We start from the raw sequence: 70,511 nt of genomic DNA on the forward strand, positions 1-70,511 counted from the left end.
ACAGCCTGCCAGTCCGGCGAGAGCCACACCCGGCACCGGAAGATATGACATGAGCAACGATCCCAGCTGGCCTGCTAACTAGCTGTGGGATTTTGGGCAACCCACTTAACCTCTCTGAGCTTCAGTTCCCTCACCAGAATGAGGGGCATTATTCCACAGCTCTGCCTGCATCCAGGGTCGTCGGAGGATGATGTGAGGTGATGTACGATAGACTGGAGAAGGAGTGTTTATCCAGTGAGTGACCTGGCCTCAGCCTGGCCTGCCTCTGAGGGACAAAGAAAGGGTCAGAAGGAAGCCTGGCCCCACCTCCCCCAGCGGGAAGCTCTGCCACAGTCTGGCCCTCAGCAGGCTGTGGGGAGAACCGGAGCAGATCAAAGGCCAGGGTTGTAAACAGCAGGGCAGGCACCTCTCCCCAGGCCGGAAACCTGCGGACCAAGTCCATCTGACACCTTCCTGGCCGCCAGGAGGGCCTTCCTGCCCTCTAGTGGACACAGTTAGGAGGTGCACGCACTTATGAAGCCGAGAGCAACAAGGTCTTCAGAAAGCCACTGTGCGCTGAGCTCTAAACTTTGTCATCTTATAGAAGAATTCTCAACAGTCCTTCAAGGTCTGCCTTATCATCCCCATCTTACAGACGGAGATCCTAAGGCGTAGAGGTTATGGAATTGCACAAGTCCACACAGTTCATAACGGCGGAGCAGGGATTCCCAGGCCAGAAGGTATGTGGAGGGGTCTGGGACCCTCTAAGACCCACCCTGGGGAGAGCTGGCTAGCGGCTGGAAGATGCAGGTTTATTGTCGAGGAGTTTTGTCATAGGAAAATCGGGGCAGCTGCCTCTGCAGAGGCCTGAGAGGTCCCTCCGCTCTTTCGGCTCCTTGGTTGCCCCTCCGTCTGCAGCCTCAACTTCCCCCAGGCAGTTTCCCCTCCAATAGGGGGGCAGATCCTGTGACCCAGGGCCCTTTTTCTCTAAGGTAGCGGTCCACAAACTTTCTGTTAAGGACCAAAGAGTAAATATTTTAAGCTTTGTGGGCCGCATGGTCTCTGTCATGACCCATTCTGCTGCTGCAGCAGGAAGCAGTCATAGACGATACATAGTGAATGAGCGCGCGGCTGTGTCCTCATAAAACTTTATCTGTAGGCACCGAGGTTTGAATTTCATGCAATTTTCAGGTTTCATGAAATATTATTCTTCTTTTGAAGTTTTTCAACTATTTGAAAATGTAAAAAAACATTCTTAGCTTGCAGGCAGCGCAAAAACAGGCAGCAGGGCCTGAACGATCCTGCCCCTGCTCTAAGATGAAAGTCTGTCTCTAAAGCATTCGGGCTTCAGCTCTTCCATCTGATTCCTCCTTCATTGTCTATTGTTCCATTTCTCCTTCTGATCCCTCAGTCAGGGCCAGAGCCCAGGAGTCCATCCCTCCTCCTGTTCTCTCTCTGTTCTCCTCTCCCACCCCTCCCCATGGACCCTCATTCTTGCCTCTTGTGCGCCATCTCCCGAGTCCGGGCACGAAGTCCCAGCATCCACCCCCTTCCCCCCTCTCCTCAGCCACAAAGCCTTTGTCTAGCTGCCCTGGATTGCTCAACCCCCTTCAGCTTCACACTTCCTTACCTGTATGGCTTATCCCTTCTCTAAACCCCCAGCAGGGACATGAAACGCTCCAGAAAGCCCCCCCCCCCCCCCCCCCGCGTATTGCTGCCCCCCTGATGTGGGTCTAAATCCTGACTCTGGCACCAGCCAGCACGTGATCTTTGTCTTGTCCTTCTCCAGGCCCTCACTTTGTCTGTGTTTTCTGCTGCCTTGTTGAAGAAACAGTGTGGTGCTGTGATGTGAGAACTGAGTCAGGAGCCAGGAGCCCTGGGTTCTAGTGCCAGCTCTGAAGTTAGGGGAGTTACAGGGTGTTGGGGTACGAAAGCCATACACATCAGAACACACAGACGTGGGTCTCAAAAGATAAAGATTTGGGCAGAGAGTTCTCACCACCAAGAAAAAGTTAACTATGGGAAGTGTTAACTAAAGGTACTGTGGTAACCATTTCACAATATGTATGTGTATCAAATCATCACCCGTGTATGCCTTAAACTTACACAATAGTGATACATATATCTATATATATCTGAATCACTTTTCTGTACGCCTGAAACATTGTAAATCAACTATACTTCAGTTAAAAATGGGGGGAAAAAGCTGGTGTTGACAAGGGTCTCTAGATTGTGTTTCAAGCTACGTTATGAGTCAGTAAAAATAATCCAATCTTAAAAAAAACTTACACAATGTTATATGTCAGTTTCATCTCAATAAAGCTGGAAATAATCTGGAATAACAAAAAATATATATATTTGGGAATCAACAGCTGAAAAACACCCACAGGGGCTGTCTTAACACTCTGTGGCCAGAAGGTGGCAGCATAGGCCACTAAGAGGTGTTCTCACGGGGCAGGAAAGAGGGGCTTGAAGAGAGAAATTGCTCCCCCAACTGTAGATTTACCTCCTGGTTGGACAACAGTGCCTGGCACCCAGGTGTGGGAGGAAAGGGGAGCTGAATCAGAGGGTAAATGTATATGTAAATAGAAATATACATAGCTTTTTCTAACTAAAACCTTACTGGATGGGGATCAAGCAGGTGTTACACGGCCAAGAGCACTGAACTAGGAGCCCAAAGGTAGCACTCATTTGGGGAGTGATGGAGGAGCACAGGCTACCCACTCCCAGGCTGCCTAGGTTCAAATCCCAGCTTTACTGTTTACTAGCTTTATGACCTTGGGCAAGTTACTTAATCTCTCTGTGTTTCAGTTTCTTCAACTTTAAAATAGGGACAATGTGACTTCCCTGGTGGCACAGTGGTTGAGAATCCACCTGCCAATGCACGGGACACGGGTTCGAGCCCTGGTCTGGGAAGATCCCACATGCCGTGGAGCAACTAAGCCCGTGCGCCACAACTACTGAGCCCACATGCCTAGAGCCCACGCTCCGCAACAAGAGAAGCCACTGCAATGAGAAGCCTGCGCACCACAACGAAGAGTAGGCCCCCCTCGCCGCAACTAGAGAAAGCCCGCGTGCAGCAATGAAGACCCAGCGCAGCCAAAAGTTAATAAATAAAATAAATAAATTTAAAAAATAAAAAGGGACAGTGAGAGTATCTATCTCCATAGGGTTGTGTAAGTATTAGATGAATTGATACATGAAAATCTCTTAGAATGGTGCCGGCATATATAAAGTGCTTAATATATATTAGCAATTAATGTTATTATCTTTAAAACCCACACTAAATGGGAAACTTTCCTGGTCCTTCCTTCCCATGAAGAGGCCCCAAGATCTCAGCCTGGGGACTCAGAAAGGTAGCAGCCTTGTCAGATCAGCCACTGGGAGAAGGGTCCTGGCAGAAGCATAGCACATCATGCCACCCCAAAGCCTCAGATTCAAGAGGCCATGCCAATGGTATGGTCAGAGGGCACGTACCTCCCTACACTGACGCCCTTTTTACCTGACCAGGGTCTAGCACCTCCCTTCACCAGTCTTCAGGAGGAATTAGTGTTTGTTTGTGAATATATGTGTGTGTGTACAGAAGATGAGGGGAGTTGTCTATTTTTTTCTCTCACTACCCCAATTTGTTTCTGAATCTGAAGACAAATGATGTGATGGAAAGATCCCGGGCTGGGCATTAGGAGACCCAGGTTCCAGTCCTCACTGTGTGACTTTGGGTAACTTACTTTCCCTCTCTGAACTCAGTTTCTCAAAGGTCCCTTCTGACTCTGATATTTCATGGTCTTTGGGTGGGCTTATGATTCCTCTCCCTGGTTGTGCAGCTGCACCCCAGACTCCTCTTCCACTATCTTCTCTCTCATCTTCCCTCACCCTGCTCCAGTGTTCTTGTAAAAGGCTCCTAGACCTAGAAATGGGGTAAGTCTTTTGAGAGCGAATGAGAGATGACAGACAGCCTCACAGCCGATCAGTTTCTACTTCCCCTGCAGGATGCTTCTCAGAGTTCAGAGGTGGGCCCAGGCTGCCAATTTAGCAAACGGCTGGGCCCCTGGGAACTGGAGTCTAAAAACAGCTAATGGGTAGAGCCTTGGAGGTCAGAAGCCTCGGAGCAGTCTGCACCGAGGGAGAGTGGCCTCTGGCTCCACCTCGGGTTCCAGTCCTGGGAACTGCTGTGTCTGGAGGTCTGCCCTGCCCATCATTTCCTGACATTGCTCAGAGCTCTGCTTCTGCCCGGACCAGCGGCCCTCACCCCAGGAGTTGGGTAGGGGATTAAAGCTCCCAACCTTACGGAGCTTTAATCCTAACAGGGCTGCTGGCATCAGGGAGACGATGCTGATTCCCAGGAGCCCAGGCTCACGGTCCTCCTCAGAACGAGGAGGGGGTGACCTTCTCCCACCACCCTGATGGTGCTGGAAACGAAAGTGAGCCACGGTTCTGTCTGCTCTCTCTGAATTTCTTGTGAGCAACAGCACGGGCGGAAAGGGTAGGCAGAGAAATACTTCCCGGGGCCTAGAAAACCATGAAATGATGAAACGGAATCTTTTTCCAGAGCATGGGATCCAGGAAACTGAACCCAGACCAATAAGCAGGATTGGGGGACCCAATAAAACATGAAAATGCTGGGCCCCTTATTCAAAAAGTATTAAAAATTTCAAGAAGGCAACAATGAAGCATTAAACCAAGCCTCCTAAGCGCGGGGCCATTCTGAGCACGGGGCCCCGGGTGATGCATGATTACATGCCCGAGAAGTCAGCCCTGCCTGAAACTCTACCATTTATTAAGCACCTACTATGTGCTAGACTCCTTATAGCCAGTATCTCATTTAAATCTCAAATAGCCCTATGAGGTAGCCATGATTAGGTCCTCTTCATGGATGAGAAAATCTAGGCTCGGAGAAGTTAAACCACTTGCCCAAGGGCACAGAGGCTAATGAGTGGTGTCTGAATCAAGATTTTTCTGAGCTGAGGCCGGAACCCGTGTTCTTCTCCTGAGTGGTGCTGCCTCTGACGCACGGTCTCTGGGGGCTGCCGGGGTCACGACCTCTGCGTGTGGGCACTCTGAGGTGTGGCAGAGGCTCCCTCCCCTGGTTTGACCTGCCCTGTTCTGGGCTGTGTTATCTGGAGGGGGCCTGGAGCCTGGCTTGAGCATCAGGGCATTGCAGAAAGCACACATGCTCTGGACTCAGTCAGACCTGGATTTGTATTCAGCTATGCCTCTCACTAGGTAACTAGGAAAGTCACTCGAACGCTCGTAAGCTTCAGTTTCCTCACCTGTAAAACGGGATAACAATATCGACTTAATGTTATCATGAGGATTAACTATGATCTACATGAAGTGCCTGACACACAACAGGCACCCAGTAAAGTCAGCTCCCGTCAGGAAAACACACCGGCTGCCACCCCTACCCCACCTTTTCTTCCTTCAGCAAGCCCCCCCCCACCTCGCCCTCCTCCTTGCCCTCTTTCTTTTTTTTTCCTTTGAATCATCTTCAGTTTCCTTTATTAGTGTTTTTTTTTTTAACATCTTTATTGGGGTATAATAGCTTTACAATGGTGTGTTAGTTTCTGCTTTATAACAAAGTGAATCAGCTATACATAAACATATGTTCCCTCCTTGCCCTCTTTGAAGCAGCCTAAATTCACTCTTATCTCTAGGGCTTCTCCTCCAGGCCTGGCCAGTGAGGGAGATCTCTGGCTCCTCTTCCTTAAAGAACGTGGAGTTTCGAGGTTTCTTGCTAATCATGCCAGGGAGAATTACAATGCCTAATGTGGGGAAATTACCAAGTTTCTGGATGCTTACAGAGTCTCGGTGGGGCTGACTCCCACCGAGGAGTGGCGGCCCAGCCCTGTTGCTCAGGCACCACCTACTTTCATTCTTCAGAGGGGCCTCACCCCAGTTCCCCGCTTTCCTCTTCCCCGCCTCCTTTCAGGGAAAAGCAGGACCTTTCCTCCTTCCATGGAAGCCTCCCACTGGGTCCTGGGCAGGACCTGGGGGCTTTCTTATCTCAAGGGAGAGGTTTGGGTTTCTGACAGCTCCTGGCTGAGGTCCCTCATCTACTCGACTTTCACCCTCTTAGGGACAATTCCCTGGGGACAAAGTCCCCTTCCAGTCCTTCCCAGCCCGTGCCAGGAAGAGGAAGGAGATGGTTGCCTGGGGGCACACCTGAGGTCTGAGAAGCCCTCTGGTACCCAAGAAAAGAGAGCACATCCTCCCTTCCCCTCCCCTTCCCTCCCCCAGAACCCAGCCAACTGCAGCTTCAGCTGCCTAGGGTGACGCCTGCCCTTTTGCCCTCTCTCCAGGAATAAATATTGAATCAGGTTCAGTCATCAGCGGTTTAAGAGTGCAGCCGTGGGTTCATAAATGGCTGGGATCCTGAGGAAGAAATGCTGAGTGCTATTAACGTCTCAGAGGGACCAGGGGCAAGCTCGCTGGGGCAAACTGTAGGCCTGGGGGTCCAGACTGTTCCCAATCCCTTCCTTCCCCTGGCTGCACCAGACACTGCCAGGTACCAACCTATGAGTCTGGGCTGTCGCCTGGAGTAGCCGGTTCCCTGGAATAGGTCTTTCTTGCCAGGCCATTTGGCACTCAGGTCTGATTTGGGGCAGCCTGGTATATTCAGGTATTGCACCCAGTCACACCTGTTCACAAGGAGACACTTACCACCACTGCCTGGCCACTCAGGTGCATTTTCACCTGGTAGTACCTGGCACAGTCAGGTGTATTTTGATCAGACATGCCCATTCATCAGTTGTAGGGGCCCTGGACCTAGCTGATCATTCAGGTACACCTGAGCTGAGCAGGCCTAGTACCTGCTCCATCACTCAGACAGGGAGTGTTCCTGGGAGGCCCTGCTAATCCATACCATTCTGGTCATGGGCTCACCCCAGAGAAAAAGGGATTGTGGGTATAACTCCCACTTCTTCCTCACTCTTCTAGGCGTGCCCCCAACCCAGGGCCTGTCCAGATTGCTTCTGGTTCCTGACCCATGGTGACCCTTCCTCTCTGCCTGGCTCCCCTCCCACCCCTCAGGCCACACCTGGCTTCTCTGGAGCCCCAGCTCCTCCCAGGCTGCAAGAAAAGGGGAAGCTGGCCTGGGAGGAGCCCCCAGGAAAATGAGCTGTGGCTCCAGGGGACAATGGTCACCGGGCTGGGTTCACAAGGTGTGGTGGCAAAGGGCTCCCAGCTGGTCCCGGCAGCATAGGCTGGGTTGGGAAACGCGGTTCCTCCAGGCTGAGGTGGGAATGGGGCAGCTGCTTTCCCTCTGCCCTAGGCACCTGCCCCAAGCCTGGCCCAGGGCTGCTGATGTGCTGGGATTCTGAGAGGGGGTGAGAGGAGCACGGCCTGCCTTGGCATTTCTCTGGGCTGTGCCAGCCTCAGAGGCCAGCACTGTGCGTCACCACTGCAAGGCTGTCCTCACCCTCCTGCCGTCCCCAGACTGGGGAGGGCTGGAGGGGCAGCAGCCTTGGTCTGGGGCCAGTCAGAGCCAGGAGGACCACCACGGGGGAGGGGCTGGCCCGGAGTTTCTATGCACTCTTCTGACTCTCAGCAGAGTTAGCTCCCTGGGCTCTAGCTGGGCACTGGCCACCAATCCAGCTGCCCGGTTTAACATGAAATGCCTTGCAGATGTATGCCAAGTGGCATCGACCTCTATTCGTGCCCCAGTTTCAGCAGCTCTGGCCTCTGGGTCTCCCTGTCTCTGGCCCCAGTGAGCTGGCCATCTTGCCTGTGCTGAATGTTTTCTCTATGGCGCTGTCCTCCTCCATCAGGATCCAGCTGCCAGAGCTGGAGCTTGGAACATCGCACCATCCAGGCCCAAGCCGCTCAGGCAGGGGGAGAGGGGAGAGGACTCTGGGGGGCGTGGTGCCTCCTCTCCAGTCTCCTCTCTCCGGCCCCATCCTCACTCCGGGCCCTGCGCGGCAGCGCGGGAAGAAGCGCTACAGGAGCCTTGCAGCGTCTTCTCCGTCCTCGGCTGGTGGCCGTGGTTGGCTGGAGACGTGTGGGCGTCCAGGGCAGGCCGGTGACCTGGCACCCCTTCATGAGGATATCTCTTCACTTGTTCAAAGTGGATTTAGAAGAGAAGCCAGGGGCTCCGTGGGGGTGGGAAGAGAAGAACTGCTGGGACCACCCTTGGCCCCTCTTGCCTTCCCAGTTGGTCTGTGCTCCCCACTCAGCACAGCAAAAGCTCTGCTGTTTAGCCCACCCCACTCTCTTGTCACTAGAGCCTTCCTGACGGTGAAGGGTGCTCACCTGTGCCCTAAGTGGCTTGTCAAATGATTTCTCCTACACATATCTTGTTATATTTCCATCTTGTGCACCTGTCTGCTGGCCCAGCCCTTACTCCAGTTCTGGCTACAAGGGCCTCTGGGGGCTGTATTGTCCCACCCCCTGAGTCCTCCCCTGCCCAGCTACCATCCCCATCAGTCCCTGGATGACTGAGAGCCAATGGTGTGTGTGTGTGTGTGTGTGTGTGTGTGTGTGTGGTGTGTGTGGGTGGTGTGTGTGGATGGTGTGTGTGTGTGGTGCGTGTGTGGTGTGTGTGTGGTGCGTGTGTGAGTGGTGCATGTGTGTGTGGTGCGTGTGTGGTGCGTGTGTGTGTGTGGTGTGTGTGTGGTGTGTGTGTGTTGGGTGGTGGGGTGCTTAGATGTTTTCAGACACCTGGAGCAAAGACCTCACGGCCACCCCCCACTCCCCACCTTTCCCAGACTTCCTTTCCAGAAGTCCAACTCAGAATCTCCTGGGAAGACAGTTTGGCCCATTTGCTCTTGGTCCTGGGTGTCCAGGTAGAAGGTGGGGTCCCTTCCCTTGTTCCATGCCCTTTCACTTCCTTTCCCTGAGGACTTCCCAGATCTCCTCCCAAGGCCATGGGAGTGACTGGGACTCCCCACTCACAACTCACGCCCCTCTAGTTTCCCTTCCCCTGAGCAGGGCCTATAGCCAAGCCTTGCCCTGCCCTGTCCACTGCCTCCCTGTCCCCCAGAAGGGGCGGGCGGGTGCCTTGAAGAAACTGGGATTTTGTGTTTAATTATGGAGCAGGCACTTGGCAATGAGTCGGCTCCCGGCAGGGCGTGCAGCGTCTCTGGCACCCTGGCCAATGACATAGTGCCGAGCCAGCTGACAGAGGAACCCCTGTAATTTACGGGGCCCTAATTGCTGTGGAGGTATTGCTTTTTAATGTGATCGGGAGCAAAGGCCTTCTTTTTTTTTCCCCCTTTAATCCGTCCAACTGGGAGAAAGGAGTTCTGGTCTCTCCTCACATGTTGTTCCCACCTGAACATGCTACTCAACGGCCACAAGGGGGTCCATTCAAAGTCTTTACTCCTGAGCCGTTGTTTAGAGCAGGGTCCTGAGCCGCTTGGTGCTCCGGAGATTCAGAGAGGAAGTTCAAGGTGCCATGACTGCCCCTCAGACTAATGCCCCTTTAGCACCCGTTACAGCATGCCCCACACAGGTCAGCACACAGGTCAGCCTCACCCACTGGACCACTCGCTCTTGGTCTTTTCTGGATCATAGAACCCTTTGAGAGTCTCACAAATGCTTCTCTTGCTCTCTTTCAAAAAGAATAATAGCTAACACTAATTGTCCTCTTATTTTGTGCTAAGTTATTTACATACATTTCCCATTAAACCCTCAGTATGACCCTATGAGAAAGGTACTCTCTGATCACCACCTCACAGATTAGGGAATTGAGGCACAGAGTGGAGAATAATTTGCCATATCCCACAGTTAAGACTTGAATCCAGCAGATTGACTCCACTTGAATACATTTGTTTGTAGAGTCTCTCTCATTAAAACCGTGCAGTCTTTGTCTCTGAAACACACACACACACACAGAGTCAGTATCAGCCTATAACAGTATGGATTTTTAGATTCTCTGAAGCTCTCCTCTGCTCCAGGGTATAAAATTCCCCACATTCAGGAGCCCCGAACCCAGACTGTGAGACACCTGAGAGCAGGAACTGTACCCATCATCACGACTGCTGGATAGGCAGCACTTAATTAGCGTTTACTGAAGGAAGGAAAGGGGGAGGCAAGGGAGGCAGGGAGGGAGGACGTGATCCCTGCCTCCGAGAAGTTCAGGATCTAGTTAGTTGGACAAGATACCCAAGCTCAAAGAAGACTTTTAAATAACAACTCAGAAGAAGAGAGGAGCCCCGACCCATCCGTGCAGGACACATTGTGCTCACTGGACAAAATACACAGACACAGAGAATGGAAAGCTGCTGGTGCTGCGCGGATCTCAGGGTGGTGGGAGGAACAGCTGGGTGACAGAGGTGGCAGGCTCAGAGCCGCTCAGGAAGCAGTCACCCAGATGCCCACAGTGCTCCTGACACCAGCTCTGTTTGCTTTCTCTCCAGAGTGGCGGCACCAGGAGAGCCCCCCAGGCTTCTCCTGCTCCCCACTCCTGCACAGCCTAACAGCCCAGCAGTCGCTAGTACCCCCAATCTCCCTTCCCTACCTTCCAGTCACCCCTCGGCCCTCCACATCAGGCTTCTGCCCACCCCACCCTCCAGAACTGCCCTCGTCAAGGTCACCAATGTTGGGTGACCAACCACCTCCATTTGCCCAGGACTTTTCATCCTAGAACTAGATGAGTCCCAGGAAAACTGGGACTGTTCACTTCCTAGTTGCCAAATTCAATGATGCCTTTCAGTCCTTAACTACCTTGACCTCCAGGCTCCTCCTGACGCCTCTTCCCTTCTCGACACCCTCTCTGCTCCTGACTCCTGGCTCGTTCTCCACCTCCTTTGTCAGCTCTGTTTCCTCTGCCAATTCGGTCCCACCGTTTTGGTTCTCCAGGCTTATTATACACTAGGTACTGGGAATACAAAGGCTAAAGATGCGATCCTTGGCCTCAGGAAGCTCATACCCCAGTAAAGAAGACAGACACAGAGTCCCCATGTATTGGGGGGCACTCAACGAGAGAAGTGTGTAGACAGAACAGAAGCGCTTCACACTGCTGAGTGATTAAGGCTGTCTGGACAGCATCGAGGACCCTGTCAAGGAGGTGGTGACTCCTGAGCTGGGCTTTGAAGAATGAATAGGAGTTAACTAGATACCAGGAGGAAGCCCCTGTAGTTGGTGAGAACAACATATGAAAGTCATGAAGCAGTGAAACACGGTAGGTGTGCAAGGGAAGCACATGCAGTTTGATGTGGCGGAAATCAGTGGGGGAGGTCGAGATGAGCTGACGAGGCAGGCAGAGGCCAGGTCACAGGGGCCTCATTGGCCATGTCTCCACAAGCAACTCCATGAATGAGACTGAAGAGGCCCAGAGCTCCCAAAAATGAATGAAAAATAGTGTGCATGTGTGTTTTTGATTCTAGGAAGGAAGTTCTTCAGCGTTCGTCAGATTCCGAAGGACGTCTTAGGGGCCCAAAGGCCCACTGTTGGGGTGTTATCAGATGCAGCTGGGCAGAGGAGCCCATTGTCAGCTTTTCCTTTTTAACTAAGATAAACGCTCTGGTAGCTGAAAGGAGGATTCTGGGGTATGGAAGCGAGAAGCCAGTTTAGCAGTGGGGCACACAGTGTTCAAGCCTCAGCTTTCTCGTTGGCCCTGAGCAGAGTCTCCCTAAGGCGGTCTGCCATCCCTACCAGCACCTGCCTCCAGGTCCACCCAACGGGTCTCCTGGACTTCCAGACTTCTCCACCAACACGCTCTGCAGGCCTCTCAAAGTCCACCTGGCCATAGCCAAAGTCAGCATCTGTGCCTGGCAAACGGTAGATACCAAGTAAGGTTTTCAAGTTGAACTGAGTTCCAACTCTATAATCTACTCATGAGCTGAATTTTAGGGTTTGATTTTAGATCTTTCTGGGGACCAATCAACTTTCTTTTTCTCAGAAGATTCAAAATTCTTCAGGTTTTCTGAAAAGAAAATGTATAGTTCCCATCCTTATTTATTTGTTGAAAAGTAATTACATGCTCTGAGCACATACTATAATACAAGCATCTATAGATGACCCCATCTATAGATGAGCAAACTGAGGCCCATGTCTAAGAAAAAGCTATTTAGAAAGCCTAGGTGGACCAGCTGCCTCTCTTCTCCCTCATCCTGCATGGGGACCCTATTCAGTGACCTAACCCCAGCCAGGGTTGCCTGCATTCTCACCCCAGTGACTGTCAGTCTCGTTGCTGAGGGCCACTTTCCCATTTTCTCAGCTCTGTGTGGTGGTTTCGTTGTTGTGGTAATGTAGCGACCTGAAGGCTGTGTGTGTGTGTGTGTGTGTGTGTGTGTGTGTGTGTGTGTGTGTGTGGTATGTTTGGGAGGCACTGCTGGATACAGGGGTGGGGTTCTAATTGGTTTGATGGTTGCTAGGGTCAACAGGGCTGTGATTGGCTGACTCTGTTTATGTGCCCGCCCTGTCCTAGAACCCTCTAGGGATGCAGCTGTTGCCCGAGCTGAGGTCTGGAGTGGTCGTGCATGGGGGGCGCTGTGTGTGTGTACATGTGTACACAAACAGTGAGGAGAGGATGCTTGGTGCAGTGATAAAGTGGAAACTTCCAGGCTCTCTACCGGAATTACAATGGAATCAGGTAAATGATATTTTTCTCCTACTCATCCCCACTCTCCACATATCATTGGAAAACAATGGCCTGGGTTTCTTCAGTGGAGGAGTAAGAACTGGCTGAGTCCAGCCACATCCTGCTTTTCCAACTGACTAGTACAGCCTAAGGAGCTAGGCCATAGGGGATTGGTACATGGGCTCAGGTCTCTGCTGCCACTTTCCCCCCTCCCTGTCAAGGACATACATGCTCTTGGGGAGAATTTCTCTCTGTTTTTACTTAGTTTCTCATTTCTCTTGTCTTCCCTTGTCTCCTAGAACCCTAAGAAGGGCTCTTTGGTCAAACACTAATGATCTCACACACATGCAGATCTTTTTATAGTTTACAAAGCACTTTGACATTCACACTCTCATTGAATCCTCCTGAGAGGCAGGGATTCACGTTATTCCCATTTTGCAGAGGAGTAAAACTGAGGCCCAGATAAAGAAATGACTCCTGCACCTTAGGGGCAGAGTCAGGTCTCTGGATCTCCCAAGGGTTCCTGCAGTGCTTCTGGAGACCATGCCTGCCTGGGTGAGGGAGGGACCAGAAGGGAGGAGAGCCTGCAGCAGTGTCGCAGGAAGGACATTCTCTGTTGGCTGAACTCTCCGTCTGGATGCTGCGCCTCCCAGGAGAAAGTGGGGCGGGCTTGAACTTTGGTTTTTCAGAAGCTATTCAAATGTGCTGCCCACACAGTCTGTGAGGGAGAGCTGTTTCCAGCTTCCCCACTCAGCCCTCAGGCATCCAGGGATGCCTGTCCTAACTGCAGAGCAGCAGCGTGTCACTGGCAGTGGGGAGGAGGGACAGGATCAGAAGGAAGAGTGGGTTGGGCTGCCCCTGGGGCCCCCATGGTCATGCTGCTCAGGCCTGCCAGCCTGTTGTGCTAGGGCCAACCAGAGCCTCCCAGGAATGCAGCAGACCCTTTAGGCTAGCAGAGGGGAGGGGCCTGCTGGGGAGAGGTCCCAGGAGCTGGAGCACCAGGGGGAACCCCCAGCTGAGAGAGTCTCATCTGACCCTCTGCAAGGAGCCAGTTATTGGGCTGCAGAGAAGGGAAACAAGCATTGATAGGCGCTAGATTTACATCTCATGAAAACCTCACAACAGCCCTGAGAGAGAGACTATTACCATCTCCATGTTACAGACGGGCAAACCAGAGATGTGAGTAACTGCCCAAGGTCATACCGTCTATGTGACTTTAGAGCCTGAGGTTTTGGTTCGTGGGGCAGCAGCGTGGGAGTCCCTCCTTAGTGGAGGACACAGGTAGCGCTGCTTCTACTAAGCTGGGCTTATTGAGAGACGTATGGAAAGAAAATTGGCCTGGGAGAAGGGTGGGGTCACCAGAGGATTTGGAGGTAATTTTCCGAAGGGCAGAGAAAGGGAGCCGAAAAATTAGGATGAGCCACACACACACACACACACACACACACAGGCTCTTTATCCTGCTAGCAAGCTCCACCCACATGCCTATGGTCACTCTTACCTGGCTCCCCCTTCTACCTGTCCATTTGCTCATGCCCTTCCCTGGGGCTGCCAAGGCTCCATTTGCCATACAGACTGCATATAGACACCTATCTGCAGCCCATCCCCCTCCCCCAACCCCAAGGAGCAAGGCGTTGCCTTCAAAACTGAAGATTTCAAAGATTCTGAAATGCAATCCCATGTCAGGGGGTGGGGGGGCTGATAGTCTCTGAGCAGGTAGCTGACCCTACATCATTTAAGGTGTCACCTCTCCTCTGTGAAGCTGTCCCTGATTCTCCTGGGCACAGTTAAGGGATTCCTCCTGGAAGTTACCTTTGCCTCGCTAAGGAACTCTTCCTCTGCACATCTCTCTCCCTGGGATGCTGACCTGCATAAGAATGGGGACTGAGATTTAAATCCCAAGGATCCATCCGGTACAGACCCTGGCATGTAGCAGGTGCTCAGTAAATGTTTGTTGAATAGATAAACAACAGTAATTACATCTCCTATTTATTGAGGTCCTGTTACGAGCCAAGCCCTGTGCCTTGGCATACATTATCTTTAACATGCACAACAAGCACACACATCGATTTTAGCATCTTTGATTACAGATTGCAAAACTTGGCTCAGAAGGTTTAAGTCACTTGCCCAAGGGCGCACAGCCAATACAAGGAAGCTCTGGGAATCGAGGCATCCCTAAGGAGCTCCCAGCTTGGCCTATCACACCAGTGGTTCCAACCTTGACACTCTCCACTCCCTTAACTTCTAGGTGTGAAGTTCTGTGACCCTGTCTCCTAACTATCTCTCCTCCTCTCCTCCCTGCTGCCACTGCACTAGTCTAAGCTTGCATGATGTTTCACCAGATTCAGCCTTGAAATTGGGGTCCGCATGTTCAGATCTGACCCCACCATCAATCCTCCACTTGACTGCCAGAAGGATCGTCCTAAATCACAGACCTGGTGATACCTCTTTCCTCTGAAATGCTCCAGGTCGCCTTGTATTGTCAGGGGAGGGTCCTGGCTCGTTAGCCATGGTGTACGTAGAAGGGTCTTCAGAATCCAGCACCTGCCTCCCTTTACGAAGTCACCTCCAGCCCTACCAACTCTAAGCTCTGGCCTCACAGAGCGGTGTAGCCGTATTTTCTCACCCCTGCACTGTGTACATCTTATCCCTGCTGGAAAAACAGAAAAGCCCTTCCTCCCCTCCATTGTCCTCTCATCCTGTAACCCTCAGTTCAAGCAGCAGAACCACCCCTCCAGGCAGCCACAGCTCTAACCTTGGCCCTCCACCCCGGAATTGGTCACTTACTGCCCCATGAGACGGTGAGCTTTCTGAGGGGGAGGGCTGCATTTCATTCTTCTTTCGTGCCCAGTAAATTGGCCGTTATTTGGCATATAAGAGATGTTCAGAAAACTTTGTTGAAACCTCTTGACCTCATCCATCCCCCTGGTTCCTTTGGCTTCATTCTCTCTAATCCTCTAAAATACAGTTGCTTAGCATAGCTCCTTCCCTGCCTCTGCATGGACTCCTCCCTGCAACCCTAGTATTCTTATCACACACGTGGATTACGGAGCCAAGAAGGTTGCTTCCTTTCCTGAAAGCCTGGAGACTCTGGATCCATCCGCTCTTTGCAACCCTTCAACACTCGGCAGTTTTATTCTTAGAGTGCATGTGCCCGGGAAATCTGCATGCCCCGGCAGGGAAAACATTAGGTAGCAAAGAGTTGGGAGGCCCTTTGCCAGGTGGCCCTGCAGACTCCACACAAGTCACTCTCCTGATGGGCCCAGTGTCTTCCTTCTCCCTCCCGAGTCCAAGCCCTGTGGTGTTGCGAGAGATCTTGTGCTACAGGTTGGATGCAGGCTGATGTCGGAGGGCAAAACTCAGGCCCATGTCTTCCAGAAAGAAAATTTTCCTATCCTCAACAACTCATTCTCTCTAGGGAAAGGGCCCCAGGCTCAAAGCCTAGGACTTAAGTGGCATTCACTTTTGATCAATCGTCAGAAAGTGTTCAACAGAAACACATCCCCACTGCAGACTTCCTTCCTCAAGAGACCCCTGACAGGGCCCCCAGACTGCGGAGGCCACGTCCACCGGCAGGGCAGAGGCCACAGACGCCCCTGATTTGGTGCCCAACTCTTCTTCAGGAGGAAGCAGGGCTGGGAGGGGCCCAGATGGGGCCGCTTCATTCCATCCCAGTTTCCTTCGATCCCTGAAGTCTGATGGTGGAGGGAGAGGAGGAGAGGCCACTGGCCTGGATCCTAATCATGGCTTGCCACTAACCTTGTGGGACTTTGGGCCAATCCAATATCCTTTCTGGGTCTCAGTTTCTCCTTCTCTAAAATGAAATCTGGACTAGAACTAGCTATTCTGTAAGGCTTCTTAGATGATTCTCAGTTGGCCTGCGGGGTTTAATTCCAAAAGGACAAGCTGCATTCCTCATCAGGGGAGGAAGTGGGAGTGATGATTACCTTTACTTACCTAAAGGTAAGTGACAAGTTCCACTGGACAGGACAGAGGGACAGCCCTGCCAGGAATACTGTTGTCAAGAACTCTAAGGGCGAAAATGACCAACAGGACCTGGCCATGCACATTAGCTCCTGCGGTGCCAGGTGCTGGGATCCAGGTTCAGACTCAGAAGGTTGGAAGGGCTACACCTAGGGGTGGACACTCAGCAAATCACCCCTTGCCCTGGCCCCAGTCCTGGGTGAGTCCGGAGGGCCTCATCCCCTAGTGTAGGCTCTCAGGGCCAGTCCCACAGGGCTGGTAGAAGCCAGGCCTAGGAACGAAACCGGAAGAGGCACTTGGACCCTGGTTCCCAGAGTGGGAGAAAGGGGTGGGCACCCGGGCAGAGGGAGCCCTGGGGATTGGCAGCGGCAGTGGGCAGGGCGGGAGGGACGGGGGAGGAGTCAACTTGTACGTGTGAAAAACTCTGGCGGGGGCCGGGCTCTTCCCTTCCTCTTCCTCCTCCCCCTCCCTCCTCTTCCCCACCTTCCTCCACCCCTTCCCTTCCCCTCCCCTTCTCCCTCCTCCTCCTCCTCTTCTAGCTCAGGTTGCAGCTTCTCTGGGGAGCCGCTCACCTTTCCGGAGCTGGGGAAGCCGCCCCGAGCCCGGGCAGGGACCCCAGCAGGGCGCAGGGCACGACGCCCAGACCCGCCGCACCCCGGCCGTCGCGGGCTGGAGCTGGCGCGCCGCGGACCCCAGGACACGCGCGGTGAGTCCCGCGGGCGGCGCGCTGTGTCCGGCCGGCTGAGCGGGCGGCGTGCCGGGGGAGGAAGGGGAGGTCGGAGGAGGGGGCACCGCGGCGCCGGGTGAACGAAGCAAAGGTAAGCGGAGCGGCTCTTAAAGGCGCCGTTCTGCTTTTGCCCTGGGGAGAGAGGTTGGAGGGAAATACCGGAGCGACATTGGAGAGGTCCGAGATCACGAGGCGAGTGGACAAGACTGTTAGGGGGTGGGCGATGCCCTGCAAAGGCCAGTCCCCGGTTCCAGGTGCTTAGGAGGGAGGACTGTTTTGCCTTCTCAGATCCTCCGCCCCACCCCCCCCCCCCCCCCCACTCCCGGGAGTCTCCGCCGGTACTCACTTTGGCCCCCAGGCTCCTAGGAAGCAAAGTTTTCCACCCCATCGGGAACCAGGCGCTTTCTCAGTTCCCTTCCTTGTGGGAAGGGCAAGCGTCAGGAGTCTCCGGTAACGGGAGAATCCGCCAGTGTGGGACCATATCCCGCCTTGAAGGCCTTGCTGGGCTCCGGTGAACTTTCCAGAGAGGCAGGCTGTGGCTGGGTGGGAGGCCAGGGCCCTGGAGTGAAGGTGGAAGGACAGGACACGTGAAGCCCTGCAGGTTCCAGCGCTGAGGGGTGTGTGGAGGGCTGAGTGGGGGCCTCTGGGGTTTACTGCGCCTCTTCTCTCCCTGCCCACCCGGGAGCCCAAAGGGGCAGTACCACCTCCCCACCTAGCAGCAGCGGGCAAAGGGTTAACGCAGCGGTGGGAAAGGGTGGGTGGCCTGTTGGGAGATGTGGCTTGAGGATTCTTCTGTCTCAGGGGAGATGATCAGGAATCAGAAATCTGAGGTCCGCCTTGCTGGAGGCCTCTGTTCTCTCCCTGTTAGGGGTGGGGGGTTTCTGGAGCTGTCTGCAGGCCTTGTGGTGGGAGTCCGGTTGTTGAGACAGTAACTGATCTTCTGTGCTTGGGGTCAACACCCTGCTAGGCACCAGTGACCTCTTTCTCATTCTCTCTGAGCCCCTTCCCGACAGCAAGGGTGGGAGAGTTGGGGCTGTGAGGAGTGGGGGTCAGCTTCCCAGAGCCTCAGCCCCACCCCCAGCCCAGCCCTCAGCAGTTCCCCAACTGTGTCCTGGGCCCTGTGACTCACTGACACCACCAGCCTGCCCCTCCTGTGTCAGCGCCCGGTGAGATTCGGCATGTTCGTGTGACGTTTTCCACTGGGCATGGGCACACAGCACATTCCTGGACACTGGACTGAGGGAGTAGAATCCTCGAGGACGAGGATGCCTGGAATGTCTGGCTGACAGAAATGTCCTCAGAGATCCCCTACCTTTCCTCTGCCTTGGCCAGGGGGCTGGGACCACCTCGCTTAGGGTTGGGGGAAGGCGAAGATGGTCCCAGGCAACACTGGCTCCTGGGTTTGGGTCTGCATCTTGAAGGTGTTCTGGAGAGAGGGTCACCTTGCTACAGCAGAGCTACTGTCTCGGGTTACCCTGCCCCAGTCAACCTCCTGTGCAGCTGATGAGCCTGTGAGGCTGACCTCCCCCCAGCCCTGCAACCTCATTGCCCAGTGGGACTCTCCCCGCTGGCTGCCCACGCCCCACCAGGAGCCTTCATTCTTCCCAAACTTACTGGGGTTTCCGGAGCCAGAGTAGACTTCAGTAAGTTGCATCTGATTTCTGAATGCCTCAGTGGCTACCATTTTTTGATTTTATTTTTGACCGGGCATTTATTATTGATTGGGTGCCAAGTAGTGTGCCACACAGCTTTATGAAGTAGGTATTATCATCTTCATTTTATGGTGAGGAAACAAAGACTCTGAGATACCAACCTTCCCGAAATCCACAAAGGTGGGATCCAGCCCACTTCATCTGACCTCAAGCCCCCGGCTCTTAGTTCCTGCCCCGTCAAGGGAGATGCCAGCCTACTCTGGAGTTGTCTGATTCTATAGCAGTCCTTGGAGAAGCAAGGATGGGGCTGGTGCTGTGAGTAAGGAGGCTCCCCCTTATCCTGTGCCAGGCAGAACCCAGCTTCTCCATGGATCGCAGGAGAGAGGGTACCTGGTCTGAGGAGCAAGTGGGTTTTTGGTCTAAGATCTCATGGGACTGGTCGAGCTGCCTGCCTTGGAAGCCTTCCCATCGGGCCTTGAGGAGATGAAGCTGCCTTTATGGCTGCATTTGTTTTCTCGACAGACCCAGACTGTCCTCTGCCAAGCTGGCCTTCCTGTGCCCACGCAGACAAGCCCCATACTGTAGGCAGAGCCTCGCTTGGCTTCTCCCAGCTCCTACTCCAGCTGTGCCTCTACTTTCGGGGCTCACCCTGTTTTGAACTTTTGTCCAGCATCTCCATCCATCCCTCCGTGGATTTCTTCTTTCCTTCCCTGAGTTTGAGGCCTAAAGGAGAGGGCCAGCCCAGCTCTTGCAAGTATCAATACCAGCTGTGTGACTTCTCTCTCCCCAGCAAACTCTTGAGCTTCTCCCAGCCTCAGTTTCCTCATCTGTGAAATGGGGATCATAATAAGGAGGTTTGTTGCGTGAATTAAATGAAGGAATGCATTGGCACACGGCAAATGCTAAATAACCGGTAGCTGTATTTGTTATTTGGAAGGGAATTCCTAGTTATCACACTGTGCCTGGCTTTCAGTAGAGACGGAGGCAGGTTTTCTTAATCCCATCAGGCCGGGCCCTTAGAGAGTATCTTTCCTGTTCCTCCAGGTTGGGGAAGAGGGCTCTGTGTAAGAGAATGGCGGGTGGGGTGGGATACCAATTGGATGAGAACCTGCCAGGAGAGGACCAGGAGTCTGTGCTGTGGGACTGTACCTTACCCTCTATCCCAGTTTCTAGGATGAGTGAGGTAGGCACTGGGACCTGGAAACCCAACAGCTCCCTTCTCTGAGGGCCTCTGGCAGGGCCTCCTTTCCCTGGGGTAAGAAGACCCTCCCCCAGTACTTAATTAATTGCAGTCCCTGTTCTGCTCTGTTGTCCAGGAGGGAGTGGCTGGCCTGGATCCAGACTCACCTGATTAGCTTCACCCTGTTGGGTGTGAGTCACATTCCTCTTCCCCCGTCCACCCTGGACCCTTCGCCCTCCTGGCATTAGCTGCTGAGTAGGCATTTTCCCATCTCCAGGGGGTGGGAGCAAACCGAGGTCTTGTCCTGGTCCCCACAGCGCATGTGTGCGCACACACGGAACCCAGCTCTGAGGCTGGACTCCTGGCAGCTCAGGCAGAGGGTCTGGGACCCAGGATCATGACAGAGCCAGTGGCTGGGCCTGGCAGGAGCTGGCCAGTAGCACAGCAGCAGATCAGGAAGAGGGAAAGCTGTAGGCGCATCTCAGCCAGACCTCCTGTCTGAAGGAGAGCGCATCTGTTCCTGAAATCTCCACGGTTCTGTCTGCAGAGGAGGAGCAATGAGGAGGCGGGTGTGAGAATTGCCTTTGAACTGAAAAGGGTCTTGAGGCTTCCTGACAGCATGAATTACCCTGGTGAGACAGGACACCCTGGTCTTGGAGACATTGGCCCAAACTTTTGAAGGGACAGTGGTGAGACCCACTTTCTTGGAACTCTGGATAATGGTTTTACCCTGTGCTCCCACCCCACCCTTCAAACATTAAATAAAGTCTTCCCTGGAAATAGAGGGGTCAGTATAGACAGCATGACCCGACAATGGCCAGCTGGTGCGTTCATCAAGGTTTTTTTTTTTGTTTTTTTTTTTTGCGGTACGCAGGCCTCTCACCGCTGTGGCCTCTCCCGTTGCGGAGCACAGGCTCCGGACGCGCAGGCTCAGCGGCCATGGCTCACGGGCCCAGCCGCTCCACGGCATGTGGGATCCTCCCGGACCGGGGCATGAACCCGTGTCCCCTGCATCGGCAGGCGGACTCTCAACCACTGCGCCACCAGGGAAGCCCCTCATTCATCATTTTTGTGTGTGGAGTGTGTGTCTCCTGCTCACCGTGGGTGGGGGCAGTGTATGGACTCCAGGGTCAGTGCAGATCCTGCCGCTGTCGCTCAGTAAGTGGTTGCCTTAGGTGGAGGAACTTGCTCACCCAAGTTTCAGTTTCCTCATTTAGAAAATGGAGAGAGTAATAGTATTACCTCATATGGTTGTGAGATTCCAATGAGATAATGTCCACAATATTCCTTGAATTTTGCCCTGCCTGGTGTCGTTATCCAGGGTGGTGGCAGATGGATTAGTGGCCACATTTGGCAGTTCTCAGGACCCTGGCCTCTCCTTGATCCCTGTAGAAACCAGGGCTCAGGCCCTCAGTTGGGCAGGAAACTCTGTTCTTAAAGCATTTCTACCCTCCCTTACCCTGAGCGCCCTCTCCATTTTATCATTATTGTGGGAAGCTCTGGCAAAGTTCCAGAATGATTTTTGTCCTCACACCTTGCTCCCCTAAAGGAGCCTCCCCTTTCCTGCCTTTGGGGATCCCCTCAGGAACTGGGGCTCCTTCTCTCCTCTGGCCCTAGCCACCCAGCAAAGGAGATTCTTGCTGGGTGACCAGGCCCAGGAGGGGACGTGGCTGTCCTTCCCCACATCCTGGCAGGATCCAGTGCCTGGAAGCAGGTAGATGGTAGGTCCTGCACTGGAGGGCATCACACTCATGACATCAGCGGTGCTGGGTCTCTAGACCCCCTCTGCTAGCAGGGCATAGGCTGAGGCCAGGAAAGGGGGCCCTGAGCCCCTCCCTGTTCCTGGCACGGAGCCCAGCTGGCAGCACCCCTTGCCACGGCTGGGCTGGGTGCCACATTCTGGGCTGACGCCAGACCTGCCTGGCTCCTTCCCTGTGCAAGGCAGCCCTCCAGTGGGCTGCTGATTTCCCTGATAATGGTGCCCGGTGCGGAGAATGCCGTCTCCGGCCAGGTCCTTGCCATCCTTTCCAACCCTGGGGGAGCAGAAAGGGCATGGAACTCAAAGTCACGAGCCCTCAGTTCTAGTCTCGGCTCTGCCCCATCAACCCAGTGGCCTTGGGCAGCTCGCTCCCCTTTCTGAGTCTTCCATTCTTCACCCGAAAAACAAGGACACAGACTAGGGGATTTCTAGAGCTCCGTCCAGGATGGCTGGTTTGTGGTTCCAGCTTTTGCCAATCCTGCTGGCAAGGTGAGCTGTGCTCGGAGACCCCAGGAGGGACTCTGCCTCTGATCCCCCAAACTCTGCAGCACAGGGCCTTCCCCCAGCTGAGGCCAGGGCAGCTGGTCCTTGCCACAGCTTCAGTGGATGAGAAAGGCCTGGAAGACCTCCTCCTTGTCAGATAAGAGGGAAATAAGTACTTCCCAAAGGAGTGGGTGCCGGATTCAAACGCCATCCAGGCACTGATGCCCAAGGGCAAGGCTTGGCGAACCATGCCTCTTGGCCAAATCCAGCCTATATTACTCGACCCGTGAGCTAAGAATGATTTTTATAGTTTTAAGTAGTGGGGAAAAATTCAAAAGTTGAAAGTAATATTTTGTGACACTTGAAAATTACATAAAATGTGAAGTTTCGTGTCCACAGTGAAGGTTTACTGGAACACAGCCACACATTCATGTACATCTTGTCTGTGGGTCCCTTATGGGGATAGAGCTGTGTAATGGCAGAGACCATATGGCCACAAAGCCTAAAATACTGACAGTCTGGCCTTTTACAGAAAAGTTTGCCGACCCTGCTCAAGAAAACCATAGTTCTCCCAAGGTTTGCACTAAATAGTTCTGGAATCTACCTAAAAATACCTTTTTTCATTTAAAAAGAAGCGTTACTTCTTCTTTTTTTTTTTTTTTTTTGTGGTATGCGGGCCTCTCACTGCTGTGGCCTCTCCCATTGTGGAGCACAGGCTCCGGACGTGCAGGCTCAGCGGCCATGGCTCACGGGCCCAGCCGTTCCGTGGCATGCGGGATCCTCCCGGACCGGGGCATGAACCCGCATCCCCTGCATCGGCAGGTGGACTCCCAACCACTGCGCCACCAGGGAAGCCCCGTTACTTCTTCTTTTAACATTAGCAGTGAATGTTCATTATGGAAATATTAGAAGATGCAAATAAGCAAAAAGAAGGTATTAAAATCACCCATAATTCTGCCGCCCTATTATATAACCACTGTTAGCATTTAACTTAGATCCTTCTGGAATATATATATGTGTGTATGTGGGGGGGGTATATATACACACACACACATATTTATATCCTTCTGGATTGTATACGGTGTATTTACATATATTTATATAGTGCACATGTATGACACATGTATATCTAGCACACATACAGCTTTTACAAGTTGTACACAAATGCCCTTTTCATTTAAATACACATCTCAGGGCTTCCCTGGTGGCGCAGTGGTTGAGAGTCCGCCTGCCGATGCAGGGGACACGGGTTCGTGCCCCGGTCCGGGAAGATCCCACATGCCGCGGAGCGGTTGGGCCCGTAAGCCATGGCCGCTGAGCCTGCGCGTCCGGCGCCTGTGCTCCGCAACGGGAGAGGCCACAACAGTGAGAGGCCCGCGTACCACAAAAACAAAACAAAAAAAAACAATAAATACACATCTCAAACTATTTGCTGTCTCGGGGACTGTCCTAGGCCCAGTGGGGTAATTCTAGGATCTCAGACCCTAGGGGAAGATCTAGACCGAAATGCCCAGCAGGCAGTTGGGCCTGTGTGTGTGAGGCTCAGGGGCTTGGTGGGGCCAGAGCTGTGGATCTGGGAGTCATCAGCACATGGGTGGTGGTTTCCACCGCAGGAGAGCGTGAGGTCACCAGGATGAGTGTAGATGGGGAGGAACAAAGGGCCAAAGAGGGAACTCTCAGGAACACTGACATTCAGGGACAGGTGGAGGAAGTAAGTCCACCAGCCAAGGGAGGGAGAAAGAAGCAGGAGAACCAGAAGGCTGGGGGAGGGGAAGACAAGCCAAGGGCCTGGGACAGTGCCTGGTTGAGTGGATACTTGTGAAGTGAGAGAGGGTCTAGGAGAAACCAGCGCCACCCCCGAGCTCTGGGCAGTGGGTGCTGCTGATGGGACGTTTAAAGAACAGGTGAGCAACTGCAGGATGTTCAGAGGCATCCCAGAGGGGGCCTTGGAGACAGAGAGGAGCAGGGAGGTGGTCCAGGCCGAGGTGGCCGCCTGGGCCCAGCCTGGTGAGAGGGCGGCCATGCTGAGTGTGAGGAAGCCCGCTTGCCCTAAAGGATGGAGAATGTTGGCCAGGGTCCTTCAGAATGTGGGCCTGGCGTTGTTGGGCCAAACTGGTGGCGGTGGAGGCCTGGGAGTGCAGTATAAATAGAAATGTGGTCTGGAGGTGCTGGGAAACCCTCCCCTCCTGCCCTCCCTGTCATGTGACTGAGCAGTCTCCCGGGATGCCAGAGCTTGAAGGCCCCTGCCGTTCTGTTGCTAAAGTTGGGCATGGCGAGAAAACCAAAGAGATGTTAACAACGATCCCATGACAGGTTCTTCAGTCTGGACAAGGGAAGGCTGAAGGAGAGGTGACCTGGACGCTCTTTACTTCTCCCGCTACTGATTGTATAGAGGATGGCGGGCATCAGCATCTGTCCTTAAGCAAACAGAGAGGAAACGGTTGTGAGCTGCTTCCATTGGGATTTAGGAAGAAAGACCTAAGAAGAGGTTCCAGACTCTGGAATTTTAAAAACACTGAGTAGTAGGTGAGGGACCTTCCTTGAGGGTCTTTCATGGATGCTGCTAAGAGGAGTGGAAAAGGGTCTTCTCTGTCTGGGAGGTGAGGCAGGCCTGGTCTGGAAGCAGACATGGGAGACAGAGATCTTGCCTGCGCTGGCTCCTTGCTCCAGCCTCTGGTCTGGGATGTTATGCACGGCCAGGACCAGAGCTGACAGAAGGGCACCTTGTCCCATCATATCACTTAGAAATCCAGAGCCTCCACAAAGATTACAGGCCAGCCTTAGCTGGGTCTCCAGAAAAGGCTAAAAAGAAAATACCAGAAGATGATATATGTGGCTTCATTCCTTGAGCCTCAGGAAGCCAAAAAGAACAGAGTATCAGCGGGGCTGATGTGGGGCCCACACCAATGGGGCAGGGGGGTCAGGAGGGGTCATCTGTAGGGGTCGAGGCCAGGGTCTGAGCCTGGGTAGTGCACCTGACCTGTGAGGCCCTGGAAATCTGCCCCTAGGGGATGGGAGCCCATGAGGAGGGCCCCAAGGTCTGCCAAGCCCCTCTCCACAAGCCCTGGAGGCCCCAGCCCGGTGCATGTTCAGTTGGTACCTCTCTTTAGGATCGTTTCCATCCCCTGTCCATCCCTCACTGTGCTGTGGCACCTGCCAACCCTGAGGCCTCCACAGACCTCACTGGGGGAGTTGCTGCTGGGCAGGAAGCTGCCCCCTCTGCCCCAGCCCACGCTCCCCCCACTACCATGGGGAAGAGTTGGCTGGAGAAGGAGGGCTAGGTTACAGATGAGGCTTGGAGTCCAGTGGGCAACTGACAGTCTCCTGGCAGCCCTCTTACCTCCAAACAGCTCCCAGAACCAGGAATTTTCAGCTTTTATAGATTTGCTCACTGATCATTTGAGGGTTTGCTTGGTGCCAGGCCCCATGTCAGGCACATGGGGGTGTAATGATGAGTCAGACCCAGTTTTTGCCCTTAACAAGCCCGCAGGCAAACTAGGGAAACAGACAAGCAAGCATTTACAGTACAGGGAGCCAAGGGTGCTACTTGGGGACGTCCAGAATGCCGTGGGAGCACAGATGAGGGGCCCCCACCTGGCTGGGCCAGCAGGGTTTCAGGCTCGAGAGGACATGAGTGGCATCGTAGAAGGCGTCCAGGAAGAGGTCATGCCTGACTGGAGCCTTGAAGATGGGAACACTTTGCTGGCTTTCCCCTTGTCCCTGGCCCACAGGTCCCTGGGTTCCAGTTCCCACTGAGAGCCAGGAGAACCGAGGAGGAAAGATGTCCCAGAGGGTCCAGGGCTGGTTGACGGACCCCCGGGCTTGCTCTAGTGTGCCCAGAAAGAGGGCAGGACCAGGCCATCCCGGTGGGCTCAAGTCCCACCTGCTGAGAGTGGGGCTGGCCTGACAAGGAGAAGATAAACATAGAAACAGGTCCCTGGCCTGCCTGAGAGTGGAAGGGTCTGCAGACAGACAGACAGAGTGTTCTGGAGGTTCAAGGTGCCAAAAGGTCTTTGTCTTCAATGGCCCTAATGTTTAAATGTCTATAGAGGAAAGAGGCTTGAAAGAGTCATTATGGTGCACTGGCTGCGGTCTAATTCAGCCATGTGTTCATTCATTCCACAAACACTGGCTGAGCACCTGGTAGGTTCCTTCCACCGTGAGGCGCTGGGGAAGCAGAGCTGCCTGAGACCATGCTCTTGCCATGAAGACATCACCATCTAGTTAGGAATGTGCACAGGCCGCTCTGGAAGCATCTCATCTTACCTCGAGGGAGGAGGGGTGGCCACGTGCGGCTTCCCAGGGGAAGCAACACTTGAGTTGCGCTTGGCAGTGGTTTTTACCTAGGGAAAAACGAGGAAGGGCATCCCAGGCCGAGTGAAGCTTCATGTGGGCCGTGAGTGTGGTTTACCCTGAGAACGCCAAGTACATTTCATAAAGCTGGACCCCCCAGGGAGGGGTGAGAGCTGAGACAAGGAGGAGACAGGGGTCAAAACACAGGAGGCCTAGTCTTCTGGCCACTGGAGTTTGGACTTTTTCCTGAGGGTGGTGTTAATATTGAAGGATTTAAAATAGGGAAGTGACATCATCAGAAAGCAACTGAGAAAGTTAGGTCTCGCAGCCAGTGGCAATTGGATAGGAGGTTAGGCATTATCGCCATTTAGCAGAAAAGGAAACTGAGGCATGGGTGTCTTCCCAGGTCATAGTGCTAGTAGGTGGGAGAGCTGGGACTTCTGCCATGACTCCACACTGCAGAGGATTTTGGAGAGCAGGGCTGGGCAGCACGTGGCCCTCACTGCGGCACTTTTGCATCAGGTAGGACGCCGTGGAGGCTAGTGGTGCATTTGTCCAGGGCAGGGGCCACCCTGAGCCCCAGACGCTTTGCCTCCTGACTGGCTTATCGCAGGTTAGTCCTGCCTGCTCCTGGAAGGCCTTCCCCGCCTGCTTCCCGCATTCCAACAGGGGCTGTGAGAATCTTCTCTGAGCTCTGTCCCTGTGTCCAGAGCATCTGTTCGCTGGCAGAGTGACCACAGGCCTGTCTGTCCCCTTGATTCTGACCACTCAGAAGGCCCCAGGCTGACAGCCTCTCTCATCCAGGCAAGAGCTCGCGGAATGAGGTGAGTGATGAGGGCTCCAGGGCTTCTGCTTCTGCTTCTGCCGCTGCCTCTCAGCTCCAGCCAGTCATGTGGTGACTGGCTTCTCCTGAGGTTTGTCGCAAACTAGGGAAACTAAAGCCTCAAGCTGTGCAAAGCAGGGTCAGCTAGAAGATGAAGGAAGAGATGGTATCTGCCGGCTCCCTGCAGGCACACTTCTCCTGCAAGGAGGGAGTGGCTCTGAAGTCTCAGCTCATGACATCTGCAGACTTGGTCAGCTGTGGCCTCTAGTTGTTTTGAAACCTGCCCAAAGGCCCAGAGTGGCTGAGTGGCTGAGGTGGGGGCGGGAAATGGGCAGCAGAGAATGTCATAAGGATCCTAGCTGGTGGTCAGCCTTTGGGACCAAGGGTCAGACCCTCTGGGCTTCAGAAAGTGGGCAGTTGGAAGTTACATCCTTCCTCCGCTGTCCCTGAACTCACAGAGGCTGAGCGCTGAAAGAAAAGAAAACACAGCCAAAAGAGGGACTTGGAAAAGTATGACATGTGCCTGGAATGCAATAGGTGCTCCATGCGCTGGTGACACAGCCAGTCAGGCCTGCTGTGTGTGGCCAGCATTGGGCACTGGAATCAAAGCGCCCCTGGTGAGGGAAGCACGAGGAAAGGCCTCACTGTGATCCCGTGGATGACGCACTTGCATGGAGTGTGCCCATCAGATGGGCACCCTGCGGTCCTAGGGGCTCTGGGAAGCTTCTGAAGACCCAGGACCTGAACTGCATGCTGTGCTGGGGAGTGGGGAGAGCAGAGCCCGAGAGGAACGGGGGCGGGGGCAGGTCTTGAAGGACCTTGGGTTACAGGCTTGTGAATGGGACTTTATTCAGGAGGAAGGCAAAGGGGCTTCTCATAAGGGTTCCCTGAGGAATCTCAGAGCCTGGCTCCCTGGAGGTTAGGAGGTGAAGCTGCCCTCCTCCCTCTGCACCAGTCTGCAGCCAAACTTCTGTGAGAGGGAGGCTGTGGGCCAGCTTCCCTGGATGCTCTGTCAATCTCCTTTTCTGCCTCCGTGGTCTCCCGGTCTGGGTCGCCCAGGTGTCCCAGCCTAGAGGCCGGTGTTAGTTCTGGGGCCTGGCAGAGGTCGTCCAGGGGGTGGGGAGCGGCAGGCCACCTCTGCACTACCTGGATGATGGGCCCGTGGGCCGACCTGGCCTGCCCCATGGATAAGAGCAGTCAGCTAGGAGGCCCAGGTCTCCTGCCCGGCGTGGCCCTGCCGAGTTGCGTCAATAATTGGGGGGACCCCTCCTACCTGGCCTTTCCGTCTCCATCTGGTGGCTCAGGCCTGCTGATTGCCAACCATGTTCCCTGTTCCCTGGTCCTCTTGCATCCCAAGGCTTCAAAGTGCCTTATGGGCTCTAAGAACGTCTGTGAGGGATGTGTTTGGTGAGCTTTATATGGGCCTCTTTTCTGGTACATTTTTACATCTGTGCAGGAAGTCGAGAGAAAAAGAAAAGGAGAAAAGAGAGCTAACATTTTCTGGGTGTCTTCCTTGTGTCAGCTCGCTTAGCATCCCCACTCAGACATCCACTGGACATGAAACACATGCCTAAAACCCAGACCTCCAGTCCTAGCATCCCTCATCCCCACTATGGCCACCCATCCTTCCAGTTGCTCAGGCCAAACCCTTCAGAGTCCTGCTTGACTCCTTTCTCACACACCATATACAATCTGTCCGCAAATCCCTCTGGCTCCACTTTCAAAATATACCCAGAATCCAGCCACTTCTCCCCACCTCCACTGCTCTACGCTTCCCCCAGCCATCACCTCCTGACCGAGCTCCCTGCTGCAGCCAGAGGGAGCCAATTAAAACCTAAATGGGATCAAATCACTCATCCCCGCAAACCCTCCCAAATCCCGAGGGGCCCCAACATGATCAGCTCTCTTCTCCAGCCACACTGCTGTTCCCAGACCGTACCAAACTCACTTCTGCCTCAGGACCTTTGCACCTACCGTTCCCTTGCTGACATGCTTCCCCCAGATTCTGTATGACTAGCTCCCTCCCCGGTGCCTACTCAGAATTTTTCCCAGAAGATGTCACCTTCTCAGGGAAGCCTTCCTGAACACCCTATTTAAAACTGCAACATCCCACCTCTCACACCCCATCCCTCTTTCCTGTTTCATTTTTCTCTGTTGCGCTTGTCACCATCTAACATACCATATATTTTATTTACTTATTTTCTTTGTTGCCTCTCCCCACCCCTTTTAGAGTGTCAGGATTAATGAGGGCAGGATTAATGTCTGTTTTGTTCACAAGTGGTTTCTCAGGGTCAACAACAGTGCCTGACACATAGTAGATGTTCAATAAATAATTGTTGAATGAAAAGCTACGAGCGATGGTGTCACTGAATCGCCGTCATCAGCCCGCTAGTGGTGGCACGGGATTGGAAGCTGGGGTTGTCTGACTTTAATTCAGGGTGGCGGTGGAGGAGACCTGGAAGGTAGAAAACCTCGCTTACAGCCTAGGCCGCAGGGAGGGGCAGGGTGGGAGAGTTCCAGTTAGGAGAAGAAAGGAGCAATGTGGTCACTTGAGTCTGTGTACTTGGCGACAGTCAGGAAATTGCTGCATGATCTTGAGCAAGTCAGTTCCCCTCTGGGAGCCGCGTTGTCCTCCACAGGCGAGCCAGGGAGGATTAGAATGGTGGCTCTGTGAGTGCCCGTTCCTGCTAACACTCCAGGAGTCCAGCCCTTTCTTGCGGGGCGCACGGTGGCCTCGGGGCAAGTGTCAGTCTCCTCTCGGTCTGGCTCCTCCTTCCTCCTGAGCTACCTGCTTCGCTGGCACCAGCAGGAATTGCTGGGCTGGCTGGTGTGTGCCCAGGAGGAGGTGATGGGAGGTAGGCCGAGAACTCTAGGGACTCACCTGGGCAGGAGGGAAGGCCTGGTTGGGGGTCTGCCTGCCCACCCCTGCAGCTCCTGAGGGGGACTTCTCCTTCAGCATACCCCATCCCACCCGGCCAGGCCAGCGTCCTTGGGCGCCCGTCTCCCTCTTCCCCTGGCACCAGTTGCACGGGGACAGCCCCAGATGGCTCCCTGGCCCTGGGGACAAAGGCCACACTGTGCCCAGCCCTGGGCTGGCTTCAGGCCGGGTCACACTGAGCCCTTCTGTCCCCAGATGGGGGTGAGGGGCAGACGGCACGAAGGTAACAGGCCTTTTTCCTGTCGCCCTTCCCCCATGACCCTCAAATCTGAGGAACTGACTCTCCCAAGAAAGAAGTCACAGAGGCATCTTGTGTCCTGAGGTGGGGAACAACAGACCATTCACTGCCCAGCCTGCCCTGTCACACCCAGACCCTGCCGGGTTCAAGGCCCCGATTGTCCCCGTCCGAGAGCAGCGTCCACTCTCTGCGTGGTCACCACCCTTGCCGCCTGCTCCCCTGCCACCATCAGGAAGCCCACCCCTACATCTGACCGCCATCGCTCCTGCTACCGTGACAGCCACTTCCTCTCGGTCTCTTCTCAGGCTGGGTGCAGAGCAGCTGGTTCCCATCGTCCGTGTTGCTTGGTCCCCCATTCCCGCTCAAGTGAGCCATCCCCAGTTTCACCGTCCACATGCTTGCTGGTCCCACTGGTGTCTCCTTGCTGCTAACAAGGAGGGCAGGTGCAGTTCAGGCTGCTTCTCCTTTGTCTTGTAGAGATTGGGGGCCTCCCTCCCAGAAGGCTTTTGATGAGCTCCCCTCTCCCTCCCCTACAGGCAAATGCAAGGGCGTGAGATATATGGCCGCTACTGGTGGATTCCTGAGCCGCAAACCCTATGTGCCATCCCGTAAATCCCAGATGGCTTTGTGGGGAGGCCTGTGTTTAGAAGAGGGCGTGACTGGCCCCTCTTGGCAGAGCCCAGACCTCAGGGAGCCAAGTGCCCAGTCGCCCCGCCCCCTAGGATGAGCATGACTGAGCTTGGGGCATCGGTTTGTGCAGGGCAGACGTTGTCTCCCCTTCTGGTGGGTCTTCTGCTCCACTCAGCATTCCTCCACCTTCCTGTGCCTCCGCAGCTTCGAGGATTCCTCATCTCAGCACATGAGTGCAATCTGGAAACCTGGGCAGATGACCATCCCTTACCTAGACCTCAGATGCTTCCCAACCGTGGCTCTAGTGTTCAGATCACTGGGCGTGGGTTTTTTTTTTCATTTGTGTGTTTGGCTTTGGCCACCCCATGCAACTTGTGGGATGGGGGGTGATTTTTAAAATTGCATTTTCCCAGGCACCATCCTCAGAGCCTCAGTTCCAGAATCTGAGGGCGAAGCCCAGGAATCTGAATGTTTCCCAGTACTCCCTGCTGATGCTCATGTCCAGCCAACTTGTAAACAGTTCATCTGGACAATGGGGACATCTCCACTCTCCTGTCGTGTGGGAAATATGAGTCAGCAGGCAGGGTGTGTCGAGGTCCTCCTGTCACTGGAGCCTACATGCTGCCACCATCATGAAGCCCCCCTTATGCCCCCCCATCCCCGGCTGGCTGCACACAAGAGTGAGGTGGGTGGCAGCCTGTGGGAGCTTCCTGTCCATGAGAATCCTGCAGACGACAGGCCTGGACATCGCACAGAGCCAGGAGGAGTGGCTGAGGTTGGCTGGCAGGAATGAGCTTGGAGATGGAGAAGTAAGAAAGTTCCAGGCTGGTGGGCTTTGCAAGGAAGCTGGAAGAAGAAGACCTTTCAGCTACCTTCTCATCAAAGGAGGCCTCGCAGCCCCCAGGTTCCTTGAGAAGAGGGACCAGGCTTGACTCACCACTAACCCCAGTGCCTAGTGTAATGCTTGGTACTTCATTTGTTGAGCCGGACGGAGGGAGACTTCACGGCCCACTGACAGAGACAGGCTCGGCTGGCAGTGCAGGCCCAACGCCTGTACTCTGAGGGGTGCCGGCCTGAGGAAGGAGTGCCTGGCCATACCCAGTCTCTGGGCTCAGAGGAGCTGGAGGGCCACAACTTAGCTGCATTTGGGGGTAGCCAGGGAAAGGACCCTTTCCAGGCTGGCTGAGTACAGAAGGATGTGATCCTTAAGCAAAGTAAACATGCTACTGACCCATAATCCCTTAAACCAGGATTCAGGAGGGGCCTGGTCGCCTTGGCAACTGGTTACTGGCCGGTGACAGTGCTGAGAGCATCCTCTGGAAATGGGCTATGCTTGGTGCAGGGTGGCCCCCTCCCATCACAGGGCGAGCCCTGATGGCTTCACGGCAGGCGTGGGTGGGGGCCCTCGTGAGGCCTCTTGATCCCAGCCCCACTGTAGCTGAGGGAGAAGGAGGCAGAGTAGAAATGAGGGGGTGGCCACACTGGGAGCTTATGAAACCATGGAGGGGAGGGGAGGGGAAGGGGGGAAAGGGAAGGGAAAGCGTGACAGCCCCACTCTGAGTTTTCAGGGCAGAACAGAGAAGGGAGGGTCTATGGGAAGAAGCAGTTGCACAAGTCTCATTGGGAGGCCAGCGGGTGTCCCCTCACTCGGGGCAAGAGGAGCCGCAGGGAGGGAACCTCTTCTCGCTGGGGAGGGGGCCCTGGGGTGAGCAGAGCAGCCCACCCCTCTCCTGCATCATGTTCTCTGCAGTAGGCACCCTGCCTGCTGGGGTTCTGGCATGGGAGGGGCCAGCAGTGCTCAGCCTTTCCTCCCTGGGGGCCCTGTCTGTTTCCGGTAAATTTCTGTCTTTCCCTTGAGACATACAATGGCTCCTGACGTCCCATATTTCAGCAGGAGGGAATGGGGCTGGGCCAGCTCATCTCTACTCTGCCTCCTTCTCCCTCAGCTACAGTGGGGCTGGGATCAAGAGGCCTCAGCTTGTCCCTTTCCTCTCTTTTCCTGTCTCCTGGGGACCCAGGACAAGCCAGAGAGGGACTCCCAGGTGTCAATATTAGGATGAAATGGGGTTGGGACCAGACTGCGTTACAAGGGTGTAGGCTAAGCTATGTTCAGCTTATGGGCATCAATCAGTAAGGCTTACTGGCTGTTGACATATTCAGCCTCTTCCGTGCAAGTTGGTAAAGAGCTGCTGGCCCTAGGGCCACCCGGTTCTGGTGTCTTCCCTGCCACCCCTGGCCTCCTTCCAGAACTCTCTAGACCTCCAGCAGCTGAAAGGTTACCATCTGGCCCTGGGGAGGCCTTCAGGATCCTATTGGCACATCCAGCTGCTGTTATGAGCAGTACTTTGCTGTGCTTCTTATTCCCTGTGAATATCTCCCCAGGGACAGGGAATCCTGGGGGGATGAGATTCCCAAGGAGGAAGAGGGTTAGGAAGCTGCGACCCTGGCCCCTGAGTGCGGGGTGACAGAGCTTGATGGGAAGCTGGTGTCGACCGGACCCATTGCTGTGTTCTCACCTGCTCTTCTCACTTCTGTCCCAGGACCCTGCAGCCTGCTGCCTGCTGATCATGAACAAAATGAAGAACTTTAAGCGCCGCTTCTCCCTGTCAGTGCCCCGCACCGAGACCATCGAGGAGTCCTTGGTCGAGTTCACAGAGCAGTTCAACCAGCTCCACAGCCGGCACAATGAGGGTGAGGGGTCTGGGGCCCTTCCCCCACCCCTCCCCACCCGGCATCCCCCCCACCCCTCCCCACCCTCCCTGACACACCGTGACACACAGCACGGCTGGTCTTGGTCGGGGAAGGGCAGAGTGACGTCTCCTCTCCACCCCCATGCCGGGGCAGAGGCAGGGAGGGTGGCTGATGTCTCTCCCTCTCAGGCCTGCAGCTCCATCCTCTGGGCAGAGACCCCCAGCCAGAGTCCAGCACCTTCTCCCCCGCAGACAGAGGGGAGGACCCCGGGCAGCTGTCCCCTGGCATGCAGTACCGGCGGCAGAACCAGCGCCGCTTCTCCATGGAGGTGAGGGGCTCCAGGCTCTACGACACATCCACAGATGTATGCCCGGGAAGGTGGTTGCCTTGGAGCCAGACTTCATGGGTTCAAATCCCGGCTCTGCCATTGATTAGCTCTGTGACCTTGAGCAGGCTACGCAACCTCTGTGTACCACAGTCTCCTTGTGTTAAAATGGTCATCGAGAAGATTAAATGAGAATATATGCCACGTGCTCTGAACATTCCTGGTACATAGCAAGGGCGAGACAATTTGACTGTTGGTCTTATGACCCATATACATGTGCCCAAGTGTATGAAAAATGTGCTTACAGAATCGCAGTGTCTGCAGGAATCTCATTCTACAGATGGTGACTCTGGTCCAGAGAGGGGAAGGCACCTCCTAAGGTCACACAGCAACCCCTGGATGTTCATATATGTCTCAGCACATCTTTGAAGCCTCACAGCCCATGGTTCAGTCCTGCTGGGGTTGTTCACAGGGAAAGCCAGGCCCAGGGCCAGAGGCGAGGGTCCCACAGCCCTGGCTACCCTGGAGCAAACACTGGCGCCCCTGTCTCATCCTGGCCACTGCAGGACATCAGTAAGAGGCTCTCTCTGCCCATGGACATCCGTCTGCCCCAGGAATTCCTCCAGAAGCTGCAGCTGGAGAGCCCAGACCTGCCCAAACCGCTCACCCGAATGTCCCGCCGTGCCTCCCTGGTGAGTCCCAAGAGGGTCAGAGGTCGCCTGGGTGGAACACCCTCTCCCCTGCAAGACATCAGTCCTGGTTTTGCCTGTCCCGGCTGAGGCCTGCAGCAGTTTCCAGGGAGGTTTCTGGGCCTCTGGCGCCACCTTCTGGCCGAGAGGATTCCCACAGCTGGTCCTCTTGGTCAACCTCCATTCCCTAGTTGAGTCCCACCAGTGCTGGAGCTGAGCTCCAAGCCCCCTCTGGGTTCCAGAGTCTTCACTGGCGTGAGGTCAATAAACCAGCTGGCCCGTGTTTCCAAGTCTTGGCTGCCTCCCAGATTTCCCTGGGAGTATCCTACAAAACACAGATTCTGGTCCCCAGTCCAGATACCTACAGAATCAAACTCTGGGTGGTGGGGCCCAGGAGTCCGTATTGTTAAGGGTTGGGTACTACTGAGCTGGAGCAAGTGTGCTGACGAGAGAGACTGTAGCGAGGTGGGTTCTGAACTGGACCCCCAAGGTACAGTGGAGAAAAAGGCACAGTTCCTGCCCTTGAGGGGCTTCTGAGCAGGATGGAGACAGACAGGTGATAAAGGCCTGTGGCAATCCCAGGACTACAACCCTGGGCTCTGCACCCACCACTGCCACGGGAGAAAGAAACTCACACTTCCAAGGCCTCCCTCCTTTATCACAGGGACAGAAAGAAGTGGAGAGGGAGGATTTGGGGCTGCCCTCACCCTGCTAGCCTCAGACCCCCTGGGGGTCTCATTCCCTTTCCACCTGGAGGCTGGGGGTGAGGAGGTGTACTGTATGTGGGACTGCTGGGACCTTCAAGCTCACAGGACCCTATGTCTCTCCCTCTCAGTCAGATATCGGCTTTGGGAAACTGGAAACATACGTGAAACTGGACAAACTGGGGGAGGTAAGAGGCTGGGTTGGATTTTCTCCAGGCCGCCGGCCGGGATGGCTAGGAGGAGGAACAGGGTCTTCCCCAGCCTTCCCTAGTCTGCGGTCACACTACCCCTGTCCCACAGATCTTGCCATGCAGTCTGGCCCAGCCTTTGGCAGGTGTTAAGGTGGGCCCAGGTCCTGGAGGAGGGCATGAGGATGGGGTGGCTGATGGGCTCTGGGGCAGAATCCAGTCTTTTTTTTCCTGCTAATATTTCTTGTCTGGGATCAAATCCCAACTCCTCCATTTACCAGCTCTGTGGCCTGGTGTGAGCTCTGGGACCTCCCTCTGTGCCCTTGGTTTCTTCCTCTGTCAAATGGAGATCCTAATTGTTCTACCTCGTAGGGTGTTGTGAGGACCGAGTAGGTCACTGTAAGCTTTTGCGCCGTGTAATTATTAGCTATTTCCGTAAACACTGTGCTGGGCTTTGTGTTCCAGGCGGGGGGGTGGGGGGGGTGGGGGGGTGGGCCGTGGTTTACAGAGAGGAGGAGGATGTGGCCCTTTCCTTCCAGGAACCCAGAGGAGACCTACACGTAAACATCAACAGAACATAAGGAAGAACAAAACTGGTGTTATAATAGAGGGACACCTTGCCTGCTGGGGGCTTACAGGAAAGACAGTTCCTTCTGACCAGGAAGGAGTTAGGGACAGCTTCACAGAGAAGTGGGCTTTGGAAGAAACAGAATTTCAGTGAAGGGGTGGGGGGGTAGGGAAGGGCGGTCCTGCCAAAGTCACGGCCCAAGCAGAGGCACAAAGAGGAGGACGTTGGACGGAGGAGAGCGGGGCCTGAGTGTGGCTGGGCTGCTGGGGTTCTTGTTCCCAGGGAACCTATGCCACAGTCTTCAAAGGGCGCAGCAAACTGACAGAGAACCTCGTGGCCCTGAAGGAGATCCGGCTGGAACATGAAGAAGGCGCGCCCTGCACTGCCATCCGAGAGGGTACAGCATCCTAGGGCCCTGTAGTCTTGGGGCTCCTGGGAGGAGGGGTTCCTGGCCTGAGCCCTGGTGGCAGCCTGGGGGCCAAGAGCCATTGCTGGAATGGGGACTCCTGAGGCTGGTCCCAGGAGGAGAGGGTATGAGGGGCACATGGGGCCTAAGGGACACAGGCAGGCCTGTCTCCCCATAGTGTCTTTACTGAGGAACCTGAAACATGCCAATATTGTGACCCTGCATGACCTCATCCACACGGAGCGCTCCCTCACTCTGGTGTTTGAGTACCTGGTGAGTTGGGGTAGGGGTGTGGGGGGGAGAGGGTGGGGGTGGCCCAGGCCTTGTTCTGGAATCAGGTTCTCAGATGCTCCCATTCAGGAATGGCCCAAGGACCCAGGCTTAGGGGCAGCTCAGAGCCAGGGACCTGTCCCACTCCTCGGCTTGGGGCCTGGCCAGGCGTCAGGTCAGGGCGAGGGCTGAGCCAGGCCTGTGTTCCAGGACAGTGACCTGAAGCAGTATCTGGACCACTGTGGAAACCTCATGAGCATGCACAACGTCAAGGTGAGAGCCTCCGTGTGGACCTCCCCGCTCTCACGCTGAGCGTCAGGTTCCCGCCCTGTCAGACGGGAGCGTGAGTTACCTGCCAGGATGAAGAGAGGCTTCGGGGAAATGCAGAGGGATGAATGAGCTCTTCTGTGTGCGTAGGACCCCACACAGGCAGGCTTCCTGGCCCAGTGTGGCGTCTCCCAGCTCCCCGGCTGGGGTACTCTCTCCTCCCCCACCCTCCTGCCTCCTCTCTACACCTGGTGCCCTGCCCTCTGGATGGCATTCCCTGGGGTGGTTGGGGCCCAGGATGTGGCTTCCACGCGGGCAGGAGAACCAGGTAGCTCTCCAAGTACCTCACCTCCACCCAGTCTTGTCCCCATCCCCGTCCCAGCCACGGGGAAGAGGCGCAGGGTTCCTCCCTTCCCCCCTCCCCTCCATGGGACACGCTCCCACCTTGCACTGCTTCCTTTCTTTTCCCTCCCCCAGATTTTCATGTTCCAGCTGCTCCGGGGCCTTGCCTACTGCCACCGACGCAAGATCCTGCACCGGGACCTGAAACCCCAGAACCTGCTCATCAACGAGAGAGGGGAGCTGAAGCTGGCCGACTTCGGTGAGGGCCAGAGCCCACGGGGCTGGGGCGGGGTAGTGGAGGAAGCTGACACAGTCTCCTCAGGATGTGGGCACTGTCGGGGGTGGGGGGGGCGGTTCAGTGACGGGTCTGTCCCTAGGACTGGCCCGGGCCAAGTCAGTGCCCACGAAGACCTACTCCAATGAGGTGGTGACCCTGTGGTACAGGCCCCCCGACGTGCTGCTGGGGTCCACGGAGTACTCCACCCCCATCGATATGTGGTAAGCAAGCGCTGTGGGACTGGGCGTGGGGTTGGGGGCGTGGGGCAGGGGCTGCGACTCGCTTTTGCTGCCCCAAAGGCCTCTGCGAAGGACTGTCTAATCTCTTTTGAATAAAAGCCATGTGGCATCCTGCTGAACTGGATGTTAAAGAATTGAGGGCTTCCCTGGTGGTCCAGTGGTTAAGACTCTGTGCTTCCAATGCAGGGGATGCGGGTTTGCTCCCTGGTGGGCAGACTAAGACCCCACATGCTACATTGCGTGGCCAAAAAATAAAGAGAAGCAAGTTTAGGGGGAAAATAAATAAAAGATGCATTTAAACAAAAAATAAAGTTAAGTCAGAGCTGCATTGGGGTTTCCCTGGCTCTAAATAGACTCTCCTAGGCTGTGCTTCTGAAATATTCGCCCAGGGGTACATAGGGGGTTACCAGAGGGCACAGGAGGGCGCCCACAGTAAATATGATGAATCTTACCCAAGCATCAGTTCTACTGAAAAATTTAGAAGGGATACTTTTTTCCTTAAAATTAACACACATATGATTCAGTGTAGGAGGAAAAGATTGCCGAACTTTAAAGGTAAAACACAGTTTTCTGATGCATGGCTGCTGTGCCCTACACCAGGGGTTTCCTTGGAGAGCGGATTTGTGGACTTCTCTCTTCCAGAGGGGCACATGATGGGAAATTTGAGACAACACTGCTTGAAGAGCTGCCTCATGGGTGCTGGCTATGCAGACCCAAATCCTACAGAGTGAAAGGGGAGAGATCAACGCGTCCTAGAGCCCTGAGAAGCCCCCAGAGGGAGGCTGTAGTGGGTGGCTGTGCTGTGCTAGGAGCCTCTGCAGCTCTGGGCCACCCACCCCGGTGCTATGACCCATTTGAGTCACCGTGGCAGGGCATCGTGGTGGAGCAGCGCTAGGAAGCGCGGGTGCAAGGAGGTCCAGCCTAACGCCACCCCTGCCCATTGCTCCCTGCAGGGGCGTGGGCTGCATCCATTACGAGATGGCCACAGGGAGGCCCCTCTTCCCCGGCTCCACGGTCAAGGAGGAGCTGCACCTCATCTTCCGACTCCTCGGTCAGTGTCCTGCCGCTCCTCCCTCTCACCACTAGGGGGCGCCGGAACTCTGTCCAGCCCGGGCGCATATCCGGACTGGGAAGAGCAGCTCCCACCGGATCTCTACAGGGCGGGGGGGCCCCCGGTGGACTCAGTCATTCTATGACCCCACCTCCTACCTTGCACCCCCCCAAGTCGCCCTCGGTCCTGGCCTCTCACCCCTCGCCACCCCTTCTCATCTCCCCAGGGACCCCCACGGAAGAGACGTGGCCTGGTGTGATGGCCCTGTCCGAGTTCCGAGCGTACAACTTCCCCCAGTACCTGCCCCAGCCGCTCATCAGTCATGCTCCCAGGTAGCCCTTCCTCCCCACTCCTCCTCTCTGCCTGTGGGCCTGGCTGTCCCTCCCGGAGGTGGCTGTGAGCCCCACCCGTCCCACCCCGCCCCCATAGACCAGACTTGTGCCAGCTCCTTCCTCCCGCAGGTTGGACACTGATGGCATCAACCTCCTGACTGGCCTCCTCCTGGTGAGTGTGCTCCCACGCCGACCAGGGCCAGGCAGTCAGCGAGCTGAAGCCCCAAGATCCCAGCCCAGCCCTCCGTCCCACCTGCGTGCTGGCGTTCCCCACGTACCCTCCACCCACTGGGCCCGAGGGGAGTGCTGGCTTCCACAGACTTAAGACTGGGTGCACTCCCGACTCAAACCCCAATTCAGACCCTAGCTGTGTAGCTGTGGGCAAGTTACAGAGCTTTTCTGTGCCTCAGTTTCCTCAACTGCGAAGTAGAATGAATCATTCGCATTTTGTAAGATGGTCTTGAGGATACATTGAGGTTATGGAATACACTTAGAACGGTGCCTGTCTTGAATAAGCACATGATAAAGGGTAGTTGTTAGCACTGCATGTTAATATTACTATTAAAGTTGTGATCTTAGATGCTTCAGCATCTGTATTTCCATCCCAAGAGGAGGTCATTCTCTGAAAGCCCCCCTTCTGGTTTTCTCCTGGTGGCTGGAGATCTGAGACCCTGAGTTCTGAGACTGCCTTGGCTTGAGTGGGCAGCTGACCCCAGGGGCTTCTCAGGTTAGACTCTGGCCCTTCCCTTCTTCGTCATATAACTTAGCATGGCAATAGCATTGCCCAGAGGGGTCCCTGCAGTCCCCCACCCTCTGCTTTTCAGTACGAGTCCAAGAGTCGCGTGTCAGCAGAGGCGGCCCTGAGGCACCCCTACTTCCGGTCTCTGGGGGAGCGTGTGCACCAGCTCGAAGACAGTGAGTGTGTAGGGGAGGTTGGGGGAAGGGGGCAGGGCCACCCCAGAACCAGAGAAAGGGAGCAGCTGGTGTGAGTGGAGGAGCCGGAACGAAGAGGCCAGAGGCCCTGGGTCTAGCTGAGCAGCCTGGCTGCCCCTCCTTGGGTTTTCGTTTGCAACGAGGGGAGGAAACCCTGTGGATCCAAGGTGCTGCCCGAAAGACCCAGTTAGGTGCTCCTGGGCCAGTCCTAACTAAGGGGGTGCTCGATGGGTGTGGGGGCCTTAGGCTGCAGGAGCAGGGCCAGCTCCACTCAGCTCTCTCCTGGCCTTTTCCCTCTCTCACCCCAGCTGCTTCCATCTTCTCCCTGAAGGAGATCCAGCTCCAGAAGGACCCAGGCTACCGGGGCCTGGCCTTTCAGCAGCCAGGTAGGGGCTCATGCCTCCCCCATCTCCTCCTCTTATTAGAGGAGGCCAGGACAGGCGGCTCCACCCTCTTGAGGAACAGAGATAGGGCCCAGCAGCCCCTCCTGCCGTGGGAATCAGCGTGGCCTCCCTGACATTGGCCTGTCTTCCGGGGGCCCGTGGGGAGCAGGGAAGGGACTGGTTTCCCTATCTCCTTGCCAGGCTTCCTCCTCCTGCGTTTCCCTCCTCAACCCCCACCCTAGACAGAACGCTGTCTCTGACAGTAGCCCTGAGGAAGGTGCACGTTTTTCCTGGTTCATTCTCTCTGCAAATTCTGAGCTCTCTGGCCTCCATCCTGGGAGAACTATACTTTGTTTCTAGACTAGCTGATGGCCTCAGACATGATAAGTGCTTTCTATGCAGTATCTCATTTAATCCTAAAATACCCCTTGAAATTGGTACTATTAGTTAATGCTCCCCATTTCACAGGCAGTGAGACTGAGGCTCTGGGAGGCTAAGGTGCAATTTCACATAGCTAGTAAGTAGCAGGGATGGGATTTTAACCCAGGGCTGACCAGCTCCCAAGCACATGCTCTTGATGGTTCTATCAGAGTAGCTCTGGAGGACGCCCGTCCCTCCTGATCTCAGGTGACCTTCGGCCCAGCCTTCTCCCTGCAGTCCCACATCTTTCCTTCCATTCTCTAGGGCGAGGGAAGAGCCGGCGGCAGAGCATCTTCTGAGCTATGCCCACCCTGCTGTGGCCCAAGGGACGAGAGGTCACAATGAGCACAATTGCGGCAAGATGGGGCCCGTGTGGCCTCGGAGGACTGAGGAGTGAGGGCTAACGGCCGGTCCAGAAGACCTCTCGGCAGCCCTGCTGGCCACGGCTGTTTCCTCTCCCTTCTTCCCACATGCCTCCCCAGTGGCCTTGGCCTGGACACCAACCCCTCCATCACCTTCCCTGGGGCTGGGCATGAGCTGCTTCCCTGGGAGGAGGTGAGGGGACAGGGAGCGATCTCAGACACTTTCCCACCCTAAAGTGCTCAGACACCAGCATGGAACCCACATGGACAGAAGAATCTAGAGGCCGGGCAGAGCGCTATGCCTTGAACATGGGCACCACCATGCCTCCCCACCCGGGGTACCTGCCTGCCTCACCAGTTTGGTCGAGTCCCTTTCAGGCCTCTTGGAGCCCACACGTCTTTCCCCTTTTCCCCCCCCCTGAGAGCAGGAAGCAACATGGCACCTTGTCTGGGACTCTGGAATCCTGGGTGCCAACATGTGTGTCAAAGCCCACCCCCACCTGAGGGGCGGGTGTCCCCAGAGCAACAGAGGGAGTTGTAGCCCCACCCCCTCTTCTCATCATCCCCCACTTGTTCCCATTCCCCACTCCTCGCCAGAGGCCCCGTATGCTGCTGGACGCCCAGTTGAGTCCAGTGGTGGCCTGGTCCTACCAGCTGCACTCCTGCCAGCTCAGCCGGGCCTGCCCACCTCCCCAGTCCGAATGGGATTGCCTTAAATTGGCAGGTGGTAGAGCACGCACTGCCCTTGGAGCTCTGACCCAAGCTGCTACCTCCCCACCCTTTCCCGAGAGTGGTTCCCACTTATCATTCCTGAGCGCTGGTAAGCCAGCCTCGGGCCAGGGTCCCGAGGACGGTCCCCAGATATGCAGGGTCACCCTGACGCTGCCGCCAGCTCCCTGGGACTGGCACAGCCTCCCTCGTCCCCTCCTTCCCGGCCCCCGTGGCTCTGTCCTTGCTCCACCCTATCTGGGCACCAGCCTCCCCATGCCCCTGGCCTCCCCAGAGGGCGGTCACCAGAGAAAGGATCAGCACCGCAGCCTGAGGTACAGGAAGGTGGGACAGGACGGGATAGACTTTGATCCCGAGCCCTGAGCCCCAGGCCCCAGGGGACTGGGAGTGTTAGGGCCGTGGCCCCGCGAGAAGGCCCCGCCCCCACCCCTGTGGCGCACACCTGTCCTATTCCCAAAGTCTCCTCAGCACTTGGCTGAATCTCGGATGGCGAGGCCAAGGGGAGACCAGGTCCCCAGCGCACCCCCTCAGCCTGAGGAGCAGCCCTGGAGGGTCTTGGCTTCCCCACAAGTCCCTCCCCTCCTCCCCCACTGTACTGTGAATGTCCTGTGACTCAGCGCAAAGACAGATAATATATTTAATTCATGTTGTACAGAAAGGAGTGAGCAGTCTCATGCTGAAAAGCTGGTTTTGACAGATTGGTGCCGAAGATGGAGGACAGAAGGCCCCCTCCGGGCCTTCTGAGTGCAAGTGGGGCTTGCTTGTATGTGTACGTGAAGTGGAGAGAGAGTTCGGTTTGTGTGTGTCCCTGAACCCACCCTGGGCTACGGGCATGGCGCCCTGCACCCTCCCTGCTGTATCCCGGATGCTGCTGCATTCAGAGCTGGATGTCAGCTCTGGGTGACCTGGGGTGGGAGCAGAAGAGGCCTGGGACCCTGTGCTCGGGGTCCCAGCCGTGGCCCAAGTTGGTGCCTGAGGGGTGGGGCCAGCCAGGAGTCCTGGGGAAGGGTCTGGGGTTCTGGCTACTGTCGTTGACCCTTGTGCTCCCCCAACCAAGTGGCTCTCTGACTTAGGGGGGCAAGGAGGAAAGTTCAAGAGAGGGTTGACATGGGGGATGGTCAAGGCCAGGGCAGCAGAACTAGGATACAAACCTCCCTATAACTCTGGCCCAGCAGTAACTGCACAGACCTGACTCCCCTTCCCGCTGCCCAGATGGCCTCTTACCTTGGGTCTGACCATACCTCCTTTCACACACATCTCCCAGAGTTCTCCGCATCCTGCTGCATTTTCCATTTCAGTGTCCAGGTTTGTTCTCCCCAGGACCACCCTGAGAACGTCAGGCCCCAAACCTCCTGGCCTTACCTGACCAGTGGCCTTATGTCTGGCCGTAAGAACCTTCCAGTTTGCCGGCACACTTGAGGAGGCTCGTGCTGAGAGGTTGGGTGATGTCCCCGAAGATCATGGAAGTAAAGAGTGATTCTCAGCATGGATTCTGCCCGCCTAGACCTCCTCACCTCTTAAAGGCAGCCAGTTGCTAAACTGGAGGACAGGAAGGGCAGGGGCCAGGAGACACATTGGTGGGCATCTGAGTCCGGCCTTTTAGTTGAATGTGGGAGGAGGCTAGCCAAGACCTAAGGTTTGCTAAGCTCCCTACTGTGTGCCAGGCACTACGCCTCTCATTGAATCCTCACAACAAGCCCCTTTCTCCCCACTTTGCAGGTGAGGACAGTAAGATTCTCAGGGGTTAGAGGACTTGTCTGGGGTCATGTAGCAAATTAGAATCCCAGGTCTGTCTGCCACTCCAGCCCGTGGTCTTCAAAGAGGAGAAGGAGTGAGGAGGGGAGGTGCAGACCAGGCAGAGCCCCAGGAGCCAGAGAAACACACAGCAGGGAAGGCCCCAGAGCAGACGCTGCTTTGCTGGAGTGCCTCTTGACACCAGAGACCACCGTTGTATCATAGCAGCGCCCACCAGTTTACAGAGGCTTCTGCCCCTTTAAGAGCCCATCCCCCAGGGAGGCTCACCTCGGTGGGGGGACTTTGGAGGTCTCTGTGGAGACATTAAGGCACTCTGAGTTTGTGCCCTAGAAAGCTTGGGGGTGTTCAGCTGGACAGGCTTCTACCAGCCCTTGTATGTAGTTAGTGCTCAAGGAAAAATGATGTTTCTGGAGAAGGAAGCTGGAGGGGCGGAGTAACTAGTTATGAGCTGCTGGGGCAGAAGGGCTTCGAGGGTTGCCGTTGGGCTCTCCGGTGGCCAGACTGCCGCCACACAGGGCACGTGTCCTGGGCACCCCCAGCTTCCTTATGGCTGGCTCTCCCAGACAGCAGCCTGACCCCTATGCTGGAGTCCCTGGGCAAACCCCCCAGCCAGTCATTTCCCCCAATGGCCTCACTTTTGCCATGGGCTCCTGGGATGGGTCAGGAGTGCCTGGGGCCCCCGACTGGGCCCACTCGGCGGGGTCGTTTATGCTTTGCAGCAGCCCTGCAGCTACCGGACAAAAGGTCCTATTTGAGGGCGACAGCAGCTCTCATGCTGGGCTCTGCCCCAGTCCTCTCCCACCCTGGTGGGACCTGGGGCTGGCTCTCCCCTGCCCCACCCTTCCTGTGGGCTCTCAGTCACCCTGTCCCTCTGGTCTGGGCCCAGTGGTCAGGACTGATGCCCCACAGGCCACCGCTCTCTTTGCCCTGCTAGGCTACGTGGGCCAGCCCGGTGTGGGACACTTGCCAGACCACCTTTCCTTCCTCCTCAAAGCAGCTCAGCTCCTTTTGGGCCACCTTTCCACCTTCGTCTTTGCTTAGACCCCTGCTTCCAGTCTTGACGCTCCACAGCACCCCTTGAGCCCCTGTCTCCAGAGCAAATCATCGGCCCCGTGAACTGGTCCCAGCCTGGCCCTGTGCTGGGTGCCAGGACGCCGAGGTGCAAGACTCCCCACCCTTGCTCTCCGGCAGTGGGAGCTCAGACCTCCTGGTGTTGACGGCCTTCCTCTCAGCAGATTTTTATCAAGCACCCACTGTGTGCCAGGCACTGTGCTGGGCAGTGAGGATGAGGTAAGATCGCCATGTCCCTGCTCTCACAGAGCTTGCATTCTAGTGAAGGAGAAAGCACAACGCACATAAATGTGACACGTCAGGGGTCAAATGTGATGACACAGAAGCAAGCAGAGTCAGGGGAGATGTGAGGGCACAGGGTGGGGGCCTGGCACACGGTATGGTCAGGGGCCTCACTGATAAGATTGGGGAGCAGTGACTTGTAAGGGGGGAGCCATGTGGACCCCCAAGGACAGAGTATTCCAGCAGAGGTCCTGAAAGGAGGGTGTTTGAGGATGAACAAGGAGGCAGCCAGGTTGGAGCACAGCACCTGGGCGGGGTGACAGGAAGGCTGGCTCACGTGGAGTGGAGCAGTGGTCCTGCGCGTTAGATCCGCCAGGGAGCGTTTAAGAAGTACGGACGCCCGGCTCCAGCTCCAGTGATTCACACGGATTTTCCAGCGGTGAGGCTAGGCATCAGTAGTTTCTTAAAAGCTCTGCAGGTGACCCCAACCGCGTAGCCAGGGTTGAGAAGCACTCACGTGGGGTGCTGTGGGGCATGGAAGGGACTCTGGATCTCGTTCTGAATGGCGAAGCCACTGACCTCTGTTTTTAAAGGCTCAGAGAGACGAATAGGAGAAGGCAGGCCCCGAGAGGAGGGTGCTATGGGCGGAGGAGGGAAGGACCCGCCCCGCACACACACACACACATACAGGCAGTAGGAGGAGGCTGCAGCTGAGGGGCGCAGGAGGGGAGGAGGAGCCTCTTCTCGGGGGCGGTGCCCTGAGGTGGGGGCTGTCCCCGCACTCACCGTGAGGCACCTGAAACTCTGGGCAAGGTAGCTTGCTGGGCCACACAGAGCAAGGGAGAGTGTCAGAGTTCAAACCCAAGTCTGCCTACCTGAGCAGTGCAGTGCTTGCACGATACCGTCTGCCTCCCAGGTGGCTGTGGGCGGGCACAGGAGTCTCCACCTTACTGTCTGCTGGGTTCCCGGGAACTGGGAACAGCAGCCTCCGCTCACCTACAGGCATGGCTGAGAGGTGACCAGTAGGTCCCAGTGAGTTAGCTGAAAGTCACTGTGCCCACCCCACCACATGTGCCCTGTCATCACCCAGCCCCTCCTCGGGACCCTCCGAACCTCCCCACCACTTCAAAAGGCAGTGTTGACCACCAGGGGCCCCAGTTCCTGTGCCAGAGCTGTGACCGGCGTCCTTTCTGATGGTCGGTGCCCAGCTCCGGAGAGCCAGCGCCAGCTCTCCTCAACGGGATGGACAGGGTGGGTGGGCGGCTCCAGAGGGACCGCAGATGCCACTTAGCCACTTCCTTCTCTCTCCTGTCCCCGCTTTCCCTCTGCTACCCCCTCTTTCTGCCCCTCACCTGTCCCTTTCTCTTGCTGGGGTTGCCCTGAGTAACACAAATGCAGAGATCGATCATCTGGCCGGGCCTCTTCCCGAGGGAAGCCTCTTCTAGCTGTCCACCCCAGCCCCAAATCCCTGAGAAGCTCTCTCGATGCCAGGCGGCATCTCTGTCCTCCTGCACGCTTGTCCGTCTCATCCTGGTGATGTCAACACGAGGCATGGCGGTGCTCTGGCTGCAGCTGTGTGAGCAAGCGGATCCAGCCAGAGCGGCGGATACAGGGCTCGGTCCTCTGGGACGCAGTCAGCGCTCCTCCCTGCTCAAAGCTTCTAGCCCAGCCCCTCATCTTCCCGTCTCCTTCTGAGTTCCTCCCTCCCACATTCACTCATTATTCACCTGAGACTTCCTGACTACATGCCAGGCTCTGTTTCCAGTATCTGGGATACAAACTTGACCCTTAGACCCCACTTGCAGGAGCTCAGAGCCTCAACGTCGGATAGGATGCGATCTTTGCTTCCCTCTCATGAGGTCTCAGTTTCTTGGGGGAAGGGGAGTTGTCCATTAGTCATTTTTTTCAAATTTACCAAGGATTTTTGTCTTTTACTTTTTTTTTTTTTTTCAGACACAACAAAGACTTTTTATACCATCCATGTTTTCCCTGGAGGAGAGATCAGCTGGGTCCCGGGTCCCTGGGGAGGCATCTTGCACATCCAAGCCTCCAAAATCCATGAATCTGGATTCAAATCCTAGCTCTGCTGTTTGCAAGCTGTGTCACCTTGGGCATGTTTCTTAACCTCTCTGTGTCTCAGTTTCCTTCTCTGTAAAATGGAGTTGGTGACAACACCTTTTCCATGGGATTGTAAGGATTCATGAGAGAATTCCCGTGAGGGGCCTGACACGAGTGCTCAGTGAGCGGTAGCATGAATATCACTCTGCACATGCCCAGTCCCTTCTCCACCGGCAGAAATTCCATCGCCCGCCTTCCCCCAGGGATCCTAGTCCTGGCATTTAAATTAGATCATATTTTTTCTTGTTTTGCATTCTTCACCCTTGATAAGATCTCAATTAGCAAGAATGTATTAAGCATATTCTACCTAAAAGATTTTGCAAGACTTTAAGATTACCTCATCCCAGAGCTTTGTTTCCACAGAGTTTAAAATGTAGCTGGGGAAGTAAACATGGAAAGAGAGTTTAGGATAAAAGGCACTGGGTCACAGGTATCACTCAGTGGATCAGCTGCCTTCTGAAGCAGTGAGCTCTCTGTCCCTAGAAGCATCCAAGCAGAGGCTGGGAGACCACTTGTTGGGAATTCCAGGGGCATGCACTGTTTCTGGTAAGTCCTACCAGGTTGCAGAGGAAGGAGCCGTCTTGGGATAGGCCAGATCTGCCCCTGGTCTGACCATGTTCCTTGGGTCTCTACTTTGCCAAGCAGGGCGGCAAGATACAGCCCACAGGTAAGAAGCATTCCTCAGAGGTGCCGAGAGGACTGTGGCCAACAGTGGTTGCAGGCTTGCAAACACCCTTCCACCTGGGTTGCAGGATGCCTGGAGCATCCGACTGGGCCATTTGCTTTGAAGCCAGACTGCCTTGGCCTTTCAAGACCTGGGGCTGACTCTCGGATGTGGGAATTCCTAAAGCTGGAGCTGATGAGGACAGGAGGGAGGGCTGCCTTGGAGCAGGGGGATGGGCCCAGTACCGTTTCATGCCTTGAGGTGATGACTTGAAGTTTACCCTCCACCACCTGTGACTCTACACCTCTGGCTGTAATGGAATTGACTGCCCAGCTTTAGGGTACCAGAGGAGGGGGAAAGGTTGGAATTTCCAAGCAATAGAGGCAGTGCCGTGTGGAGGTCAAGAGCAGAGCTCTAGTGCCTTGGCTCGAATCCTGGCTCCGTCACTTCCTAATTGTGGGATCACATAAAATGGCTTCTCCGTGCCTCAGTTTCCACATAGGTAGAATGGGGTGATCATAGGATTAGTGTGAAGATTAGATGAGTTAATACATGGAAAGCGCTCAGAATTTATTGGCCACGTAGAAAAGCACCGCCTGAGTGTTCGCTGTTGTTTTGTTGCCTGTCCTCTAGGGTGGAAGCAGGCATCACTCTCTCAACGGGGGAAGGGTTGTAGGGGACACAACAGTGAATAAAACCCCTCTGTCCAGGGGAACCCACCCATCCTGCCAAACTGTCACCAGAGTTTCAGAATTCTGATGTCCCTTATCCTAACAGATGTATGTTAGGCAAGGTACTGTGAACTTAACAAACATTATTTAAATTAAAACAATTTTTATTTAATTTAACAGACTTTTTTGTTTTAATGAACACACCATTTTACTCCAAATTACTTAAGAAATAGTAAGAAGTTTACAACAGTTGGGGACAGAGATTGTCACAGTGGCACTGTTATACACAGTAAAAAGATGGAAGCAACATAAATATCTCACAAGAGAAGTATAAATACATGTTTTTCCACCCATTACATAGCTGGTACGGAAAATTTGTATCTCACTTTCTTCTCAAAGCCTATTTCAACTCATGGGAAACTGCTTATGACATTCTTATGAAAATTATTTACAACATAATTATGTTATGACATAGGTGAAATACACTGGCTGTAAAAATACACACTATGTAAAATACATAGTCCTAATTTTGTATTTATACAAGTATTCATGACAAAACAACTAGAAGTATGTATACAGATCAGTGATTATCACCTTCTCCATCATGAATTTCTCCATTATCTCAATTTTTCACAATGAACGTGGGTTATCTTTATGGTCAATGAAAAGGACAACAAAAGCCATTATTATGATTATATTGTCTCTATCAGTTGGGTTTCCATGGCTCTAGAGTTTTTACTCCCATTTCCCCTGATGTACATGTCTGGAGAGATGCTCACAGAGAGGATGGCTCTGTGTTCCCATGACCAGGGCTGGTCCCTCCTGGTCACTGCCCACTGCGAGGAGGATCCATGGGGACCACATTGGCTCTGGGCTTGGAGGGGGCCCTAACAGACGTTTATTAAAAATCTCCTTGGTCCAAATCACTCTGTGAAGCACTAAAGATTCAGAATTAAGTAAACAGTTCTCTTTCCTCAAGGAACTCACCGGCTGGTCTGGGAGAGAGAAGCCGATTGCAGAAATGTTGACAGTAATGGGCTGTTATCTGCACCTGCGAGATGCAGCTAATCCCAGAGGGTGTGAGCGGCCTGCCCAGGGGGCTTGTCACTTGCCTGCCTCCCTGCCCCTTCCTCAACCTCTGCCTACCTATCAGTCTTGCAAGCCTCAGAAAGTGAGTTGGACCTCTAGGCTTCATAGTTCATATTAGTGAATGAAAATGAATTAACATAGAAATGAAACCTCTGATACGTTAGGAACCTGCTGGAACCCACCTCTGCAAGTCCTTCCCTTCCTTGCCTGCACCAGTGAGCACCCCCAGGTGACGCTCTACTTTGAGCTTAGACCTCTCTAGACACAGTGCCATTTAGTCACGTGGTAAAGCCGGTCTTGTTTCTAGGTGTTTCCATACTCCTCCAACCCCCATTCCGACCACCCAAATATTCAAAACAATGTGGCCCTGGGCTGCAGAGGAGCTCCTAGAGGACTCAAGACACGCTGTTGACTGTCCCACTGTCATCTCTCAGGGGCTGTGCCCATCCCCAGCAAGTGCCCCAGCCCTCTGTGTCCCAGCCCTGACCCTCCTCTCTCTCTGGTCCCGTACCTGATCACCCACTGCACACTCCTCGCTCCTGCTAGCAGACCCAGGACCACCTTTCCCCGAAGGTGCCTCTTCCTTCAAGCCTTCGTACCTCTGCCCGGACATCCCCTCCCACCTCCTGCAGCAGCTCAGTCAGACTCTGGGCCTCGGGCAGGTGGTGGGACTCAGTGCTCCTGTCCCTACAGTGATGGGGTTGGGGGGTGCAGATGCCCTCAGAGTGTCCTCCCTGCTCCTGATTTTACATCAACCTGTCTGTTCTCACTTTAGGGTTTTGTGGGAGCCATTTTCCTCTCTCCTCCTTTTAAGCATGCCTCAAACCCTCCTCCAGGAAGCCTTCCCTAATCAACTCCTTGAGTACTATGTGCTCAGTTCTGCTGGCACCAAATAGGCTGACGCAAGGCTTCATGGGGCCTTAGCCCCTCATAACCTCCATTTCCCAAGAGGCTACCCAAATATACACAACCTAAGGAAAAACAGAGAGCCTGGTATGGAAGTGTAACCTCCAGGTAAGTTTTCCAATAACCGCCCCCCCACCGGCCGCACTTCACCCCATCCTAGCCACCACCACCACCCCCAGCCCGACTGCCTAGAAATTCTCACAGCCTGTGGTCTGCGCTCATGTATCCAGGTTTCCAACGTGTTAGGTCTCTTCTCTGGGTTCAGGTTGCAAGCTGCCTGGGTTGAAGAGGGCAGTGTCCTCTTGAGTGTGCCTCCCCCAGGCATGCCATCCCACTCCCCAATTGCTTTGTTAGGATAATGACACCAGTTGGTGACCAAGTAATGTATTTATAGTTATTGAGGTGCTTTCATGCATGGTAGCCCATTTTGCTCTGAAAACACCCTGTGTGGTAGACAGGGCACGTGGGATGACCCCATTCAACAGATGTGGAAACTGAGGCCCTGGGAGGTTTAACACCTTGCACATAGTTAATTAAGTGACAAAGCAAGGCCTCCCACCAGGTATGCCTGCCTGCCTCACTGCCCTGTGAACTGCTTTGCTTGCCAGCTCAGGTTTTAATCCGTTCCAGTGTCAGGGCTGTTGAGCAGGGACCCCCAGGGCTGACGGCGGAGCCAGAAGAAGCAGATTTGACTTCTAATCTGACTCACCCAGCTGGTTCAGAATGCAGCCAAAATGGGGGCATTTGCTCCTGCTTCCACTCCCCTTCCCCTCTTCCACAGCTGCTTTGGCATCCTCTTGCCACCCTCTGCACTCCTCCCTCCCCACCCCCAACTTTGGGAGCCGTGGGGTGGGGTCCCAGGAGGATGTGAGCCTATGGACAGGCGGGATGTTTTTCCTACTCTGTATTGTTCTGCCCATGCCCATTGTGTGGGCTGAGAGCAGGACGTCACCAAGTCGCCTGGCAAACTTTCAGCAGAGCTGGGGAACATTTCCGGAGGGAACTGACCCATTATGAATGGCTGAAGCTTTTTACAAGCTTTGGTATTTCTTTGGATCGGCCAGACTGGGGGAGCCAGGGAAAGGAAAGACTTGAAGACTTCCGGTTCCTGGCAGCCAACGGCAAGGCTGAAGGTCCCAGGGACCTTGGCAGACCTGAGGTTTGCCAACACCTAACCCCAACTTGGGATGGCTCACACCTGAGGGTAGGAATGGACCCAGTCACCTTGAAAAGCTTCCCTGTGCTCACCCAAGGGGAAATGCAAGGTCAGAATTGTTTTAAAGCTGTCCCGTGTTTGCTGTGGGGTGAGTAATGCTCAGTGTTTTCAACTCACAGCTCTTCCTTCCCAGGGGAGGCATTTATTTATGCATCTCTCTTTACCACTAGACTGGCTGTGCCTTCAGAGCGGTTCCTGGATGCCAGGTGCTTTGCATCAGTTTTCTCATGGTTTGATTGAATCCTGGCAGCAAGAGGATTATAGGCAGGTATAGTACGCCGTTTCTTACAGATGCGGAAACTGAGTCTCACAAAGGTTAGGAATTAGTTCCAGCCCACACAGTTACTTCATGGCAGAGCTGGGATTTGAACTCAGGTCTGTGACAGTCCACGATGTGCAGCAGGATTTCTCAAACATTCACTTGCATAAGAGTTGACTGGAGTGCTAGCTAAGAATGCAGATTTTGGGGCCCTGCATTCTCCCCAATTCTAATTCAATAAATCAGGGTGGGGCAGGAAATCTGCATTTTTGCCAAATAACAGGGGATTCTGAAGCACTTGAGCCACAGGTCGAGAAACACTGCCTTGGGGGTTGGTCTCCGTTGTATGATTTTAGCCAAGAGAGCAGCATCCTGGACTAAAAACAGAGGCGCAGCCCCAGGACCCTGCTGAGACCTCAGGAGGTGGCCCTGTCCCCTCATTTGTCCCTGCCTATGTGTGAAACCCAGGAGAAGCAGCCTGGAGCCTCAGAAGACAAAGGGAACCCGTCTGCAGCATAGAAAATTCTCCCATCACCCTTTGTAATATTTGAAACACACAAGATAGGAAACTGAGCAACAAAGTCAGAATAAAGGGGCCCTCGTTCACCCCTCAGACTTTTATGGACCCCTGCTATGGGAAAGGGCTTGGGACAGACTCCTCTGAAGTTCTGAGGTGGCAAGTACAGCTGGATGCATCAGGAACCTCCTGCTTCAGAGTTACCTGGCGGTTTGCTAAGATGCAGAGTCCTGGGGCCCATCCCAGACTTCCATAGCCAGAATCCCTGGGGGGTAAACTCTAGGTGAACTCATTTTGCTTTAAATGTGTTTCCCAGACAATTCTGAAGCAAATAGAGGTTTGAGAACTGGTGGCCAGAGGGCCTGGGAAGGAAAGGAATTCCCGAAGCTGAGGACCCCAGGAGGGCCCCAAAGCTACAGCCTGGGTGGGAATCCCTGGGGTGCAGCTGCGGACTAGTGAAAGAGGCGCCACACTTAGTGTGTGGAATTCTGGGTTTGAACCCTGGCTTGGCCACTCTGCACTCCTGGGCAAGTGACAACCTCCCTGAGCTCAACTCCTCACAGGTCAAATGAGGATAATCCGGTCCACCTCTGCGCCTGGCTATGAAGACCCAGTGAGCACACAGTGGGCGCTGAACGGACAGCAGCAGGTGAGCGGTGGAAGAAGCTGATTCTAGGTTTTCAGGCAATGCTGACAGGGCTCCCAACAGCATCCAGCTGCCACAGACCCACTTCGCTCTGTTGGAGAACCAAGGGCTGGGTTGGGCGATGGGGGTTAGAATTCAGAATCATGACTTGTGGACTCTGATGGAGTGGTCTGGGACAACCTCAGAGGGTCAGAAGCCCTGAAGCCCTGAAGCCCTGTGGTCTGAAGGACCCTGAAGCCCAGGTTGTGTCCGGAGGGCTGTTTCCACCACTCCACTCCCCTGTCCATCCACTTCCCAAACCCTCAACTTCACACCAAGAATCACACCATAAGCATGGGCTCTGAGAGGTCAGCCTAGGGACCCTTCCCCGTATGACCCTCACTGCTACTCAGTCTTGTTTCCCTGGAGTTGTCTCTGTTGAGCTGGGGGACCTAACTGTTCCTCTCCTCCTTCCCATCACCCTTGGGTGCCTCGAAGGACCCCTATCCCCTCTTCCTTGACCATTATGCCCTCTTTAGAGGCTCCTTTTCCCCCTCTCCCTCTCAGGAAGCCCAGGGGTCATCCTCAGGCCAACTGCTAACTCCCTCCAGGGAAAAGATCTGAGAAACCAATTCATACCCAGTGGGTACACTAAGCAGGCCAGAGGCCCTCCCCTGGAATAGGTGCACTTTACAAGCAGCTGTAAGAAAGCAGTCCAGGGGGACCTGAAGAGGGCCTCTCCCCTGGCAGTACCGCCTTGAGGTTAAGAGTGCAAGCTCCGGAGGCAGAGGGTTCATCCTGGCTAGACCATGCATTAGCTGAGTGACCTTGTGCCACCTGCTTCAGTTTCCTTATGTATCAAACAGAGAAATAGCAAACGTATCCACTTCTTTAATGCAGGCACATATTAAGTCTCAACATGTCTGGCACATATTAAGTACTCAATAAATGTTAGTCATTATTGCTCATTAGTGGAAGGATTTGGGACATTTACTAGTCTGGATTTCATAGGTAAATGCCTGTGTCCATCCAGGGCTGTGTGCCCACCAAGCCCAAGCTTAGCCCTAGCTGTCATCTAAAGGGAATGCTGCACATGGGGCCAAGTGTCTGAGTTCTTGAGCTGGGATTCATCCTCTTGGTAAATCTCCTTGGGAATAAGGATAAGGATGAGGGCAACAGCGGCTGGATTAGGGGAGAGTCTCTATTAGTATCTCTTAAGCCAGGGCTTAAGGGAAAGCATAGGTGGATATGAAGGGAATTTGACATCTGCTTCTCTCTTAAGGTTCCGTTGCCTGTGAACTGGGGGTAGGGCTTGGTAAATCACTGGGTTTCTGCACTCTGAGATCCTGGGAAGGAGTGGGATTCTCTGACAGCTTTGTGCTTCTGTACCAGTCTGTGAGTCTGCGAAAAGGCAAGTAACAGGCTCAAATCCTCCAAGAAAGGGGATGGAGGGTGGGGCCTGTTCTTCCTGCTCCTATCATCTCCTTCCCTTCTGGCTAATTTCCCTCTCGATAGGAGCAGACAAGAAGACTCAGAAGGCTTCTGGAAGAGATTGGAAGTCTTCAGGGCAAATGTCACCTCATCTCCCAGCCCCACTTTTTCCAACAGACATGACAAAATACCTCCTCTCCCTTGGGCAGACCAGCCACCCTGGGGAGAGCCCTTTCTCCTCAAACTGGACCACTGGGGACTGATCCTTGCCCACCATTGGTTTGGAAGATGCAGCTCTCTGTGAAGAATGCCGCTAGGTAGAGGGCCCCACCAGGATGGGAGCAAAGACTGCGGCCAGGTCAGGCAGGACAGCAAGATCACGGCCCAGAAACCCACGAACAGAAAGGAGACACCAAAGTGAAGTGAGCACTGCAGCCAACAGTAACTCTCTTAGCACCTCCATCTCACAGAAGGTGGAGGAAACCACAAGAGAGCCGTTGGGCCCACACTCTCCCGACGTTCATCCTGAGTCAGCGCCTGGGCTGCTCCCGGAGGCTCAGTGACTCATAAGACAAGGGCCACAAGCATGAGGAATCCAGTCCAGAGGGAGACAGCGTGTCACCTAGGCACAGAGGAGGGCGCCACTGATTCTCTCTAGGCGGGAGAACATTGAAGCTGGACGCTGAAGGCTAGGTTGCATTTCTACAGGACAGTGGGGAACAGCAAAGGGGACTTGTTCAGGGGTCACAAAGCCTCCTGTGGGGGGCAGGGGGAGGGGTGATAGGAGAGGATGGAAATGTAGGCAGGGCCTCGAAAGGCATATTGAAGGCACTGACCTTTACCCTGTGGACTGAGGGGAGTGGAAACACACATAATTTTTTTCCTGATTATTAGGAGCAATATACCTTTGGCATAAAAACCAGAGAAACAGGGCTTCCCTGGTGGCGCAGTGGTTGAGAGTCCACCTGCCGATGCAGGGGACATGGGTTCGTGCCCTGGTCCGGGAAGATCTCACATGCCGCGGAGCGGCTGGGCCCATGAGCCATGGCCGCTGAGCCTGCGCATCCGGAGCCTGTGCTCCACAACGGGAGAGGCCACAACAGTGAGACGCCCGACAAAAAAAAAAAAAAAAAAAAAAAACACAAAACACAAAAAAACAGAGAAACAGAAAAAGTATAAAGAAGAAAATTAAAATCACTCATATGTCAACTACCCAGAAATAACCACTGAGGTTTTCCTTTCAGACTCTTTCTTATAAATAAGAGACCTTTAAAAAGGGTATATGTAGGATAGATACGACATGTAATATACAGTCGTATTAATATAGCAAAATGCATATTTCATATTAAAAGATTATGTTATGTTAGAACATAATCTAAATTCAGAGAATATATCAATTAACATGCAAGTTATTATATAATAACTTAGTATAATATAGTTCATTTTAAAGAAAACTAAATTGAGATGTTATAAAGAGGGAGTTTTCATTTTTATTTGTTTATTTTTAATAGACAACACATTCATGTGCTCCATAATTCAGAAGGCACAAGAGGTTATATAGTGAAAATGTCCCTATTGCTCCATCCCCTACCATCTACCTCTCCTCCTTGGACTCAATAAATGTTGTTGTAACCTTCCAGGAGTTTTATGCATAGACAAGAAGATAAACATATTATTTTCTCCCCCTTTACACAAATGTTACACAATTGTTAGCCACTTATTCTGCATCCTTCAGTTTTTACTTAGTATATCTTGGATACCATTTCCTATGAATGTATAAAAACTCCTCTCATTTTTTATGGCTACATACTTTTCCATCATATGAATGTATTCTAATTTATTCAGCAAGTCTCTACTAATAGTCATTTGGGTTTTCTCTAATCTTTTGCATTTATAAACAGTGCTGCTATAAATAACTCTACATATGTCGTCTTGCACAAGTAAAACTCCATATGCAGCATAACTTCCTAGAAGTGCAGTTACAGGTCAAGGGTCAGGTGCAGTTATAATTTTGATGCATATTTCTTAACAGCCTTCTGTAGAGGTGATACTAATTGCTTTAAAATGTCCCTCTTTTGATGTAAATGAGGGATAAAATCAGGTCTGAACTTAGAGTATAAGGAGACTGGATTAGAAGTGGGCAGGCAGGAACCAGTTTGGAGGCCACTGCAATAGTGCAGGAGAAACCTGCCTAGAACTGAACTATGGGTCAGGACCATTGGACAGAGGAGCCGGAGCCCTGAATTCAAGAAACATTCTGGACTTAGAACTGATAGGATAGGGACACAAACTGGCATTTGGATGTGAGGGTGCAAAGGTCTCTAACAGAGTGACTGGGTGGGTCTGGAAATGGCGTCTGAAGTAAAAAGGTAAAACAAAAGCTGCAAACAGAGAAGGAAGGAGCCCCCTGGAGCCTCGTATCTCGAAGTGTAGAGACATTTATTATAATGATAATGCTCTTACTTTGTTTCTCCTACATCAAGGAAAATGACCTTCACTCTGGAAAAGGTAAAACAGACACATTAAGAGGGAACTGAAGATTCCCCTTTAAAAAGACATTATTGGTCACATGTGTTCGACACTTCTCCTTCCTGACCCCACGAAAATGATTATAAAGCAATGAGCAAATATTACCCTCCCAGTGATGAAGAGAACAGGAGGGAGGCCACTGCGGATAAACGTTCTCAGCAAATATATAGGAGCTGAGAAATGGAGAAGAGAGTGGTCATTGATGAAGTGGGTGGAGGACAGTGAACCCAGAGGAGCAGGCTGCACGTTACCGCAGCAGAACCACAGTGGAGCTCAGGCCTCCGAGATGCTATGAGGGTGGACGGTGTAGAGGAAGCAGGAGACATAGCCACCGCTGACGTGAGGAGGACTGGCCAATGGTACATGGAACAGTCAATTCCCAAGCAACACACAGGGCAGCCAGGGATCCATCTCCAGTCGGAGGCTTCAGTTCAATGGTCCCAAAGCAGGGCCTTCCACCTCTAACACTGGAGTCCTCGTGTGATACAGGCTCACTGCCGAAATGAAATGAAATCTGCCACCTGACCAGCCCAGCCTCACTCTTAAATATGAAAAGACAAAGATCATCAGATATTTGAAATAAAGCCTCTGGCATGAAAAAAAATAAAGATAAATGGTGTGGGGGGGTAACATAATGTCCATAATGGACATATTCCATTATTTCTCTTCAGAGAAATAATTTAGGAAACAGAAGACTAAAGAAATTTTCAGTAACTAATAGGTAATCAGGGAGATTTGAGGAGGTGTTGCATCCCTAAACAAGTATAGGATGCTATGAAAGGAAGACCAGAAAATAAATGTGAGCTCCTGGAAATAAAAGATAGGATTATGGAAATTGAAATTTCAATAGAAAGTATTGGGACGTAAGAGAATTAGAGAAGTAGTTTCATGTCTGGATAAGAGAAACATCCAGAAAAAAAATAAAGAGAAAAGCAGAAGAGAAGAAATTCTCAAATAAGAAAATAAAATAATTCCCCAAAGCTGAAGGACAACTTGTAAAGGGGACACCAAGAATACAGCGCAATGAGTGAATAAGGGACCCACATATGAGCACCGTCATGGTGAAATTTTAGAATAGCAGTGATAAAGACAGGATCCTAAAATTTCCCTAGAGGAGAAGAAAATTTACCTCTAAAAATATAAGAATCAGACTGGTCTCAGGGCTCTCATTAGCAAAGGCTACACTGATGACTTCAACATTCTGTGAAAAAAGCAATTTTCAACAAAGAAGTCTATATCCATCCAAATTATCATTCAAGTGTGAGGGTGGAGCTATAACACTCTGAGAAGCTAGGGACTCAGAAAATCTATGACCTACCGCCCACTCCTTTTTTTCTTTCTTTCTTTTTTAATAACAATTTTTTTAATTGAAGTATAGTAAATTTACAATGTTGTGTTAGCTTCAGGTGTACTGCAAATTGATTCAGTTACATATATATATATATATATATATATATATATATATATATATATATATTCTTTTTCAGATTCTTTTCCATTATAGGTTATTACAAGAGACTGAGTATAGTTCCCTGTGCTATATGATAGGTCTTTGTTGTTTATTTTATACATAGTAGTATATATACATTAATTCCAAACTCCTAATTTAGCTCTCCCCACACACATACACTCCTTTTTAAGAAATTACCTGAGATGTGGTGCAGCAAAATGATAGCCTAAACAAAAACAAAAACAAAGGGAGGGAGGGAGGAAGAGAAGAAGGAAGGAAGGAAGGAAGGAAGGAAGGAAGGAAGGAAGGAAGGAAGGGAGGGAGGGAGGGAGGGAGGGGAGAGAAAACAGTGGGACCCGTCAAGGGCATCAGTGAAAAGAAGTCCCCGACCAACAGCTGTGTAAGAGAAAAGCAACATGCCGAAATTAGAGCATATAATGGAGAGGGCCCCGTGTGAGGTCCCTGGGAAAAAGAGGAACCTCGGAAATAGAATACTCGATAAGCTGAAAAGTAGGAAACAAACATGAAGAAATAATCATGGCAAGTAAAGAGAAGAAGAGGAGGGGTAAGGGGAAGGAGAAGAAAGGCAATCTGAAACTATGAAAAACTAAAACAAATAAAAGAAAGAAACATAATTATAGGACATTGCTGGCTCTGCAATAAACAACATTTACATTGTTACAAATGTAAACATTATTTATTGGTTTTAAACTTTTAGAACCAACTAATAGGCAAAGCACAGAAGACTTAATTATGGTTAGAAAATTATATATACAAGCAATCAACTTTGAGCATTTAAAGTAAATGTTCAGAAGACAGAAGCTGGGAAGGGGAGCTAAAAGGGAAAGGTAGGAGTGATATCCTTATCCTTCAAAATAGTGAGTCAAAACTACTATCCATAGCTGATGGTATGAGAAATAAAGATATAAATATGTTACTTAAAGCAACATACGTAATCAACAGATTTATTTTTATTTTATTTAGAGGAATTAAATAAAAACAGTTATACAACCATGTTGTGAGTAGGGTGGGGGAGAGTTATTTGGATGATATATATATGAACTAAATCCTTATTTTTCATAGTTATAAATAAAGAAAGGATGTTTTAAACTGAGAAATCCAGAAACGGCCACATAAGCGCATTATTTAGAGATATAGAAGTCATTCCCAGAATAAAGAGCTAAAAGATTTAGAAGCAGTTGCCTCTGGGAGCAGGACTAGAGGGGGAAGGAATGAGGTGGGACTGTTCCTTGCAGGCTCTTCTGTTCTACTTTATTTTTAACCATGTACATGAATTACTTGGATATAAAAATTTAAGTACATCACAAGATAGATGAGAGCTTATGTGGCTGCAGATGAATTCTGGGGGCCAGATTCAGATGAATTAGACACAGGGTCATGAAATACCTTGCAGGTAGGACTGAAAAACAACCTGGGTAAATGATGAGGACATTGGAGATAAGAAAATGTTCATTTTCACAAAGAGACAGAAGGTATTTCTGGAAACTATATACCAAATGGCTCAATATAGAATCCTGGCAAAATTCTAGCACAGATTATTAAACAGATGGCTTGGGAGTGCTTTGTGATTTATTTATTTATTTATTTATTTATACTCTGCCTCCTTCCAAAAAGAAGGATTTGTAGTGGCTTATAGAGAGACGTACAATACAATAAGATTAAAAAAAAATTTTAATGAGAAAAGAGTCTCAAAAAGTTAAACTTAAAAGTACTATATGATCCAACAAATCCACCTGTAGGTATATACCCAAAAGAACTGAAACACGTTCACATAAGAACTTGTAAATGAATGTTTGTAGCAACATTATTCATGATAGACAAAAAGTGGAAACCCAAATATCCATGGAAAAACAAAATGTGGTACATCCATTTTGAACAATGGAATATTATTAGGCTATGAAAAGGAATAAAGTATTGATACATGCTACCATGTGAGTGAACCTTGAAAACATTATGCTAAATTAATGAAGCCAGACATAAAGGGCCACATAATTATATGACTCCGTTTATACAAAATGTCCAGAATACACAAATCCATAGACAGAAAGTAGATCATTGATTGCCAAAGGTTGAGGGGAAGAGGGATTGAGCATGGGTAATGGGGTGATGAAAATGTTTTGGAATTAGGTAGTGGTGATGTGAATATACTAAACCCCACGAACTGTACACTTTAAAAGAGTGGATTTTATAGTATGTGAATTATATCTCAGTTAAAAAGCATTATTATGGGGAAGATTGAGGAAAGGAGGATGAAGAGAAAAGGACAGAAAATAAAGAGGAATCAAGTCAGTATACAACACATATACCATAAAATTCCATATAGGTGATAAAGGTGGATCATGACTTTGACCGTGGGCTTTCCAGCAGCTACTACAAGCTTGGAAAATAGTGTTAATTAAATGATTCCCAGCATCCATAAGATAAACAAGAAATGGTTGCTCAGGAGAATCACAGCTTTTCTTGGTGCAGATGCCCAATAGGAATTTCTGTGCGTCTTTGTATAGTGGTCCATGGGCAACAACATCCCTACCATAACTCCAGTCACATATCTTCAAGTTGCTCAAACTCGGCATAAAGTCCAAGGATAATTCAGTAAAGGCACTTTAATGAGGGGCCTAAATGGTGCGGGATGTGCGAGCGGCTCCTGTTGATAAAATGTGGATCCTCTGGAGCAGTGGTTTCCAACCTTGGCTGTGCGTTAGAAAGCCCTGGGGAGCTTTTGCAAACTACCAACCCACGACTCCGTCAACAAGAAGGTCTGCTTTCCTGAGATTCCAACATACATACTGTCCCCAACTTATGATGGTTCGACTCCTGATATTTTGACTTTACAATGATGTGAAAGTGATAGGCACTCAGTAGGAGCCATACCTGGAGTTTCGAATTTTGATTTCTGGGCTGTCGATCTGCAGTACAATATTCTCTCATGATCCTGGGCAGTGGCAGTGAGCCAAAGCTCCCAGTCAGCCCGGGGCCATAGAAGTAAACAACCAATACAGTTACAACCATGCCTTACCTGTAAGACTTTTTTGTTTTTCACTTTCAGTACAACTTTCAATCAATTACATGAGATATTCAACACTTAATTATAAAATAGGCTTTCTGTTAGATGATTTTGCCTAATGGCTAATGTAAGTGTTCTGAACATGTTTATGGTAGGCTAACCTAAACTATGATGTTTGGTAAGTTAAGGGTATTAAATATGTTATTTGGTTGGGGCCGGGGGGCTTGCAGGATATCAGTTCCCCTAGCAGGGATTGAACCTGGGCCATGGCAGTGAAAACCCGGAATCCTAACCGCTAGGCCTCCAAGGATCTCCCTATTAAATGCATTTTTGACTTAATGATATTTTCAACTTACAATGGGCTTATGGGGACGTAACTCCATGGTAAGACAAGAAGCCAAGTCTCAGAACTGCTAAATACAACAGATGAGTTGTACATCCCTCATGGAATCCTCTATGAATATTATTTCTCCCTCAGTTTTTCATAAGTCCAAGGTTATGACAGTTAAACATATATTCGCATGGCTAATATTTTCTGAATGCTGCTATGTGCCAGGAAGGTGCTGTATAGTGCCCCTGAGAATTAACGTGTGACTCAACTTCCATCCTCGAGGAGCTGACATTTAATCCACACTATGAACACCCCAGCTGGTGACCACAAGAAAGGGAGGTAAGTGAGGAGATGGGGGGAACACAAGGCAGGCAAAAGAGGCAGCCCTGAGTTGGTGGGGAGCTCCCGGTAGAACGTATAGCTCATCTGAGCCCTGAAGGAAAGGTTCATCAGGAAAGAGGAGGGTGGAGAATGGTGCAGTGCATTCAATATTTTTCTCAGTGATTTTGGTGAGTACAGTCATCCCGTGGTATCGCAGAGGACTGGTTCCAGTACCCACCATGGATACCCAAATCTGTGGATGCGCAAGTCCCATAGTCAGCCCTCCATATCCCAGGTTCTGCACCTGAGGATTCAACCAATCTCAATACTGTATTTACTGAAAAAAAGCTGCCTATAAGTGTACCCGCGCAATTCAAACCCATGTTGCTCAAGGGTCAATTGTATTAGTAAATATACATTATGCATGTGAGGTGTCATCCTTCTCTGGAACAGCTGGAGGAGTCGCCCTCCTGCTGCATGGCTGAATTGGAACCCGAAGCATGCTGGCAGGGAAGGGGAACCCAAAGAAAAACTAAATGAGACACGGGAGCAGGGGAAGGCAACGGAGAAGTGTGAACAGCACCGAAGAGTGTCTACCAGTGGCTTTGCATATGCTCTAATTTCATCCCACCATAACACTGTAAGAATTTGACATTTTACAATGGAAGAAAATTAGCTTTATCATGTCAAGCCCTGAGTTGTCATGGCCAAGTGTGGGCCCAGAACATAGTCCAGGCCTGACCCACTCCCAGGTCCAGATTCTTTCCATTATTCAACGTACACCAAGGCTTATACTTGGATTCAATGCAACGACTGCTCATAAATGAGATGGGAAGACTTGGTTCAACAGCAGCTCTTGTGGGGGAAAATGTTAATAGCTATAAGCTCAAGCACAAGTCTTAGGTGTGTAAGTAGGAGTGTGAGAGGCAGATGGTGTCGTGGGAAGGATCCAGTGTTTGGAATCGGGATACCTGGGCTCAAAATTCAGCTTCAATACTTACTAGGTGTGAGATTTTGGGCAAGATACTGTGCATTCCTGAGTCAGTTTCCTAATCTATAAAAAGGGGATAATAAGGCCTATATCACAGGATCATTGTGAAGATTACAGATAATGTAGGTACAGACAAGAAGCAGATATTTACATTACTCAGTTATTACACATAACTGAGACAAGACATATCGGAATATATCAAAAACTCCTAAATAAGTTTTTAAAAGACAGACAATCCAATTTTTAAAGTAGTCAGAAGACTTGAAGGGGCATTTCACAAAAGATGATAGGCAAGTGGCCAATAAGCACACGATAAGATACTGAGCAGTATTTATTGTGAGGGAAATGCAAATTAAAACCACTGAGATAGCTTCTTTTCGGCTGGAACCGCCATCTTCCAGTAATTCGCCAAAATGACCAACACAAAGACAAAGAGGAGGGGCACCTGCTACATGTTCTCTAGGCCTTTTAGGAAACACAGGGTTGTTCTTTTGGCCACATACATGCGAATCTACAAGAAAGGTGATATTGTAGATATCAAGGGAACGGGCACTGTTCATAAAGGAATGCCCCACAAATGTTACCATGGCAAAACTGGGAGTGTCTACAATGTTACCCAGCATGCTGTTGGCATCCTTGTAAACAAACAAGTTAAGGGCAAGATTCTTGCCAAGAGAATTAATGTGCATATCAAGCATATTAAGCACTCTGAGAGTCGAGATAGCTTCCTGAAACAGGTGAAGGAAAATGATCAGAAAAAGAAGGAAGCCAAAGAGAAAGGTACTTGGGTTCAACTGAAGCTCCAGCCTGCTCCACCCAAAGAAGCACACTTCATGAGAACCAATGGAAAAGAGCCTAAACTGTTGGAGCCCATTCCCTATGAATTCATGGCATGATAGGTGTAAAGAAAATAAAAGACCTGGACTGTAAAAACAAACAAACAAACAAACAAAAAACCACTGAGATACTGGTATACTACCAACACAATGATTAAATGAACATGGCTGCCAATGCCAAGTGTTGGCAAGGAAGTGGAGCAACTGGAACTCTAGTAAGTTTGTACTCTGATACAATCACTTTGGGTAACTGGTAGCATCTACTAAAGTTAAACCAACCCCACAACCTAGCAATTTCACTTCTGGGCACTATCTCAATAGTACATGAATGTCCACAGCAGCTTTATTTATAATAGCTCCAAACTGGACACAACCTGAATGTCCATCGATAGTAGACAGGATAAATAAATTGTGGTGTATGCATATAATGTTCTCCTATATAGCAATGAAAAATAATGGACTACTACTCTCATAGACATAACATTGAGCAAGTACGGTACTCTTTCTGGGGTGGGTGCTGGAAGTGTTCTATATTTTGATCTGGGTGGGAGTCACCTGGCTATGTAAATACATATGTAAAAATTCAGCGTGTTCACTTAAGGCTCATGCACGTTAATGTATGTAAGTTTAACCTCGATTAAAAAAAGTAAACAAAAAGTTATTGTATGTCATGTGCTTGGTACACAGTGGGCACTCAATAAATAGCTGTCAAAACTCTCCTTTTCTAGAGAAGAGGAGGCAGCAAACTCATTGCACTGTGTGCCGATTAGGCCACTTGGGAGCCCTGGGTGTGGTGCTGGGAGCCTCCCTTTTTAGGAGGGTCACTGACAATCAGAGCATGATATGATGGGGAGATAAGGATGGCAAGGGGTCTGGAACACATAGTAAATGAGGAATGGCTGAAGGAAGTGGAGAGAATGTTGGGGACAATAAAACTTAGGAAGAACATGAAGAATGTCTTCAAGTAGTCAATGGCACTCTGTAGAATGGGATTTAGACATTTCCTTTGTGGTTCTAGGGCAGTGATTCTCAAACTGAAGCTGCCACTGAATCCCCTGGAGGACTTATTAAAACAGATTACTGAGCTGCATCCCCAGAATTTCTGATTCAGCAGGACCAAGAATCTGCTTTTCTAGCAAGTTCCCAGGCCAAGCTGCTGCTGGTCCAGGGACACACTTTGCTAGTGTAACTGAGCAGGGCAGAACTCTCACAGCAAGTGTTTGCAGCAAAGTAAGGGTTCGTTGCAGGGCACCAAGCAAGGAAGTGGAAGACAAGCCTAAGATCCACTCCCACTTAGTCCTTGAGTTAGGGGTTTTTAAAAGGGAAAGACAAAGAAGCTGGGGTTAATCACCATCTTGTGACAGTTCTTACTCATAGTTCTGGGAGTCAGGATGCCTAAGGCTTATGAATCTCTTGTCCGGTGGTCCATGACCCAGGGGCCTTTTAGCTCATCTTGCCCAGGAGAAACAATCTGAGTCTGTACATTAATGATGTTATAGACAACAGCAATTTTAGTCATCTGACTCTGGGTGATAAGTGTTTAGTTTGCACAGGATAGAGGCCAGAGGGGATAAGATGGGGAATAAAGTTTTGGATAGAGAGGTTAATCATAAACTCAGCAGGGGAACTTGGTTTGAGGGGACTCAGTTTCAATCCCTACTCCTGTTTTGACTTTCTCCAAATCTTTGAGGGAATGGGGCAATGACTGCTCTGGCTACTTTCTGCTGAAAAGAGGCATAGTCCTGCCTCAGTTTGGGGAATGGAAATATTGTACACCGAGTTGGAAATATTCCCACATTCCAGGTTTTGGATCTAAATCTTGCATAATTAAATTCTTAGTGCCTTGGTCTACCCATTTTGGTGCAATAGTTTATAGCACATTTTATGCTCAGGTACCCAATTAGGAGTAGGAGGAAGAGTGACAACCTGAACTTTTTTGTAACTTGAACTTTAAGAAATCTTGGAAAATAGATCTCCTTCCCTGAGAAATTCAAGAAAATAAGCCTGAAAACCAGTCTGAACCTGGCACTTCTGGAGAGACTTATAGTAAAGAGTTGCCTAATTTTATCTAAGTAGGTTTTAACTTCAGTTGTAGTATTAATATACAAATAACAGGAGCTATTGGCCACTACACATATGACTCCCTTTTCTACTAAAATCTAATCTAAAGCAATTTTATTGTCTAGTACTATTCTGGCTAAAGAATCTAGTGCCTTCTGCTGGGAGGCTATGACTTGAGCTGTTTCATTTGTTACTATTCTCAAAGATATAAGAGGAGATTTTGAGACCATAAGATTGCAGTTGCAGTTGCTAGAAGATATTGTTTTTGAGAATAGCTGATGATGTCCTTGAGTCTGATACAGTTCAGAAAATTCAAGTTTCAATAATACAGGAAAGTGTCTAAAACCATATCCACAATGGCCATCCAGCTCTACTTTGGATGCCTGAACCAATGTTAGTCTATTTTTTTTTTTTTTTTGCAGTACACGGGCCTCTCACTGTTGTGGCCTCTCCCGTTGTGGAGCACAGGCTCCGGACGCGCAGGCTCAGCTGCCATGGCTCACGGGCCCAGCCACTCCGCGGCATGTGGGATCTTCCTGGACCGGGTCACGAACCCGTGTCCCCTGCATCGGCAGGCGGACTCTCAATCACTGCGCCACCAGGGAAGCCCTGTTAGTCTATTTTTTATTTCAAAATGCATTCTTTTCCTTAATGGTTAAAGCAGATGTACAATGCATGTTTGATAGGCCACAACACAGGTGGTTCTAATTAGCATAAAGTTTAAGTTAAATCATGTATAAGCCAGAATGACTTCCCAATTCTTCAATATGTGAAAATTTCTTCTATCATTTCCCCTGTGTTTGCAAATCTTTCAATAGAAAGCATTGATGATCAAAAATACTTGTCCCCCAATGCCAGGGTGGTTGTTGCCTGCCCTAGGTTCACCATGTCCCTTGGTGCCTCCTTTTGTTTGTATATATTTGCCTAGTTATCACGTTGAGAGAAAACTAATCAGACACAGTGAACAAGCTCAGAGGTATGCTAGTGGGGAAACATTTTATAGACTATACATTTTTACCAATTATACCAAATTGTCGCACAAATATCATACATGTGCTTCTAGCAGTAGACTTAAAGCAAGCAGTGATATATGTCATGGGTAGTTATACTCTGTGACAACTTCACTAGAGAATTTTCTTTCTATCCCGAACAGGGGTCTCCAAACCACAGGCCGTGGACTGGTACCGGTCAGTGGCCTGTTAGAGACTGGGCCGCACAGCAGGAGGTGAGCAGTGGGCGAGCGAGCGAGCAAAGCTTCATCTGCCACGCCCCATCTTTCCCCATCATTCACATTACTGCCTGAACCATCCCCCACCCATCCATGGAAAAATTGTCTTCCACGAAACTGGTCCCTGGTGCCAAAATGTTTGGGGACCACTGATCCTGAACATTGGAGGCAATACTATGGTTCCAAGTAAAATAATAGCTTCCACTTTTGATAAGGAGACATACCTTTGGTAAAAAGTTCAACTGAACTAGTAGGATGCGTCTTACAGGTCTGGTCTGGATTCTTGGGTCAGCTGTCTACTACTGCTGTCATCATCATTTTTTTTTTTTTAACATGTTGGGGGTAGGAGTTTATTAATTAATTTATTTATTTTTGCTGTGTTGGGTCTTCGTTTTTGTGCGAGGGCTTTCTCTAGTTGTGGCAAGCTGGGGCCACTCTTCATCGTGGTGCGCGGGCCTCTCACTATCGCGGCCTCTCTTGTTGCAGAGCACAGGCTCCAGATGCGCAGGCTCAGTAGTTGTGGCTCACGGGCCTAGTTGCTCCGCGGCATGTGGGATCCTCCCAGACCAGGGCTTGAACCCGTGTCCCCTGCATTAGCAGGCAGATTCTCAACCACTGCGCCATCAGGGAAGCCCTGTCATCATCATTTTATGCTGATGTCACTTGGGGTTATCAGCCCTTTCTATAGACCTGATCAGGGCAGAGGCCCTTCTTAAAGGAAATATGAAGTCAAAAGTCAATTCCCTTCAGTTTTACTGAGATTGAGCTACTTAGGACGACCTATTACGGGGCCTTTCTTCTAAGTTGGAGCAGTCCTTTCCCATATGCATAATCTCTTGGTTGCAAGTTCTGGGGTATCTGATCTTCATCCAAAGATAGATTGCTGTGATAAGCTTCAGAAACAAACAGAGTATCCTTTTAATAATTCAATTAAACTTTACAATAATGTAACATACCAAGAAGGAGCTGTCTGGGAAGTGAGTCTTAAGCAGTAAACATAGACCTCAATGAACAAAACTAGAATTTAATATCCACTGAAACATAATATTTTTTTCTAAAATTACCCTAATTTCTACCAAATACAGCCAAATTAAGACCAATTTTTTTTGCAACATAAGTCTGGTTTCAAGCTTGGCCTGATTATTTACATACATGTAATTGATCACAAAGGCTATTTTATTTTATTTTTTTGGTCACACCACACAGCTTGCGGGATCTTAGTTCCCCGACCAGGGATCGAACCCGGGTCCCTGCAGTGAAAGCACTGAGTTCTTACCGCTGGACTGCCAGGGAATTCACAAAGGCTATTTTAAATTAGCTGTGTTGGAATTTTTCATAAGATACCTCAGATTGAACTTTTAAGAAGCCTCTCAAGACTGGGAAAGCTATGCCAAGGACTTGCCGTCAGATTCTGCCTGTGATATCTACAGATTTGGGTGAATTCCTCTCTTCTCAGTTTCCCTAACATATCTTGAGATTCCTGCACCAGTAAGGAGGTGGCCTTTCTTGTTCAACTGTTAAGGCTATTGGGAACTTAAGAGTGTCCAATTTCTAGAGGGATCAGGTAGAGAGAAAAGGTAAATGTTCCGATTCTGCTTACAAATGTATAATTTACCAAATTGCTGTTAAGTCATGATTAGCTTAAGGGGAATGTTTTCCTTACATTTGGAAAACATAGATTAAAAGCCAGCAGTATTTCAGACCAACAAAACATTAAAAATTATAACCATATTAATCAGATCACTCAGTCCTATGTAACTAATCCTTTTTGTTAACAGTTTTATGAAGCCATCGGGTTTTCCATTAGAATTCTTTAATTTCTTACTCAGTTCAGCAGTATGATCTGAAAGTTATCAGAAATCTGGACTTGTCAGAAAGTCCTTTCTATGAATCTTCTTGAAGATGAAGCATTTTTGCAAAAGCACTAGTGTAAAACAATAACTGTCCATAAATGACAAAAGACTTAAAAAAGCACAAAGATCTGATTACATTGCAAAGACAAAGAAATCTGATTATTTTTGTGACATACAATATTAAAGGAATATAACATTATATCAGGACATATTTAAACCTTAGAAATTTCATATAATTTCTAGAAAATTTATATTAATGCCATTTTACCTATGAAATATAACCTAAGGATGATTATTACCACTCATTTGACAATGTTTCTCATGTAATTTAACATTCCAAGTAATCCTAAATTAGTTTAATATCTCTCTCTCAGATGCCTCAGAGGTCCTTGGAAACATCCCAAAGTTAGCTGGAGGTCAAAGGAACTTCAATTAGAATTTGATATTTGGGAAGTTTGTCAAAAATATTTTTTAAAAAATTTAAAACACTGGGTGAAATAGAATCATGGGTCACTGTGAAACAACACTTATTCACTTAACCAAAGTGATAGTAAATGATTTCAAAGGCAAATACAGAAAGTTACAACGGGTCACTTAAAAGGTGAAGAAACTTACAGTCTGTTATCAAAAGCAGCTCAATATTCCAAGAAAACTTTGTGCTCTTAACACAGGGGAAACAAATTCTAGTTGTGCGCCATTTTATCTTTAATATTAAAATTTACTTAATCAATTAAATGTACTCTAATTTTAGTCAGTCCTGACCACACATGGAATTCCCTTCTAAAGACTCTTTTTTTCTTATAAACCTTGTACACTTCCTATATTCATATTAATTTGTCCCTTATTTTCTTTCCCATTTAGAAATAATGAGGGACTTCCCTGGTAGCCCAGTGGTTAAGACTCCACGCTTCCACCACAGGGGGCACAGTTTTGATCCCTGGTCAGGGAACTAAGATCCCA

The 70,511-nt window shown here is 51.7% G+C and overlaps 1 protein-coding gene and 1 pseudogene across 1 annotated transcript; both read left to right on the plus strand.

Moving 5' to 3' along the window:
* Window positions 1–16,979: 16,979 nt before the first annotated feature.
* Window positions 16,980–43,034, plus strand: CDK18 (cyclin dependent kinase 18). The gene is made up of 16 exons (XM_027082760.1): window positions 16,980–17,189; window positions 33,747–33,897; window positions 34,086–34,225; window positions 34,789–34,914; window positions 35,747–35,803; window positions 36,654–36,768; window positions 36,956–37,050; window positions 37,258–37,320; window positions 37,792–37,915; window positions 38,034–38,154; window positions 39,126–39,223; window positions 39,450–39,555; window positions 39,685–39,727; window positions 40,380–40,470; window positions 40,797–40,874; window positions 41,556–43,034. Exons 2-16 carry the CDS (start codon window positions 33,774–33,776, stop codon window positions 41,588–41,590), a joined length of 1,416 nt encoding a protein of 471 aa, XP_026938561.1. The 5' UTR covers window positions 16,980–17,189; window positions 33,747–33,773; the 3' UTR covers window positions 41,591–43,034.
* Window positions 43,035–63,983: 20,949 nt separating this feature from the next.
* LOC113607354 (60S ribosomal protein L21 pseudogene) lies at window positions 63,984–64,515 on the plus strand (annotated as a pseudogene).
* Window positions 64,516–70,511: the final 5,996 nt, after the last annotated feature.

Source organism: Aethalodelphis obliquidens, unplaced genomic scaffold, assembly GCF_003676395.1.
Source record: "Aethalodelphis obliquidens isolate GAN/ISIS:26980383/991018 unplaced genomic scaffold, ASM367639v1 scaffold48, whole genome shotgun sequence".
Lineage (NCBI taxonomy): Eukaryota > Metazoa > Chordata > Mammalia > Artiodactyla > Delphinidae > Aethalodelphis > Aethalodelphis obliquidens.

Coding starts and splice junctions, on each gene's coding strand:
- CDK18 (XM_027082760.1), top strand. CDS start 33,774: ATGAACAAAATGAAGAACTTTAAGCGCCGCTTCTCCCTGTCAGTGCCC. Junction 37,916..38,033: donor GCTGAAGCTGGCCGACTTCG/GTGAGGGCCAGA, acceptor GTCTGTCCCTAG/GACTGGCCCGGGCCAAGTCA. Junction 38,155..39,125: donor TCCACCCCCATCGATATGTG/GTAAGCAAGCGC, acceptor TGCTCCCTGCAG/GGGCGTGGGCTGCATCCATT.